This window comes from Enoplosus armatus, chromosome 1, assembly GCF_043641665.1.
Source record: "Enoplosus armatus isolate fEnoArm2 chromosome 1, fEnoArm2.hap1, whole genome shotgun sequence".
Taxonomy (NCBI): Eukaryota; Metazoa; Chordata; class Actinopteri; order Centrarchiformes; family Enoplosidae; genus Enoplosus; species Enoplosus armatus.
In genome coordinates, this window is record NC_092180.1 from 25,434,838 (window position 1) to 25,506,129 (window position 71,292).

The 71,292-nt window shown below is 41.8% G+C and overlaps 8 protein-coding genes across 8 annotated transcripts; 2 read left to right on the forward strand and 6 right to left on the reverse strand.

The window, feature by feature from the left end:
• The first annotated feature begins 6,992 nt into the window (after nt 1–6,992).
• Nucleotides 6,993–9,533, forward strand: LOC139286004 (putative gonadotropin-releasing hormone II receptor). The gene is made up of 4 exons (XM_070906646.1): nt 6,993–7,068; nt 7,105–7,541; nt 8,708–8,912; nt 9,022–9,533. The coding sequence occupies exons 1-4, from the start codon at nt 6,993–6,995 to the stop codon at nt 9,531–9,533; spliced, it is 1,230 nt and encodes a 409-aa protein (XP_070762747.1).
• Nucleotides 9,534–24,042: 14,509 nt separating this feature from the next.
• On the reverse strand, nt 24,043–24,834 carry LOC139289305 (high choriolytic enzyme 1-like). Its single transcript, XM_070910888.1, has one exon. The coding sequence runs from the start codon at nt 24,832–24,834 to the stop codon at nt 24,043–24,045; it is 792 nt and encodes a 263-aa protein (XP_070766989.1).
• Nucleotides 24,835–27,188: 2,354 nt separating this feature from the next.
• On the reverse strand, nt 27,189–27,983 carry LOC139289511 (high choriolytic enzyme 1-like). Its single transcript, XM_070911126.1, has one exon. The coding sequence runs from the start codon at nt 27,981–27,983 to the stop codon at nt 27,189–27,191; it is 795 nt and encodes a 264-aa protein (XP_070767227.1).
• A 2,443-nt stretch (nt 27,984–30,426) lies between these two features.
• LOC139289374 (high choriolytic enzyme 1-like) lies at nt 30,427–31,221 on the reverse strand. The gene has a single exon (XM_070910963.1). The coding sequence runs from the start codon at nt 31,219–31,221 to the stop codon at nt 30,427–30,429; it is 795 nt and encodes a 264-aa protein (XP_070767064.1).
• Nucleotides 31,222–33,265: 2,044 nt separating this feature from the next.
• LOC139289490 (high choriolytic enzyme 1-like) lies at nt 33,266–34,060 on the reverse strand. The gene has a single exon (XM_070911105.1). The coding sequence runs from the start codon at nt 34,058–34,060 to the stop codon at nt 33,266–33,268; it is 795 nt and encodes a 264-aa protein (XP_070767206.1).
• Nucleotides 34,061–36,443: 2,383 nt separating this feature from the next.
• Nucleotides 36,444–37,238, reverse strand: LOC139289479 (high choriolytic enzyme 1-like). Its single transcript, XM_070911094.1, has one exon. It carries the CDS (start codon nt 37,236–37,238, stop codon nt 36,444–36,446), a length of 795 nt encoding a protein of 264 aa, XP_070767195.1.
• A 2,438-nt stretch (nt 37,239–39,676) lies between these two features.
• Nucleotides 39,677–40,471, reverse strand: LOC139289390 (high choriolytic enzyme 1-like). Its single transcript, XM_070910988.1, has one exon. The coding sequence runs from the start codon at nt 40,469–40,471 to the stop codon at nt 39,677–39,679; it is 795 nt and encodes a 264-aa protein (XP_070767089.1).
• A 6,734-nt stretch (nt 40,472–47,205) lies between these two features.
• Nucleotides 47,206–68,579, forward strand: LOC139287743 (solute carrier organic anion transporter family member 3A1-like). The gene is made up of 10 exons (XM_070908915.1): nt 47,206–47,364; nt 50,590–51,049; nt 63,353–63,451; nt 63,680–63,949; nt 64,125–64,289; nt 64,491–64,689; nt 66,084–66,219; nt 66,410–66,582; nt 67,802–67,866; nt 68,203–68,579. The coding sequence occupies exons 1-10, from the start codon at nt 47,206–47,208 to the stop codon at nt 68,577–68,579; spliced, it is 2,103 nt and encodes a 700-aa protein (XP_070765016.1).
• Nucleotides 68,580–71,292: the final 2,713 nt, after the last annotated feature.

The window sequence follows — 71,292 nt, forward strand, 5'->3', positions numbered from 1 at the left end:
GAACAACTCTGTCAGACCATAAGCTACACACATACAGTCGACACAAAATCATTCATAACATTGCCAGGACTTGAATATGGAAATAAGACACAGCAATGCTTTGAGCTAAATGCTAATGTCGGCATGCTAGCATGCTCCCAATGGCAATGCTAACATGCTGATGTTTAGCAGGTATAACGTTAGTGTTAGCCTTTGCTAATTAACACTAAACACGTCAGGACAGCTGAGGTTGACAGTAATGTCATCACAGTTTTTCTGGAATTTGATCATAAACCAAAGTAATGGACAAATTGAAATTTTGACCTGTTGATGGTGCTAGATGAGAAGTCGGGAGATGACCAAAGTTATTATAATTCATCCTGAGGGGAACATGAATGTCTGCAAGACATTTCATGGCAATCCATCCAATTGTTTCATAGAAATGTCAACCTCATGGTGGCTCTAGAAGAGATGTCAGGAGATCACCAGTCAGTAGGATGTATCCTCTGGGAACCACGAATGCCTGTATCCACATCCATGGCATCCCATCCAAAAGTTATATATTAGTCAGGACCAAAGTGGTGGACCGACCAAGAGACAGACAGACCGACATTGCCATCTCGAAAGCAATGATAAAAAACATTCACTTAATGCGTGCTATGTGGTATTTCAGCAGTACAATGGAAGCACATACTGTAGTATTGAACAACATACGAAATAGCCAATTAGCACTGATATGAACAATTGATAAAAACTGAAACACATCATCCAAACCACTGGTAAAGTAATAACTGGAGATATCGTTATTAAGTGGCTTGTCCAATGCTAGAGGTGCTTGGTGCTTAATGTATCTGCTCTGACTCTGCCAGGAGGGGTCACATTACACAGCTCAGCCTGGATGACAGACAGTCGAGTACAACCTTTTTGCAGTGGAAAAGAAAAATCATCAGTGTCCTATTTTGAAGGAGGGATATTTTTAGCGTGCAGTCCATTGGGAAGACATCATTCCACCATCCTCTTTACCCTTGACTGCACATCAGAGACTACTAACAGCTTAGACTGCCGGCAGGTAGACCTGCAGATTACCTGTCCAGTCTGTTGTCCATGGAACAGAATATACAGTGATGCACAATATATAACAGAGAGCGTCAGAAAGGATGTGGCATCTTTGACTCTCAGGTGGGGGAAAAAAACACAGGCTTTAACTTTGTAATATGTTTGTTCTGTCTTGGTTTTGTCTGAATTCATGTCATTTGTTATTTTCTATGTAAAGGATGTTCTGGTAAACTGAATGAACTTTGTTGGTCGAGCAGACTCAAGGCGGTAACACATTACATGTGCATTTGTCTAATCTTACAGCATAAGGATGTCGGTTTTATACATCCTACAACTGTACAACTGCCATTCTGCACATGTAAACAATGAGTTGCCAGTTCATTAGGTAGGCCAGACTTTATGAAGCTAATGCTTCATGCAACAAAAACTAAACATGGTTTCATACAGTGAAGGCAGGAGTTATTGCAGGGCTGTTATATTAGATTGCATTAAATGTGTTTAGGTTGACCTGAAAAAGTAGAAACTTGATTTTAATTGTTTTGATTATATGGCACGGTATTTGCTAGTGTTGTTTGTTCTGCTCTGCTTATATCTTGACCATAGATTTTCACGTAATACGCTGTTCATATTAGATTATTGCACAGGCACTGGGATGGTTAGGGGATTCTTCAGAACTCACTTCACTTGTCATTTGTTTGACTATTTGATTGTTCATATCCATGTTTTATGGATAATCAATGGATTATCTTAATGTCACTGAGGTTAACACTGTAATGTGTAAAATAATAATTACATTAAAAACACCAGAATAATCTTCACTTACTGTAAATCAACATTACAAACAACAAGAGGTAGTCAAAGGTCAGAGGTCACTGCACCAAGACTCAACAAGTCCATCCATTTGCAACATAATTATAATCCAGCATAAGAAAATAGCTGAGATGAGTGGTATAAAATAAATACATTAAATGAATAAATGAATGATAGAACAACTACCACCCATCCATCAAACTGTCCTAAGAGTGTAGCCCAAAGAGAAAAGAGTTCACTCACAACAGTTCATTGCACCGCATTGAGCCTCAAGTACTTTTATCACAGCTTCCGATGAGGGAGGAGGGCAAAGTGTAAATTGTATAGTATTATGAAGTGTATACGCAGAAATAGATGCGTTGCAAAGGCGACCAAACAAACCTGCAAAATATAGACAAATATAAGACAATATAGAAGAGACAGTCTAAAGCTAATCTGTTGATGAGTATGTTAGTACATGTCAGCTCAGCGTCTAGACAACGTTGACTTTGCTTTCAGCAATTCAGGAATGGCCCGTCCACAGATAATGAAATGCTCAGTCCTGAAATGTATATTTATTAGATCAAGTAAACACCGCATTAATGCTGCTGCAGAGTTTTACATGGACATGGGTCAGTTCAATACAGTCAGATTTTGTGGAGCCACCAGCTGATGCCCATTAGTGGAACAGCTTCTTAAGGCACATCCACTCTGGTTGCAACAGTCGGACATGGTAGCTGTTGAAACGTTTTAATCAGCGCGTTGAATTTCTCAAAATAATTGTATAATAATGATACTTTTGCTTCCTTTACCATCTACTTTTCATTTCATCTATTGAAACAGTGAATTATGGATGGACTGACATGCATGGTAGAGGAAGCTTTGGAGCTTTGTATCTTCATACTAGATCCTCTATAAAAACTAGATCTGTGCTAACCTGTGGTAAAGTGGTCTAATCACATGCTGACCATATTAGCATTGGACTCATCACTTATTCCCTTAGACATGCACCGTGTGTACACATCTGACGCTGTGATATAGTATCAGCAGTTTGGTTATCAGCTGACTTCTCTGCCAGCACCTTGGCCAAGGCTTGCTGTGTGACCACCTGTTGTTTAAACCATTACTGAGAATTTATTTCGATCCATCAAATCATAAGGTTTCCAAACTTGAAAAAAGGCCATGCTGAATGACATATCCTAATGAATCCTATAGACTTTGGTGACCCCCTGACTTTTCCCCTAGTGCCACTAGACGGCTGACATTTGAACAACCTCATTACACACTGGAAACAAACCATATTATGCATCTACAGGCTCAACCTAATATCCCTATGACGGTATAAGCACTTGTATAAGCAGCAGAACAAGGCGTTTTATGAGAAACTAACAGGTTAAGCACTCTGTCGTCTGAGGCTTCACAAGCCTGCAGGTGCAGTAATATGTGTTGGTTGTGGAATTGGAGGGATTTCAGCAAGATCACATCGAAGCAATGAGCCCTAATAATACTTAGCCTCAATACTAGCACCACAATTACTGTGGATTAACGTGGAAAATGAGTCCGATGTCTGTGGAGCTGGGAAGGTCACGGCCTGTTTGGACAGTAGCCCAGAGTGTGACATCTGCATAAACCAACAGCCAGCACGCATCAGCTGCTCCGTCGCTTTGAACAGCCAGGCTGCTGACAAGCAACTGCTGCAGAGTGAATAGAGGAGAGCGTGCGGCTGAGAGGTAAGGCTATGACATGCCAACGATCTGTTTTCTCCTCTGCGTGGCTACTGTCCAAAATAACCCCAAGAATTAAAATGCGCCTTTATTCATCACTTTAATTATGAATATTTTCCATCCAGTTTGTAGTGGTTTATATCAAATAATAGACTACACCTACATGAAAGACAGCATGTTGTAACTGAATCTCTCATTTGAATTTCTAAAGAGGGTTTGGACCAAAGACAGAGCATTGACTGTGACTGGTTAGCATCCCATTCCTTTTTTTTTATCCTTGAAGAGAAATACGGTTGATAAATATTACGTAACAGAATCAGCTGAACAGCATGTATGATGGTTTCATAATTTAACTCTCTTGTGGTTCGCAAGAATACAACAAAGATGTCAGTACTGTTTGTTTGTGTGTTATGAGGTACAGTACAGTATAGGCCAAATGATATGTGGTACAGGTAGATATTTTACACATATTACCAGGTGCGAGGGAATAAACTGATGCCTTTCTCTCTTCTGTTACAACCTGAGGCCTTATCATGTTGTTAAAACAATCATCCTGTGACAGAAGAGGAGCCCGGTGATAGCTTAGCAGTCTACGTCATAGCCTGGTTGGTCTGAATCCAGGTCATAACCTTTCCCACCTGTCTCAATATCATGTCTGTCACTCTTCACTCTCTATTGTCTATTAAGCGGAATATGTTTTCATGATGTCTTGAACTCTTGACTGGTATTATCAGTAATGCCTTCCACGAAGCACCTTTTCTGGTTTTTCCTCCCTCTTTTTTGCTCAAGAGCCTATATGGGAAATATAAAAGACCTCTTTTGTTACTTCATACAAAGAGCTCAGATCATGCGAGTGTATGGTGTAGGTGTTAGATAATGTGCTTTAGAAACCACGTCTGCATTTCATTCTTACAACAATATGTGGAGGAGCTGAATGTGGGGTGTACTGTCAGTGTGGAAACAAAGACTTACTCAATGGTGACCATTTCTTCATCCATGTCTATAACATATAACCTGCCTGGGCCATTGTTACCATCAGTCAAATGTCAAATACTGTGGTCAAGTACAACTCATTGCTATACATCAAACCAATGTCTCTTTTGGTCACTTGGGGGCAGCGCAAACAAGCTGTAGACACAACACTGACATATTATCACCAGGAATGATTAGACATTTCGGGAAATATGCTTATTCACTTTCTTGCTGAGAGTTAGATGAGACGACCGATACCACTCAGTACAATAAATATGAAGGCGCCGCCTCACAGTGACAACAAAGCTCCAGGAAGTTACTGCTCCCAGCCGAGAAATAGTCCCACTCTGTCTCCAAGGAAGCCTGGTCAGGGCGCAGCTGTCCTGACAAGGCGAGGCTGTCTCTGTCTCCCAGCAGACCAAAGTTGTGGGAGATAGGCTACACTTTTCCCCAGACTCCACTCTGATATCCTGTCTCCTCTGAATATGACCTGAAGGGACAAACAACATAGGTGGGCATCGTTCCTTGTTTAGAATCCCATAGAATCTCCATACATCTTCAGCTGGGTGAAGAATAAACTTAATTTGCACACGTAGAGAATCTCGTATCTCCAGTACAGTGTTAAATATTCCTCACCTTCAGAATTGGGTGGCATCACACTGTGCTCACTTGTACCGCTCATCTCTGTCATCCTCGGCCGAGCTTCAGTAAATGCTTCTGCGTAAGTCTCCTGAAACTTGAGACCTGAGACCAGCTCCCAGATTTCACACATCACACTGTGGGACCATCACTACAAACAACACATTCCACTTAGTAGCAGTCATGTGATCCAGCCCAGGTGACCCAAATCATAACAAGAAAATGTAATTTTTCATGCTTTTTAGCACCACACTTAGATTGCATTTATCCCCACTTACGATCTCATTCTCTGAAATCCCAGAGCAAATAATCTGCATGACTCCATATTACTTGTGAAACAAGAGGAAAATATGTATTTATTTATTATTCTTATATAACAACAACAACAACAACAACAACAATAATAATAATTATTATTGAGGCAACCCCCAATGCTCTGAGTTGTAGATGTGCTTGGGGGTAAAAAAAAAAAAAAAAAGGGTTATTGGTTGTTTTGTGCCTTTTTCTGTGCAAAGCTACACTTTTCATGTTCGACATCAGCACTTGCTTCACTTTGAGGTGAATATCGACAGCTCCTCATGTCAAACCTCACAGCAGACAGCAGACAGCATTTTCTCTAAAGACTCTGTCCATTATTTGAGCCCTGCTGCTATAATGGAATACAGGTGCAAGGCTGGCAGGGGTAAAAGTGGTCCTCCTGCTTTGACAAGGAAAACAAGAACACTGTGTGTCATAAGAGAAAATGCTACTGGTGGTATTGGAGCGCAACAGCTATTGCCAGAGACAATGAATGCAGATAATGGGAGCAGGTTTGGTTCGGTCCTGCGGTGTCTCTTTACATTTAGTCTGGCGGGATTAAAATTAGAAATTGAGCTCAGGGCTCATTGAAGTGACGCTCCCGGGATGCGGAGAGACGCACGTGGCCGCGCCCACAGAGCGGCGGAACGCGCGCGCGGCGGAGGGACTACAAAAAGGGGCGCCCGGAATAAGTCCCGCAGGGACACCGAGAGAGACCTGCGGGTGTGGACTCTCCAGGCCGACTGTTAGACAACTCAGAAACTCAGTGCTGGACTCAGCCTAAGGGGTCCAGCAGGGAGATGGAGCCGCAGCAGGGTCCGGGACTTCCATGAGGAGGATTTCACTTTTGTTGAATCGCTATCTGATCTGGGAACTGCATCGCTCCACGACAACACGGACACACACGTGAGTTTGTTGCAGCTATTCCTTGTATTAATATGTGAATAGACCTGTATATAGAGAGCGGAAATACGCACACAGTAATAGTGCAAAGCGCAATATTTGGTAACCCTTTGTTGTCAGTTAAGCTCATTCTTGATATTAAGGCGGAAACCAAATACAGTGTTACAGATACCAGGCTGAGTCTCACCACTGAGACGAAACGTGGAGAAAAATGGGTTTAAAACATGTCCCTCTTTCTTTTTCTTTTTTTTGTTACACAAGAGAATATTATGTACTTAACTTGATTGGTTGTCAGGTGTTGCTGTTGGTGGTGCTGCAGATTGTATGAAGTGGAGATCAGCCCCACTCCCCCCACCTCCATGCACCTAATTTGCGTTGTTAGAGGCAATCATCTTTCCACATCAGCGAGCATCAGAGAGATGTGCCCCACTCAGCAGACTGCTCCCTCTCTGTCAGCCACTGTTCCACTCACAGAACTAATGTTTCATTATTTTATTATGTAAATGCATGCAGATGAACCTTTTGCACCGACTTGCACACGGCTCATGTGTATATTGTGCTTTATCTCCCCTTCGGCGCCACCAGCCTCCATGTAGCGGACCGCAATGCTGACTCCTTGGTGAGGGTCAGAAGATGAATGCCTCCTCCTGCTGTGATCCTCCTGTCGTCATGTATCAGCAGAGCTCAGGATTTGACCTCAATGCCAGCTGTGAGTGGCCGGCCCCTCACTGTAACTGGACATCAGTGGACAGCGTGCCGCAGCTGCCCACGTTCTCCACGGCGGCCAAAGTCCGAGTGATCGTTACCTTCATCCTGTGTGGCGTTTCCACCTTCTGCAATTTGGCTGTGCTGTGGGCAGCCAACGGCCACAAGCGCAAATCCCACGTCCGAGTGCTGATAATCAACCTGACCGCGGCCGATCTCTTGGTCACCTTCATCGTGATGCCCGTGGACGCAGTGTGGAACATCACAGTCCAGTGGCTGGCCGGCGACCTGGCCTGCAGGTTCCTGATGTTCCTCAAGCTGCAGGCCATGTACTCCTGTGCCTTTGTCACAGTGGTGATTAGTCTGGACAGACAGTCGGCTATCCTCGACCCTCTGGCCATCAGCATGGCCCGACAGAGGAACAGGGTCATGCTGACGGTGGCGTGGACCATGAGCGCCTTGTTCTCGATCCCTCAGGTAAGACAAGACAGGTGATTACAGCTTGTTCGGTTAAACACAGGGACTGATCACTCTGAAGGACGTGACTCAGAGAGAAGTCCTGGGTTATGGGATAGTTTGGGAACTGGTCAGTCTCTCGTGTTTGTACAACTCAAACCTCTCTTCAATGCTCCATACAGTATTACAGTGAGCAGGCTGTAGGCCTTTATGGCTGGCAACACACGATTATCTCTGACTCATACAGGTATTGAACTACACGTTAGAGGAAATGTATATTTACTTGGAATAAATTCTTATACATAGTTCATCATTCTCTCTAGTTAAGTATCTCTGTGTGTTGACATACAATGTGGCAATTTCTAGAGGCTTTGATGCAAGAAAACCTGCTGCATGATTTAGGGGGCCACAGGGTCTCAGCATTAGGGATTAGTGGCTCTCTCATTGAGTTACAAAAGGATGGGAAATCCCTAATCCTGGCAGTATAGATGCTTCCCTGTAACCAATGAGACACATGGCAGCCTGGCGTATAACAGTGTTGATCACGTGGTAGAGGAAATATCAGAAGTGTGGCGACATGGTCCAATCCAATCTGTAAAAAAATAAAATAAATTCAATGGCAACCTTTTGAAATGTTTTTAAATCAATAATCCATACAATATTTTGCACCTTCCATCCTCTTTGTTTTAAACACAGCACAGCTCTTTTCATTTTAAAACAGATGTATTTTACTTTTGTTAAATATTAATTTTCTGTAGTAAATTGTAAGTATTACATTTGTGATTCTTGACTTTGGCACTACTTGTTTTTTTCTTTTCTCTTAGTAATATGATGCACCAACATACCAATGCAAATTCCACAAAAACCTACTTGGCTCTGATGTCCACACATAGTTAGTGCAATAAGATTTGAGCTGAAATGATTAGTTGACTAATCAGTTCACCGACAGAAAATTAATGCAATTACTTTGATAAGCATTCAATTGTTTTAAGTTATTCTTCAAGCAAAACTAAACATTCGCTGCATCCAGCTTCTCAAATGTGAGGATTTAATGTTTTTCTTTGTCGTATAGGATATTTACTTTAATCTTTCTATCTCACCTCTGCCAAACAGACAGGGATAAGAAAATACAACTGCTGCCAGCAAAATATGCTATCCTAATATTCTTTCCATTTTTCGTTCCTCAGATATTCATTTTCCATAATGTCACCATCACATATCCTGCAAACTTTACTCAGTGCACCACTAGGGGGAGCTTTGTCACTCACTGGCAAGAAACAGCCTACAACATGTTCACCTTCTCCTGCCTCTTCCTGCTGCCGCTGGCCATAATGATTATCTGCTACACCAGGATCTTCATCCAGATCTCCAAACGGATGACGAAAAAGAACTGTAAGTTCACAGCTGAGCCTGGTAAAAAGGTGGCATATTGTTAAGTAATTACTTTGCATGCTCGCATCCCAGCTGTGGATTAACACCTGACTCTCTCTCCTTCCTCCAGTGTCCTCAAATGAGCCACATCTCCGCTGCTCAAAGAACAACATCCCCAAAGCTCGAATGAGAACTCTGAAAATGAGCATCGTCATAGTGACCTGCTTCATAGTCTGCTGGACTCCGTACTATCTGTTGGGTTTGTGGTACTGGTTCTTCCCAGATGACCTGGAGGGGAAAGTCTCTCACTCCCTCACCCACATCCTGTTCATCTTTGGGCTTTTCAACGCCTGCCTGGACCCCATCATCTATGGCCTGTTCACCATTCGCTTCCGCAGGGGGCTGAGGAGCTGCTACCGCAAAGCCACAGCGATGTCAGACCTGGAAATGAACACTGTGATAACGGAGTCTTTGAAATGTACTGCCACTGCTTTGCCCTCCAAAAGAGGGATGACCGCTGGTGAAAAGGGCAGCAACTGTGGACAGGCTGACGCAAAATCCTCTGACAGCAGGTGCCCGACTGTGTTCAGTCGAGGAGAAGGAGGACAAACTTTCCATTTCAGTGCTGAGAGCACAATATGATGAGAGAACTGGACCTTAATACTGTTCATTGAACTGGTTGAACTACAGTGCATCCGGAAAGTATTCACAGCGCTTCACTTTTTCCACATTTTGTTATGTTGCAGCCTTATACCAAAATGGATTAAATTCATTTTTTTCCTCAAAATTCTACACACAACACCCCATAATGACAACGTGAAAAAAGTTTTGAGATTTTTGCAAATTTATTAAAAATAAAAAAACCTGAGAAATCACATGTACATAAGTATTCACAGCCTTTGCTCAATACTTTGTTGATGCACCTTTGGCAGCAATTACAGCCTCAAGTCTTTTTGAATATGATGCCACAAGCTTGGCACACCTATCTTTGGGCAGTTTCACCCATTCCTCTTTGCAGCACCTCTCAAGCTCCATCAGGTTGGATGGGAAGCGTCGGTGCACAGCCATTTTCAGATCTCTCCAGAGATGTTCAATCGGATTCAAGTCTGGGCTCTGGCTGGGCCACTCAAGGACATTCACAGAGTTGTCCTGAAGCCACTCCTTTGATATCTTGGCTGTGTGCTTAGGGTCGTTGTCCTGCTGAAAGATAAACCGTCGCCCCAGTCTGAGGTCAAGAGCGCTCTGGAGCAGGTTTTCATCCAGGATGTCTCTGTACTTTGCTGCATTCATCTTTCCCTCTATCCTGACTAGTCTCCCAGTTCCTGCCGCTGAAAAACATCCCCACAGCATGATGCTGCCACCACCATGCTTCACTGTAGGGATGGTATTGGCCTGGTGATGAGCGGTGCCTGGTTTCCTCCAAACGTGACGCCTGGCATTCACACCAAAGAGTTCAATCTTTGTCTCATCAGACCAGAGAATTTTGTTTCTCATGGTCTGAGAGTCCTTCAGGTGCCTTTTGGCAAACTCCAGGCGGGCTGCTATGTGCCTTTTACTAAGGAGTGGCTTCCGTCTGGCCACTCTACCATACAGGCCTGATTGGTGGATTGCTGCAGAGATGGTTGTCCTTCTGGAAGGTTCTCCTCTCTCCACAGAGGAACTCTGGAGCTCTGACAGAGTGACCATCAGGTTCTTGGTCACCTCCCTGACTAAGGCCCTTCTCCCCCGATTACTCAGTTTAGATGGCCGGCCAGCTCTAGGAAGAGTCCTGGTGGTTCCGAACTTCTTCCACTTACGGATGATGGAGGCCACTGTGCTCATTGGGACCTTCAAAGCAGCAGAAATTTTTCTGTAACCTTCCCCAGATTTGTGCCTCGAGACAATCCTGTCTCGGAGGTCTACAGACAATTCCTTTGACTTCATGCTTGGTTTGTGCTCTGACATGCACTGTCAACTGTGGGACCTTATATAGACAGGTGTGTGCCTTTCCAAATCATGTCCAATCAACTGAATTTACCACAGGTGGACTCCAATTAAGCTGCAGAAACATCTCAAGGATGATCAGTGGAAACAGGATGCACCTGAGCTCAATTTTGAGCTTCATGGCAAAGGCTGTGAATACTTATGTACATGTGATTTCTTAGTTTTTTATTTTTAATAAATTTGCAAAAATTTCAAAAAAACTTGTTTCACATTGTCATTATGGGGTGTTGTGTGTAGAATTTTGAGGGAAAAAATTAATTTAATCCATTTTGGAATAAGGGTGTAACATAACAAAATGTGGAAAAAGTGAAGCGCCGTGAATACTTTCCGGATGCACTGTATTTATACTCTATAATGGACATTTTTGGAATATTCACAATTACACCGAACATGCATGTGTAGAATAAGTATAAAAACAGAAACTATCCATCACTTAGATATGTCTTTGTGTGTGTGGTGCTTGGGGCTGTCCATGTTACATAAGGGTTAAATAACATCTTTCTGAACACAGTAAACAAGTTTGGAGCGGTTTGGTTGTTTGAGTGTTGTGTAAGTGACTCCTGTTTTACAACGAGTCCACCATATACAACATACATTCACCAGGGTCTGGAAAAAGCTTCAGGACTAAATGAAAAATGGAAGGCGGCGATTGTCAGCTTACACAACAGTGCCGCCTGTGTTGTGTTATGTGGACACCCACGTGTCTATTAGGAAACCTTACAAAGCCATAAAACAAGACTACAGTCGAAGTACTACGGATGCATTATCCAGTCCATTCCCCTTCCCAAAAAAACACATGTCGATCATTTCAGTCAGACATATCTGAAATACACTGCCATGTAAGCCATAAGCCATAAAAGCATCAAATTCACATAAATGAGAGGCTGAGACAAGGCAATCTTTGGCTGTTTTTGCTTAAAAAATGGCTTAAACTATTAATCAACTAGTTGTTCAGCTCTAACTGTTACCAGAATCTTTGAATCTTTGAAATATCACATGATGGGATGTGGTTCACCTTGCTATTTAATACATATAAAGTTTTTTTGTGTTTTGTGTTGTTTCGGTTACAGTTTAAACAGAGGTAATCAAAATTCACAGATTTGTGGCAAAAATAGCAAATACATGCTCATCAAGTGTATCAAAATAGATAACAAAAAACAACAAAAATCTTACAAGCACAGTTATGTCACTGGAAGATTCCTAATTAGTGAGCATTAGCATTTTGTGTAAATATAAAGGTTAAAAAATTTCAAAGAAATTAGTCTCCATTACAACTCAGTTAGCTGAGGTACAGTGTAGCCTCGACAAAGAACAAACCTTAAGCGTGATGGGGCTAATGGTTAGCATACAGCTAGTTTAGGCTAATACCTATTACCAAATGTATTGGATTTAAGCTTGAACCGTAATGATTCTGTGTTGTGGACGAATTAATTTAGCAAAACGGTGGTATGAATTTTGATATTCTCCCGTCTCCGGTTTATCCTTGGATAAGTAAACATTCAATTGATGTCTCCGGCTAGCATCAGGTGGCTCCAACAGCTCCAGCTCCATCTCATAAAAGTCTGTTAAATGAGCCCAGAATCCAACACACTACAGATGAACTGCCGTGGCCATGCAAGGGACAGGGCTATAAATCAAAGTTACCCTCCCCCTGCACCACAAAATGAATGTCTCAAAAGCATGAACAGGATACGACCTTTACACTGAGTATGATGCTAAAAGTTTAGCTAAGTTAAGGCAAGAAAGGAAAAGTGTGTTTAGGTTTAGGATTAGCTTAAAGTTGTGGTGAAATGAAAAATGCCCCGATCATATTGTGCACCTATTTAACTATATCCGCCAAAAAAAGAAAAATCTATATTCGTACATCAAAATCCAATTTTTTATTCCTGTAAACCTAAAATATGTGCTTACATAATCTTGAATCAACGAATAGTATCACGGCATCCACCCATCAATCAATCTTCGACTTTTAGCAGCACAGAGCTAAGATTCATTAGTTAGATAGCTAGCAACAGCATGGTACGTCGGTTACGACACGCCCACTTTCCAACGTTCAAATCAAATTCCTCCCAGCGTTATGTCCCGCCTGCCTGTCCTGTTTCACGGAAGCCAGAAACTACCGAAATGCCGTTTCATGCTGACTTTAATGCAATAAAACTATTTGGTGAGTTTTTGTAACGGGTGAATGACCAAAACATGTCAAAAGTTTGAAGTTACTTCCATTCGGACTACTTTGTGTTAAATGATTTCCTGTTTTCTGGTGGGATTAGCATATTCGACCAAACCACTGCACAGATATCAGTTAAGTCCTTTCAGAAAGGCCTTGTATAACTCAATGGATAGAGCTGATAGAGCCAGGGGAAAGGATTTGGATCAAAGCATCCATCACATTAATGATGGTAAAACAAAAGATCATGCACTGTTAGTTACAGTGTTAATCTCTCTATATATCTATATCGGGTTAGTATAAAGCATTACATTGCTGCAGTCATGTAATGGACCATAATGGTAAACCATGAATGCTTTTAGTCCTATTCAGAACATGAGTATAACAACAACAGTGGTGCACTTTAGCCTCCTGTGGCTGAAATAAGTATTACAACAACAAAGACTTCTGGCACTTGAGTTAAAATAATGAGGCTACCAACACCTCTAAAGCTCACTAATTAACAAGTTATATCGTGATTGTTTAAATCATACAAAAACAGAGGGGAGGTTCCTGGTGTAACTATTTCTTGACAAATAGCAAGTTTATGATGGAGTCTCCGCTATCTGTACAACACAAATTGCTGTTTTACGTTGTTATTAGTGGAGTGATTAATGAGATGCCACAATTAGTGAGCTTTAGAGATGCTAGTAGGCATATATTTTTTTTAAACTTTGGGCAGAGCTAGGCTAGTTGCTAAGCTAAGCTAATTGCCTTCAGGCTCTAGCTTCATACTTAACGTACAGACGTTGAGAGTGGTATAGATCTTCTCGTCTAACTTTGTAAGAAAAGGATAAGCGTGACTGTATTTTCCAAACTATTCCTTAAACTTAATTCAGTATTTCTAATCACACATCGTAAGTCATGATATACAGTAGTATAAACCAATCTTAGACATTATGGTACAGTATAGTGGGTCTTGTTGTTGTGACACCATCTGTGAAGACATATTTCTTATTATTAGCTTTTTCTGTCTAGATGGGCTGCTGCGTTGAACAGGATGAAGTGGATTGTCCAGGCCTCTGTCAGAGTCTCTAAGGGGACTTGTAAGCCCAGAACATTTTATCACTGATGTTGTCATCTTGCCACCAGTCCCACTGAATCCTCGGGAGACCCTGAAGCTTGGCCCCCCTTACTAGAGCAGTCAGCACATCTGGTCAAGGGCGATGATGTTACTCCTGTCCTGACAAACTAAATGACTGAACAGCTACTGACTTAATGACAGAATAAAACATCGCACACAACTGTAGTCACCCAGGACAATACTGTAGTTTTAATCTGGTTGGTCACCAGCCAGGATCCATATCACTGATACTAGAGCTGTTTTCAGGCTAATACTATTTTCAGGCCAAACCGAAAGACAGTGTGCGTTTGATGGCTGTTTATTGTTGCGGTAGAACAAGTTATTGCTTACATTGTTTTGGACTTGGCCCACATTATGTTTTCATCTCTTCTCGGCTGGAGAATGCCAACTTATTCACTGCTCATTGATGTTTCCCCGGCCTGTCCACTCCTATCACGTCTCCTCCAGTCAGAGGGGAGCACACCTATCTGATGGGCGCATCACCACACAGGCCTCCTTTCAACATTCATCCCAGTTGTACTGCTCACAAAACAGATGTACGTACCTGTAGCTCGCTAAGGGGCAGCTGCTAAGAAGCCAAGATACGCACATGTTTTGTGTTGTGCCTCTTTGCAGCTGCCAGTTCAATGTGCTGATCTACATGAAACCCACACAGATGTACTGGATATGTACAGTGTGTGCAGCCACGTGAGAACAGTGCAGCGTTACAGACCAGTGGCTCTGTGTAAATAGTGCCGTCTTTCTGGTATTAGTTTAACTGGGGAGAGTGGGCGCCGTTTCATAGCACTGAATCAGCCAGCTGCTCTGGTCTGGATCCTTCAGCCTCTGGTGAATTCACCACTGACCATTCACTTTTCTCACATTATGTCAGCTGGGTCAGATGATGTCTCTCACTGGGATATTATTAGCCTGAATACATTCTCTGGCCTACAGTGGCTTAGCTGTTGAAAGCCTCAATGTATTTCGTGGCCAGTAGAGTTTACATTTAACTAGCGATTAGACCTGGGGGGGTTTGTTTCTCCACATGGATTCAGTCCAGTTGCTCCTATTGTACACAAACTACAATAGGAGCGCCAGTATGTGTAACGCAGTACAGTGATGACTTTTATTCATTTGAGCCCATATTTTGCATCAGGAAAACGTTTCTCAAAGTGCTTCACACAAGTGTGCACCACCTCATCACAAATTATTACTGTGATTTTCTGTGCAGTTTTCATACAGTCCTATGGTTCCATTTTGGGAAAGAAAACATCACCTTTATTTACTTTCAGTAGCTTTAAATTCAGAGGAAGGAGTCAACAAAAATCTTGTTTGACTGCAAAGGTGCTCCGTTTTTTCCCTAAAAAGGGAAAATCTGGAATCAAATCTCTTTGCTTTTTAAAGGTCAGTTTCAGGTAATGGCGGATGTTGTTGGGTTGAAGACTTTTACACTTTACCGTACAGATTAATGCAATTTTCCCTGTCAAACATTGGTGATGATAAAGTGCAGAGATACCTGACAGTCTTAAAGCCTAGCCCTCATTCTGCGGATACAGGGAGCAATCATTGGTAACTGGTTTTGTCATGTCAAAGTGGCATTTAACACATTTATAGTGACCTTTTCAAACATGTCAACACTATCAGGACCTCAACTACACTTTGACTTCTGCTGCAAAGTAAACCTGGAGACCCTTCAAAGTACTCAGTTAAGTAATCAGTTCACATGAGAAGGGCTGTTGATTCAGTCAAGTTGGATTACAGTTATTTTTGATCTAGCAATTGTCTAAAATGCTATGATAAATAATAATAATATTCATATTAACAGTGTTTTTCATTTGCATTCAGGAATGTTGAATTTTATGGAGGAAGTGAGGCCAGCACACACATCTTCTTTTAACATGCAGTTTATTGCAGCCCCTCCTCCCACATACTGTATACTGGGGGATGTGGTCCTTCAAGCATTTCCCAGGTGTGCTTCAGAATCTATTTTCAGTTGTTCCATAATGGACACCATCTTTACCAGGTGTCAGAAACCTCCTCAACCGCCTCCTCTCAGCAGAGAGCAGCAGGCCGGTCCTCCTGAAACCAGCAAACCTACAGAAAAACTAAGACCAATCAGTAGATCGAGAGATTTGCTTTGTGCTTCATCTCTGACTTTACCTACATGGTCAGATACACCTGGGACATCCTTCCCCCCCCACTCTCCCCAGTACAGGTTGGCACTCACATGCTCCTGTTGATAACATCCTGGGTGATGTGCTGCCTCACCCTCCTGAGTTGCACAGAACTGATTTGAAGCCAACTAAAAACTTTTATTTGTTATCACACTGCACATATGCGCATGTACAGTACATGCATGCTTTCCACACATATTCCAAACACAATATGTTTGAGTGTGCCTCAACATCCTTTAATACTTATGATGATCTTTATTGTATCTCAAATAAAGGTTTCCTTATCCACACCTACTGTAAAGTACACAGAAACAATGTGAGAGAAATATAGTAACATTTAATCATCATTTGTCCTCAATCATACGTGATCAGTTAGGCTGTTAGAGGACAAAGTGTGGTGACATTCTATATTTTTCTGTGTATAGCTGTGCATATCTTTATCTTATTATTCTATGCACAGGGTTTTCAAAGCCCCCTCAGACAAAATCAAGACAACTATCCCCCTCCTACACACACACACACACACACACACACACACACACCCTCTCTTCCCCACTGCTGTGGATGCAGTGAGTCACAGCCACTGCTGCAGCTCCAGCTGCTGACCGTGTTGGTGAGCCAAATCAGCCAAACTACAGTCACTAAATTCATGTTGTTTTTTTTCTGTCCCATTTACCTCACATAGTGTCTTTGCCTCTCATGCATTATTCTGTTCTGTTTAAGTAACATTTGATAAATAAATACAATGCCCCCATGTTTTTAAAATGTAGATGTAGAATAAAAAAAGAAGTAAGTAAGTAAGAAAGTATTTACTAGTGACCCCTTTTTTTTTAAATGTACGTCTTCAGTAGGAACGAATGGGCTTGGAGTTGAGGGCCACAGACAGGTTAAGGAAACAGAAAGGTTTTGAGAGATGGCCTAACCTATTGTTGTTTAATATGATTTGTTAACAACAAGAAACATATCACCAGCAGTATCCTTTAAGGCTCATAACATATAGGAACAGTATGTAATGGTGGTACAAAACAACACAACTGCTGCTTTGGCTCTGTTAACGCAAGACTGAACAAGTTTGGCCTGATGATCACCACTTATGTCTAAACCAGGTTATGGATGTGTTCATCTCCCATGGTGAATTATGAGAGTCTCAAAATACTAGTTTGAAAGGTAAAGAGGGAGTTAAATAAGTGGTAGGTAGTCTAACTGCATCCAGAGTCAGTGGAACTGCATGTTCTCATGTAAGTAGCTGAAAGAAAATGAAGGCAGATCGAGTTTTAGACTCGTCCCTGATTGACCTAACATGTACAAGCAACGTTCAGTGCACTGATGCATGAAGATGATTGGTCAACTCTATTTATAGCTCTATTGGAGGGTGAATTTTGTCAAAAAGAACAGTGTTGAGGACATGAGGACAGCTATGATGGTTGAATACGCTGCAATAAAACATACATCCAACCCGTCATTTAGTCTGAAAACAAGTAACAAAAGTAACAAAATTTCAAATGATCTCATCAAATGGGCAAGATCATTTCGGGAATTCAAAATGAAAGGGATATAATGACTCCCAACCTCTCCTCTGCAAACCAAGGTTTTCCTTTTAACCAGAGGTTTTGGAATTGTTTTCTATCATCCTTTGACTCGAAGGCTCTGCATTGTTATCTGACTGATGGTGAATGCTGTGGTCCCCCCAAGCATTTTCTCGAGTGATTGTAGAATATCGCTAAAATAGTTTAGCATTTATTTAATCTTTTTGTTTGTCTCCCTCTGTCGCTGTGAGGCTTGTTCTGTGGTGAAAACGTCAGAAGGACTTTTGTGTAGAAGCAAGAAAGGAGGATGAAGTCCTACAGTCCTCATCCCAGCGTCTGTGGATTATTCAGATCATGGTTAATCTGAGAGGCTGTGTTTTTTTCCCCCCTGCTGACTGGGGAAGAGACTTTATGTGACCGTTAGTGTCTTTAACCTCACTCTACACCCTCTTCACCAATATAAATTTCATATTCATATCACCTATCTTGTTAAAATAGAAAACTCAATGCCATGTCTGTGCAGTAAGTGTTTTCTTTTGGTTAACTGTGAAGTGTACTCCATTTCAGTGCAGTAAATGTAGAAAAAGAAGTGCAGGGTTTGACAAAAGAGTAGACGCTGTGGGTGGGAAAGAATCCTTGGATACAATTTAAAACTTTATTGTTACTAAAGGATAAAAGGGGGCTCGGCACCTCCCTGTTTGAGACCTTAAACTGGTTGGTGTAAACTAAACTACAAAGCCAGATGTAAAAAAATAAGAAGTAGTGTTAATGCAGTTATCAGCATCTAACCAGCTTCAAGATAATTATAATCCTGGGCTAAGTCCCGTAAGATGTTCAGTGAAATCACTGAATGCTTTAACTCAAAGGAAGTAGCTGATGATGATTTTGAATGTTTTCCTAGGATTCTGAATGCACACTCACTGGACATAACATGAAGAAAACCAGAGGTGGATCATTAATGGTCACAGAGAACAGGGATGACTTTCCAGGAGCTTCAAGACAAAGATCTTCAATCACTTTTGACATAAAAAAAAGTTATTATATTGACCATAAGATTCCAAAACATACCAGACAATGAAATATCAGGACGGACTTCATCAGAAGACAATTTTGAATCTACATTGTGGAACTACACCGAAAACACGCATTTAAGGAGACAGAGGGCTACGTCACCCCATCGCAACACTGTAAAACATCATTCAGTAGAGGACTAATCAGCTAATCTATTTATATACAGAACGTTTTATAGATGTCGAGTTAATTCAAATTAAAATGTCCAGTGTGTATTTTTTTAGACCCCGTCAGAGCAAAACGCGAGTTGTTCTGACCTGAAGCCGTTTGACTTGAAAGAATGAGTTGAATGTGGTTATAAATAATGGATGGATGGCTGGATGAGCTACTGATTTTAAAGTAACATGATCAGCATATTAGCAGACTTCCCAGCATGCATTGCTTTAGAATTAAAACTCTCCAGAGAGCCTTTTTTCGTCGTTTGTGAAGAAAACACATATGACGGAAACTTTATTAAGCTAATGTAGATAAGTATCAAATTCAGTCTCTACACCAGCACACTTATAATTTAACAAGTTAGTAAACTATTAGTTCAACTTATTTGCTTAAATTTGATCAACCTTGTTATCTTAAGTTCAGTTAACAGCACTCAGTTGGTTTGAAATTTTCTAAACTCTTGGGACGACTTTGAACAGATTATTCAACTTTAGTTCAGTCAACTCACATGTCTAAAGCAGCAGGGAAATGTGTGTTTGTAAGTTGAACCAGTTTAAAATGTTTTCACAGTGAAGAGGGACGGGATATACATACACTATTGTTTGGCAGTGCTTAGTAGGAACAATGTTATCTGTTATTTTTTTCTGCATACTTGCACAAAACTTAATACTTTTTCAAAATAGGGCTGCCTCCTGGAGATCATGCTGGCCATACAAACAAATCTTTTCCACATTTTCTCATGTTGTTGCTCTGTGGCTCCATTTTGGACACTAATCTAATTTTCGGTGTGAAGTCAGAAGAGCTTGAATGGACGTAGTGGTTATATCTATACTGTAAATTGAAGGATTTATTCAACATCTTCAGGTTCCTCTTAGTCTGGGAATTCAGAATGATAGATTTTGAAGAGCTGGATAGAACGGTTTGGTTCTCATTCACCTTTACAAACAGACGTGTTTGTTTGTTTAATAAAAGAAATGATCATTATCAGATACCTTCCACTGTAAATAGTTTCAGTCCTCCTTTTGTTTTTTGTTTTTTTACAACATTTACATGTTTACGCTACTGTCATTGTCTCATGTACCTTACCTGGTCTTCACATTCTTGTATTATTGAAGTAATAAAGACGACTTGCAAAATAAAATGGAACACAGATTCATTTGCAGTAAGGCTCTTCATACTAGAGAATATTGACAGACACACTAGTAGCAATATGGCAAAAGAACTTAAGAAACAAAACATCTCTTAACCATCATATTGATTTCTTGTTATTCCTGATACTTCCCTCAGACACCTACTTGACACTTCCACCCAGAGCAATAAAGAGAGCCAGTATGGTTCAATAATTCGATCATTACAGTTTCACAGGAGGATTGACCGTAGCAGATATCCATTAAAGGTGTTATTTTGTAATTATATTTTTTCATTTAAAGCAGCTTTGTTGTGTCTATGACAGTAAACAGTGTCTGACATTTCCCAGAATGATGTTGAAATGCCTAGAAAACTTAACTAGACTAGGATTAGAAAGCAGTATGATGTCATATTGATGTTATTGTTGGGTGGCATGATGGCGCAGTGGTTAGCACTGTCGCACGGGAGGTAGAGCAGGGTAGAGCGGCTCCCCCCGTCCCTAAGTTGCTCCCGATGGAGGCCAGCACCTTGCGTGGCAGCTCGGTCGCCATTGGCGTGTGAATGTGTGAGTGAATGGGTGAATGAGGCTTAGCTGATAAGCGCTTCGGAAACCGTGAAGGTTGAAAAGCGCTATATAAGTGAGATCATTTACCATTTACCATTTAACAGGCAGAAAAAATAAATGCCAAGGGCCTTTTATCAATTAAAAAATTGTATTAATCACAGGACGTTCTGGTGTTTGACTGTAAAGACACTTGAAATGTGTGAATCGGTAAATATATAGCACTGTCCAATCAGGAGCAATAAACTGTGTGATCAGTCACTGCCACGTCAGAAACTAGCGTAACTTTCAAAAAGAGGCACAAAAGACATACCTTGGTAAAACTTTGTTTTATTTATGTTTCCATACGTGGAGAAATACGAGTGTTTCAGAGGAAGTATTCACACAGTTAAGAATGAGTGGAAAATATCCACTTTGTACTAACCTAATTGACATTATTTACTCATTAAGTCAAATGTTATTGGCACAAAGTTTCATTATTTGAGGCGGTGGCAGTTAGTGGGTGTAAATATTTAGTAACAACTAATCTCCATGTAAGAAGTAGTTTGTGTGGTGCAACCCGTATTAATTTAGCATAAAGCTCCACTTGGTAACCAACAAGGCTACATTTGAACAACCGATGCAACTTGCTCCTGCACCTTGAATCTTCCTTATCAGTCTTTCTTTTCTGTCCACAGATGAAAGGCCTGTGTAGGATCAAAGGAAGCTTTGAAAAAGCTCGAGTAAGGAGATGCTACCCCATGCTTACACAAAATGCCAAGTTTGAAAACACAAAGAAAACCTGTGAGAGGGGGAAATTGGTTTTCTGGGGCTGGATTTTGTCCCACGTCAGATGTGGAGATGTGGACATTCGGGAGATTGGTAGGCTAAAGGTTAGAGAGGAGGTTTTGTTTGATCTGAAATTCTGGATGGAGGATGTGAATGCTTTACGCTGTCCCACCAACAACTTCTATTCAGATTTCCTCGAGCAAGGCGTTCAACCGGCTCAAACGTTCCATTATAGGCAACAACCTGGCTGCCAACTGGCTTCGTGTGATAAACATTTATGTCTCCAGAGACAGTTTGCAGAGTGACATCTGGCAGCTGCTCAGTGAAGCTAAGCTGAACCTGTGAGGGTACAGTATATGTTCAGGGATGAGAGGGATGAGTTTCTCATTTCCTTCCCCGGTCTCTCAGGGGGTTTGAATCTGTGACCTGCTGTCATCTCTAAACCAGGATATGACAAGACAAAATAAAACTTTCATGATCTCAGTGGGAGGATTGTGCCAGGAGGAGGAGGAGGGGAAAAAGACAATAAAATCAGTGCAGGCACTTTACATGATTGACAAATCCAGTGAAGACATTAGAGGGTTGGTGGAGTACAGAGACGGCACGCTATTGGGACACATTAGAATAACATAATATTAGTTACTTTGCCTCCATCTAGTGGCATGATACATACAGTACAACACTTTCTTTATGCTGCTGCCCCAAATGGAAACACCACTAAACCAGTGTAATACCAGTGTATTAGAAGCAATGGTCACCTGTGAAGCTTCCAACGCATGAAAAACTCTTAACTATTACATTTTAAACTGTCTGCATTCGGCTGGTTTAATACTTGAAATGGACAACTGTGTATTTTTTTGTGTATTATGTGGCTTGTTGTAAGGTACTGTTTGGACACTTAATACTGTCGTTCAAATTAAGTTAAGATTACCCCATTTTATACTGAATCTAATTCAGAGGTGGAACATAACCAAGTACATTTACTCAAGTAGTATGCTTAAGTACAATTTTGAGATAAATGTACTTGATTAAATGAGGCAACCATATATAAAGTAGTCAACATTAGCTCCACAACTACAACATCAAAATTGTACTTACACATTAATGCATTAGTAATAATGATAATAATAACAATCATCAATATTATCACTGTGGCAATTTTGCACAATGAGTACTTGATACTTTAAGTCCATTTAGAGTATAATATTTATGTACTTTTCTTTAAGTAAGAGTATGAATATGCAATGGAGTATTTTTTACATTGTGGTAGTGATACTTTAACTTAAGTAAGAGATGAGAATCCTTCTTCCATCACTGATGCAATCCTTACTGACATTAACTTCAACGACCTCCAGAGGGCACTACAGAACACCCTATAAAATGTAAATGCCAATTTGGGCATTGGTATTTATATTTGAGACACAGCTCACCAGATCCAGAGATAATACAATAATAGTGAAAGGACCATGCAAATGTGATTCTTCTCCTACATCATGTTATCATTTGTAAGGCAATATAATGATAACAAAACTTCTGTTCTGCTTTCTTTGCTGTTTTTGGTGCAATAAATGTGATGTTGTGATGGCTGCAGTGATGAGTGTATCTGAAGTTTAAGAACAAACCTTTTTCACTGTGTGCAATTTGCCGTTGCACATGCTAAATTGGCCTGATTGATACTACAGTACCACAAACGAGGGACATTTATTTGCAGATCAGAGCGGAGTTTTGGAGGCAGCTTTCTGCTTGTCTGCTGTGTCTTGGAGCAGGGTCCTCCATGTGCACTGTGGACCATGGAGGAAATGTCCTCACTTCATGGCAGAGATAGTTGGCAGGCAGGCAGCCGAGGTGAGAGATACAACAGGAAGATGAAAACAGATGGGATGAACACGCAAGGGCTGCCTCTCACTGGGGTAAAGGGTAAAAAAAAAATGTTACAGCCCACAGAGTTCATCCAAGGTGCATGAACCATAGACAACCCAAAGTAAGCAATAACTCAACTACTATTGGAAAACAATAAACCACAATATCCATAATTTTCTTGGAGGCTGATATCTAGCGTCACTTGTATTAAAACAGCAGATGAAGCCCCCCACCTCCACCCACCCACGCACATCACACCCCCACTGGGCTATAGGATCTGAACACCTGTTTCTTTGTGGAGCTAAAAAAAGGAACGGCTCTTCAGATGTCACTCTGAGAGACTGTTAATGTTCCTGTTACTTTGCAGCAGTTTACACCATCAGATACGGTGCAAGCATGCAGATTTGTTTTCTTGGGGAGTGTGAGTCCCAGCATAGATTTGCACAGTTGTACTAATGTGTGTATATGTACACACAAATACATAAAAAATAACAAGACAATAATAGGTCATTTTGCACTGACTTTATTATAGAATATTGAAAGAATATAATAACAGAAACTGAAAAAGTATAGTAGGTCCCACTGAAAAAATGAATGTGTTGCATTTGGTATTAAGCTCATTTGTTTTCCTAAATGAGATCAGAAGAATTACAGTTAGCAGCCGTAGAGCATGTTGATCCTCATGATGTCCCAGTAGGACATGCCCTGCCTCTGGCCGATCTGGACGTTGGGGTCGGGGATGGGGGTGATGGAGTCCTTTCCGTACTGGATGGAGAAGGCTGTTCTTCCGTAGTGCATGATGGAGGAGTAGTCGTAGGGAGTGTTGAGGTTGTTGGTGGACTGCCTGTAGAAGTTGTAGGCCATCTGCGGGTTGATGTTCTCCCAGTTGATCCTGACGTGGTAGTCGCGGTCGCTCCTGGTCTGTTCGTGCTGGAAGCCCAGAGCGTGGTTGATCTCGTGCAGGACGATGCCGTGGTAGAGGCAGCCCTGCCTGTTGAGAGAGAGCACCTGTCTGCCTCCCTCTCTGCCCAGAGAGGAGAAACATCCGGCTTTGTTCTCGACGCTGATGTAGTCGTACTCGTTCTGACGGGGGACGAAACGGATGCAGGTTCTGCTGTGGTAGACCTTCATGGCGTTGTCGATCTTTTGCCTCTCCCAGCTGCTGAACTCACCGCTCATGACGAAGGGGATAATCACCAAGCCGTTGGAAGCTTTCTTCCACAGGCAGCTCTGGGACCAGCACACCATGGCGTTTCTGGTTTTGGGAGCCAGCAGGTCTCCCTCAAGCAGGATCTCGTCTGTGCCGTTGTTGGAGGTCAGAATCCTGGTGGTGATGTCGACGGTGTCTGGGACTTCTTCTTCTTCTCCACTTCCTTCCTCCTGGAGAGGATGTGCCTGAGAGAGGCCGAGCAGGAGCAGCAGCACCAGGCTGGCAGAGGGAGTCATCTTCAGGGTCCGTCTGGGGGCTGTGGAGCTTCTGTGGAGAGCTGCTGGGGAGAGACTCCTTGAAGCTTGATGTTAGACTCAGCTCAGTCCAGGCTCTTTATACTCTCCTCTACAGGTGTGTCTGCAGGAGGATTATGGGTTGGGGTCCACACTGCTAGGCCTAAATAAACCACTGAGGGGAGGACTCCACAGACATACCTACTTTTTAAACATGGTTCGTTATCTCTGGTTTTTGGATGGATGAAGGCAGCTTTGCTAGGTGGTTTACTAGGTTGGATTTGATACACTGAAGACTTTATATGGTCTTCAACCAATAAGACCTCACGTTAGAGTATCTTTGTCAAACCAACATTTATTGAAGTATAGTAATGTATATGTCTCTTGAAATGTCTTGTTGATATTTGTTCCATACAATTTATTTGTATAATTAAAACGTAGGAATGTAAAGAAATACAAATACATTTTTCATATAGGAGCAGATAATTCACTCTGAACAGATATGATCAGCATCTGAATATCTGCTTCAACACCCCCCCCCCCACCACACCACACACACACACACACACACACACACACACAGACATGTCATTGGATTGACTATTGACACAATTTGCTACAAACGCACACATCTTCTTTTCAGGGTTATAACTCAGTCAAATCAAAACACACAAACACACAGGCATCATACATACACACAGTGATACAAGCAAGAGAAGTGCTGTCAATCGAGCCAAATGTCCATTTATCCGTTTAGAATAATAGAAAAAGGGTGCTACTTATAACTTCAGCTCTTGGCTCATGGTAACCATGTTAACGCTCATAATTTAGCGTGTTAGCACACTAACATTTGCTAATTAGACATAAACACAAATTACAGCTGAGGCTGATGGGAATGTCATTAGTTCTGGAGGCATTTGGTAATAAGCCAAAAGTATTGGACTAATTAAAATTTTGAACTGATGGTGGCGTTAAATGAAAAATCAGGGATCACCAAAGTTTTTACAATTCATCCAGAGGGGGATATGAATGTGTGAACCAAATTTCATGGCAATCCATCCAATAGGTATTGAGACATGTCACTCAAAGCGATAAATGTCAACCTCATGGTGGCTCTAGAGGAAAAGTCAGATAATCATGAAAGTCAGTAGGATTCATCTTCTGGGGACCATGAATGTTTGCACAAAATGTTGAGCCAATCCATCTTGTAGATGTTTAGATATTTTACATGAGAAGGGAAAGCTTTGACCTGCTGGTGGAGCTACAGGAAAGGTCAGGGGACCACCACAGTGTTTAGGATTCATTCTCTCAGGACCATGAATGTGTGTACAAAGTTTCATGGGAATCCATCCAATTTTTGTTGAGACATTTCAGTCTGGACCAAAGTGGTGGACCGACCGACAATCCAGAAGGCCAGATAACAACACTTATTTCAAATCAACTTTATTTTCATCATAGTTTCAGATACAGAGATAGTAGCTTTTCTTTACCTTAAATAAATAATACAATTTTAGACAGTCTTCAATTAAACCATCAAACAGATAATAGAAATATCTAGAGTAAGACATCAATACAGAGCAGAGTTTATTAAAGGGCCTTGTTAATGTACCCTAGATATGTTACATTATCAGGTGGCCTGTTCATGGATTAATCTGACATTTTGACAAACAACTAGGCTGGTGTGATGTTTTCATTCATTAAAGACATTGTAATAACTTGTGTGTTCTGTACAGTTTAAAACAAAGGTCTTGTCTGCAGATGTCCTGAGAGTTGTATTACAGCACCCTGCTTTCATTGACAACCATTTGGCGGAGTATAATATCTCAGAGCTGGATCAGTATAGCATATACTATATACATGTATGTATAGTATCACATCCCAGAATTTAATACAGATTTATTACAGAGATGTTTTCCTGAGAATTATTTATTATTTTAAGCAATATTTTTTACATATCAAATAACGCTGTTACTGTATTTTCATCCTGAGTGCAATGTTTTGGTCTGGGGTATTTTTGTCATTACTTGGACAATTGGCTTTGCTTCAGTATCTTGAAATCAAAGTGGAAGTGATTGTGACTTTTTGCACAAATATTCAGCAATCATTGAGTAATTCATCTTATTGCAGGCACACAGATAAAGAAAAGTAACTAGACAGCAATCAGTCATTTTGTATTATCTTTATTACAGATCATTTAGGCACGTGGGGTCAAACTCTGTTATCTGAACATTTGACATAATATGGTGAAAAGAAATTAAATTTTTAGCATTGATGTCACAGGTTACAGTAGCTTTTGATTAATTACAGAAAAGAGAAACAGAAAAAGTGGGTATTTGTTGCATTTAGCATCAGCATTGTTATTGGCAGCCATAGAGCATGTTGATCCTCATGATGTCCCAGTAGGACATGCCCTGCCTCTGGCCGATCTGGACGTTGGGGTCGGGGATGGGGGTGATGGAGTCCTTTCCGTACTGGATGGAGAAGGCTGTTCTTCCGTAGTGCATGATGGAGGAGTAGTCGTAGGGAGTGTTCAGGTTGTTGGTTGACTGCCTGTAGAAGTTGTAGGCCATCTGCGGGTTGATGTTCTCCCAGTTGATCCTGACGTGGTAGTCGCGGTCGCTCCTGGTCTGTTCGTGCTGGAAGCCCAGAGCGTGGTTGATCTCGTGCAGGACGATGCCGTGGTAGAGGCAGCCCTGCCTGTTGAGAGAGAGCACCTGTCTGCCTCCCTCTCTGCCCAGAGAGGAGAAACATCCGGCTTTGTTCTCGACGCTGATGTAGTCGTACTCGTTCTGACGGGGGACGAAACGGATGCAGGTTCTGCTGTGGTAGACCTTCATGGCGTTGTCGATCTTTTGCCTCTCCCAGCTGCTGAACTCACCGCTCATGACGAAGGGGATAATCACCAAGCCGTTGGAAGCTTTCCTCCACAGGCAGCTCTGGGACCAGCACACCATGGCGTTTCTGGTTTTGGGAGCCAGCAGGTCTCCCTCAAGCAGGATCTCGTCTGTGCCGTTGTTGGAGGTCAGAATCCTGGTGGTGATGTCGACGGTGTCTGGGACTTCTTCTTCTTCTCCACTTCCTTCCTCCTGGAAAGGATGTGCCTGAGAGAGGCCGAGCAGGAGCAGCAGCAGCAGGCTGGCAGAGGGAGTCATCTTCAGGGTCCGTCTGGGGGCTGTGGAGCTTCTGTGGAGAGCTGCTGGGGAGAGACTCCTTGAAGCTTGATGTTAGACTCAGCTCAGTCCAGGCTCTTTATACTCTCCTCTACAGGTGTGTCTGCAGGAGGATTATGGGTTGGGGTCCACACTGCTAGGCCTAAATAAACCACTGAGGGGAGGACTCCACGGACAAACCTACTTTTTAAACATGGTTCGTTATCTCTGTTTTTTGGATGGATGAAGGCAGCTTTGCTAGGTGGTTTACTAGGTTGGATTTGATACACTAAAGACTTTATATGGTCTTCAACCAATAAGACCTCACGTTAGAGTATCTTTGTCAAACCAACATTTTTTCAAGTATAGTAATGTATATGTCTCTTGAAATGTCTTGTTGATATTTGTTCCATACAATTAATGTGTATAATTAAAAAGTAGGAATGCAAAGAAATACAAATACATTTTTTCATATAGGAGCAGATAATTCACTCTGAACAGATATGATCAGCATCTGAATATCTGCTTCAACACCCCCCCCCACACACACACACGCAGACATGTCACTGGATTGACTATTGACACAATTTGCTACAAATGCACACATCTTCTTTTCAGGGTTATAACTCAGTCAAATCAAAAACACACAAACACACAGGCATCATACATACACACAGTGATACAAGCAAGAGAAGTGCTGTCTATCAAGCCAAATGTCCATTTATCCGTTTACAATAATAGAAAAAGGGTGCTACTTATAACTTCAGCTCTTGGTTCATGGTAACCATGTTAACGCTGACAGTTTAGCATGTTAGCATGCTAACATTTGCTACTTAGACATGAACACAAATTACAGCTGAGGCTGATGGGAATGTCATTAGTTCTGGAGGCATTTGGTAATAAGCCAAAAGTATTGGACTAATTAAAATTTTGAACTGATGGTGGCGTTAAATGAAAAATCAGGGTTCACCAAAGTGTTAACAATTCATCCAGAGGGGGACATGAATGTGTGAACCAAATTTCATGGCAATCCATCCAATAGGTATTGAGACATGTCACTCAAAGCGATAAATGTCAACCTCATGGTGGCTCTAGAGGAAAAGTCAGATAATCATGAAAGTCAGTAGGATTCATCTTCTGGGGACCATGAATGTTTGCACAAAATGTTGAGCCAATCCATCTGGTAGATGTTTAGATATTTTACATGATAAGGGAAAGCTTTGACCTGCTGGTGGAGCTACAGGAAAGGTCAGGGGACCACCACAGTGTTTAGGATTCATTCTCTCAGGACCATGAATGTGTGTACAAAGTTTCATGGGAATCCATCCAATTTTTGTTGAGACATTTCAGTCTGGCCCAAAGTGGTGGACCAACCAACAGACCAACATTGTCATCTCTAGAGCCACGCTGCTAGCATGGCTAGCTGCTAGCATGGCTAACAATCCAGAAGGCCAGATAACAACACTTATTTCAAACCAACTTTATTTTCATCATAGTTTCAGATACAGAGATAGTAGCTTTTCTTTACCCTAAATAAATAATACAACACTAGACAGTCTTCAATTAAACCATCAAACAGATAATAGAAATATCTAGAGTAAGACATCAATACAGAGCAGAGTTTATTAAAGGGCCTTGTTAATGTACCCTAGATATGTTACATTATCAGGTGGCCTGTTCATGGATTAATCTGACATTTTGACAAATAACTAGGCTGGTGTGATGTTTTCATTCATTAAAGACATTGTAATAACGTGTGTGTTCTGTACAGTTTAAAACAAAGGTCTTGGCTGCAGATCTCCTGAGAGTTGTATTACAGCACCCTGCTTTCATTGACAACCATTTGGCGGAGTATAATATCTCAGAGCTGGTTCAGTATAGCATATACTATATACATGTATATATAGTATCACATCCCAGAATTTAATACAGATTCATTACAGAGATGTTTTCCTGGGAATTATTTATTATTTTAAGCAATATTTTTTACATATCAAATAACTCTGTTACTGTATTTTCATCCTGAGTGCAATGTTTTGGTCTGGGGTATTTTTGTCATTACTTGGACAATTGGCTTTGCTTCAGTATCTTGAAATCAAAGTGGAAGTGATTGTGACTTTTTGCACAAATATTCAGCAATCATTGAGTAATTCATCTTATTGCCAATCATTGCGTGTTTGTGCTAATGTGTGCATTATGTCAAATTATGTTTGCAGGCACACAGATAAAGAAAAATAACTAGACAGCAATCAGTCATTTTGTATTATCTTTATTACAGATCATTTATGCACGTGGGGTCAAACTCTGTTATCTGAACATTTGACAAAATATGGTGAAAAAAAATTAAATTTTTAGCATTGATGTCACAGGTTACAGTAGCTTTTGATTAATTACAGAAAAGAGACACAGAAAAAGTGGGTATTTGTTGCATTTAGCATCAGCATTGTTATTGGCAGCCGTAGAGCATGTTGATCCTCATGATGTCCCAGTAGGACATGCCCTGCCTCTGGCCGATCTGGACGTTGGGGTCAGGGATGGGGGTGATGGAGTCCTTCCCGTACTGGATGGAGAAGGCTGTTCTTCCGTAGTGCATGATGGAGGAGTAGTCGTAGGGAGTGTTGAGGTTGTTGGTGGACTGCCTGTAGAAGTTGTAGGCCATCTGCGGGTTGATGTTCTCCCAGTTGATCCTGACGTGGTAGTCGCGGTCGCTCCTGGTCTGTTCGTGCTGGAAGCCCAGAGCGTGGTTGATCTCGTGCAGGACGATGCCGTGGTAGAGGCAGCCCTGCCTGTTGAGAGAGAGCACCTGTCTGCCTCCCTCTCTGCCCAGAGAGGAGAAACATCCGGCTTTGTTCTCGACGCTGATGTAGTCGTACTCGTTCTGACGGGGGACGAAACGGATGCAGGTTCTGCTGTGGTAGACCTTCATGGCGTTGTCGATCTTTTGCCTCTCCCAGCTGCTGAACTCACCGCTCATGACGAAGGGGATAATCACCAAGCCGTTGGAAGCTTTCTTCCACAGGCAGCTCTGGGACCAGCACACCATGGCGTTTCTGGTTTTGGGAGCCAGCAGGTCTCCTTCAAGCAGGATCTCATCTGTGCCGTTGTTGGAGGTCAAAATCCTGGTGGTGATGTCGACGGTGTCTGGGACTTCTTCTTCTTCTCCACTTCCTTCCTCCTGGAGAGGATGTGCCTGAGAGAGGCCGAGCAGGAGCAGCAGCAGCAGGCTGGCAGAGGGAGTCATCTTCAGGGTCCGTCTGGGGGCTGTGGAGCTTCTGTGGAGAGCTGCTGGGGAGAGACTCCTTGAAGCTTGATGTTTGACTCAATTCAGTCCAGGCTCTTTATACTCTCCTCTACAGGTGTGTCTGCAGGAGGATTATGGGTTGGGGTCCACACTGCTAGGCCTAAATAAACCACTGAGGGGAGGACTCCACGGACAAACCTACTTTTTAAACATGGTTCGTTATCTCTGGTTTTTGGATGGATGAAGGCAGCTTTGCTAGGTGGTTTACTATGTTGGATTTGATACACTAAAGACTTTATATGGTCTTCAACCAATAAGACCTCACGTTAGAGTATCTTTGTCAAACCAACATTTATTGAAGTATAGTAATGTATATGTCTCTTGAAATGTCTTGTTGATATTTGTTCCATACAATTTATTTGTACAATTAAAAAGTAGGAATGTAAAGAAATACAAATACATTTTTCATATAGGAGCAGATAATTCACTCTGAACAGATATGAACAGCATCTGAATATCTGCTTCAAAATTTTGAACTGATGGTGGCGTTAAATGAAAAATCAGGGATCACCAAAGTGTTTACAATTCATCCAGAGGGGGACATGAATGTGTGAACCAAATTTCATGGCAATCCATCCAATAGGTATTGAGACATGTCACTCAAAGCGATAAATGTCAACCTCATGGTGGCTCTAGAGGAAAAGTCAGATAATCATGAAAGTCAGTAGGATTCATCTTCTGGGGACCATGAATGTTTGCACAAAATGTTGAGCCAATCCATCTGGTAGATGTTTAGATATTTTACATGATAAGGGAAAGCTTTGACCTGCTGGTGGAGCTACAGGAAAGGTCAGGGGACCACCACAGTGTTTAGGATTCATTCTCTCAGGACCATGAATGTGTGTACAAAGTTTCATGGGAATCCATCCAATTTTTGTTGAGACATTTCCGTCTGGACCAAAGTGGTGGACCAACCAACAGACCAACATTGTCATCTCTAGAGCCACGCAGCTAGCATGGCTAGCTGCTAGCATGGCTAACCATCCAGAAGGCCAGATAACAACACTTACTTCAAACCAACTTTATTTTCATCATAGTTTCAGATACAGATAGTAGCTTTTCTTTACCCTAATTAAATAATACAATTTTAGCCAGTCTTCAATTAAAGCATCAAACAGATAATAGAAATATCTAGAGTAAGACATCAATACAGAGCAGAGTTTATTAAAGGGCCTTGTTAATGTACCCTAGATATGTTATATTATCAGGTGGCCTGTTCATGGATTAATCTGACATTTTGACAAATAACTAGGCTGGTGTGATGTTTTCATTCATTAAAGACATTGTAATAACTTGTGTGTTCTGTACAGTTTAAAACAAAGGTCTTGGCTTCAGATGTCCTGAGAGTTGTATTACAGCACCTTGCTTTCATTGACAACCATTTGGCGGGGTATAATATCTCAGAGCTGGATCAGTATAGCATATACTATATACATGTATATATAGTATCACATCCCAGAATTTAATACAGATTTATTACAGAGAAGTTTTCCTGAGAATTATTTATTATTTTAAGCAATATTTTTTACATATCAAATAACTCTGTTACTGTATTTTCATCCTGAGTGCAATGTTTTGGTCTGGGGTATTTTTGTCATTACTTGGACAATTGGCTTTGTTTCAGTATCTTGAAATCAAAGTGGAAGTGATTGTGACTTCTTGCACAAATATTCAGCAATCATTGAGTAATTCATCTTATTGCCAATCATTGCGTGTTTGTGCTAATGTGTGCATTATGTCAAATTATGTTTGCAGGCACACAGATAAAGAAAAATAACTAGACAGCAATCAGTCATTTTGTATTATCTTTATTACAGATCATTTAGGCACGTGGGGTCAAACTCTGTTATTTGAACATTTGACATAATATGGGGAAAAAAATTAAATTTTTAGCATTGATGCCACAGGTTACAGTAGCTTTTGATTAATTACAGAAAAGAGAAACAGAAAAAGTGGGTATTTGTTGCATTTAGCATCAGCATTGTTATTGGCAGCCGTAGAGCATGTTGATCCTCATGATGTCCCAGTAGGACATGCCCTGCCTCTGGCCGATCTGGACGTTGGGGTCGGGGATGGGGGTGATGGAGTCCTTCCCGTACTGGATGGAGAAGGCTGTTCTTCCGTAGTGCATGATGGAGGAGTAGTCGTAGGGAGTGTTGAGGTTGTTGGTGGACTGCCTGTAGAAGTTGTAGGCCATCTGCGGGTTGATGTTCTCCCAGTTGATCCTGACGTGGTAGTCGCGGTCGCTCCTGGTCTGTTCGTGCTGGAAGCCCAGAGCGTGGTTGATCTCGTGCAGGACGATGCCGTGGTAGAGGCAGCCCTGCCTGTTGAGAGAGAGCACCTGTCTGCCTCCCTCTCTGCCCAGAGAGGAGAAACATCCGGCTTTGTTCTCGACGCTGATGTAGTCGTACTCGTTCTGACGGGGGACGAAACGGATGCAGGTTCTGCTGTGGTAGACCTGCATGGCGTAGTCGATCTTTTGCCTCTCCCAGCTGCTGAACTCACTGCTCATGACGAAGGGGATAATCACCAAGCCGTTGGAAGCTTTCTTCCACAGGCAGCTCTGGGACCAGCACACCATGGCGTTTCTGGTTTTGGGAGCCAGCAGGTCTCCTTCAAGCAGGATCTCGTCTGTGCCGTTGTTGGAGGTCAGAATCCTGGTGGTGATGTCGACGGTGTCTGGGACTTCTTCTTCTTCTCCACTTCCTTCCTCCTGAAGAGGATGTGCCTGAGAGAGGCCGAGCAGGAGCAGCAGCAGCAGGCTGGCAGAGGGAGTCATCTTCAGGGTCCGTCTGGGGGCTGTGGAGCTTCTGTGGAGAGCTGCTGGGGAGAGACTCCTTGAAGCTTGATGTTTGACTCAGTTCAGTCCAGGCTCTTTATACTCTCCTCTACAGGTGTGTCTGCAGGAGGATTATGGGTTGGGGTCCACACTGCTAGGCCTAAATAAACCACTGAGGGGAGGACTCCACAGACATACCTACTTTTTAAACATGGTTCGTTATCTCTGGTGTTTGGATGGATGAAGGCAGCTTTGCTAGGTGGTTTACTAGGTTGGATTTGATACACTAAAGACTTTATATGGTCTTCAACCAATAAGACCTCATGTTAGAGTATCTTTGTCAAACCAACATTTACTGAAGTATAGTAATGTATATGTCTCTTGAAATGTCTTGTTGATATTTGTTCCATCCAATTTATTTGTATAATTAAAAAGTAGGAATGTAAAGAAATACAAATACATTTTTCATATAGGAGCAGATAATTCACTCTGAACAGATATGATCAGCATCTGAATATCTGCTTCAACACCCCCCCCCCACCACACACACAGACACACACAGACATGTCACTGGATTGACTATTGACACAATTTGCTACAAACACATCTTCTTTTCAGGGTTATAACTCAGTCAAATCAAAAACACACAAACACACAGGCATCATACATACACACAGTGATACAAGCAAGAGAAGTGCTGTCAATCGAGCCAAATGTCCATTTATCCGTTTACAATAATAGAAAAAGGGTGCTACTTATAACTTCAGCTCTTGGCTCATGGTAACCGTGGTAACGCTCATAGTTTAGCGTGTTAGCATACTAACATTTGCTAATTAGACATAAACACAAATTACAGCTGAGGCTGATGGGAATGTCATTAGTTCTGGAGGCATTTGGTAATAAGCCAAAAGTATTGGACTAATTAAAATTTTGAACTGATGGTGGCGTTAAATGAAAAATCAGGGATCACCAAAGTTTTTACAATTCATCCAGAGGGGGACATGAATGTGTGAACCAAATTTCATGGCAATCCATCCAATAGGTATTGAGACATGTCACTCAAAACGATAAATGTCAACCTCATGGTGGCTCTAGAGGAAAAGTCAGATAATCATGAAAGTCAGTAGGATTCATCTTCTGGGGACCATGAATGTTTGCACAAAATGTTGAGCCAATCCATCTTGTAGATGTTTTGATATTTTACATGATAAGGGAAAGCTTTGACCTGCTGGTGGAGCTAAAGGAAAGTTCAGGGGACCACCACAGTGTTTAGGATTCATTCTCTCAGGACCATGAATGTGTGTACAAAGTGTCATGGGAATCCATCCAATCTTTGTTGAGACATTTCAGTCTGGACCAAAGTGGTGGACCGTCCGACAATCCAGAAGGCCAGATAACAACATTTATTTCAAACCAACTTTATTTTCATCATAGTTTCAGATACAGAGATAGTAGCTTTTCTTTACCCTAATTAAATAATACAATTTTAGACAGTCTTCAATTAAACCATCAAACAGATAATAGAAATATCTAGAGTAAGACATCAATACAGAGCAGAGTTTATTAAAGGGCCTTGTTAATGTACACTAGATATGTTACATTATCAGGTGGCCTGTTCATGGATTAATCTGACATTTTGACAAACAACTAGGCTGGTGTGATGTTTTCATTCATTAAAGACATTGTAATAACTTGTGTGTTCTGTACAGTTTAAAACAAAGGTCTTGGCTGCAGATGTCCTGGGAGTTGTATTACAGCACCCTGCTTTCATTGACAACCATTTGTCGGAGTATAATATCTCAGAGCTGGATCAGTATAGCATATACTATATACATGTATATATAGTATCACATCCCAGAATTTAATACAGATTTATTACCGAGATGTTTTCCTGAGAATTATTTATTATTTTAAGCAATATTTTTTACATATCAAATAACTCTGTTACTGTATTTTCATCCTGAGTGCAATGTTTTGGTCTGGGGTATTTTTGTCATTACTTGGACAATTGGCTTTGTTTCAGTATCTTGAAATCAAAGTGGAAGTGATTGTGACTTTTTGCACAAATATTCAGCAATCATTGAGTAATTCATCTTATTGCCAATCATTGCGTGTTTGTGCTAATGTGTGCATTATGTCAAATTATGTTTGCAGGCACACAGATAAAGAAAAATAACTAGACAGCAATCAGTCATTTTGTATTATCTTTATTACAGATCATTTAGGCACGTGGGGTCAAACTCTGTTATCTGAACATTTGACATAATATGGTGAAAAAAACTTAAATCTTTAGCATTGATGTCACAGGTTACAGTAGCTTTTGATTAATTACAGAAAAGAGAAACAGAAAAGTGGGTATTTGTTGCATTTAGCATCAGCATTGTTATTGGCAGCCGTAGAGCATGTTGATCCTCATGATGTCCCAGTAGGACATGCCCTGCCTCTGGCCGATCTGGACGTTGGGGTCGGGGATGGGGGTGATGGAGTCCTTCCCGTACTGGATGGAGAAGGCTGTTCTTCCGTAGTGCATGATGGAGGAGTAGTCGTAGGGAGTGTTGAGGTTGTTGGTGGACTGCCTGTAGAAGTTGTAGGCCATCTGCGGGTTGATGTTCTCCCAGTTGATCCTGACGTGGTAGTCGCGGTCGCTCCTGGTCTGTTCGTGCTGGAAGCCCAGAGCGTGGTTGATCTCGTGCAGGACGATGCCGTGGTAGAGGCAGCCCTGCCTGTTGAGAGAGAGCACCTGTCTGCCTCCCTCTCTGCCCAGAGAGGAGAAACATCCGGCTTTGTTCTCGACGCTGATGTAGTCGTACTCGTTCTGACGGGGGACGAAACGGATGCAGGTTCTGCTGTGGTAGACCTTCATGGCGTTGTCGATCTTTTGCCTCTCCCAGCTGCTGAACTCACCGCTCATGACGAAGGGGATAATCACCAAGCCGTTGGAAGCTTTCCTCCACAGGCAGCTCTGGGACCAGCACACCATGGCGTTTCTGGTTTTGGGAGCCAGCAGGTCTCCCTCAAGCAGGATCTCGTCTGTGCCGTTGTTGGAGGTCAGAATCCTGGTGGTGATGTCGACGGTGTCTGGGACTTCTTCTTCTTCTCCACTTCCTTCCTCCTGGAAAGGATGTGCCTGAGAGAGGCCGAGCAGGAGCAGCAGCAGCAGGCTGGCAGAGGGAGTCATCTTCAGGGTCCGTCTGGGGGCTGTGGAGCTTCTGTGGAGAGCTGCTGGGGAGAGACTCCTTGAAGCTTGATGTTAGACTCAGCTCAGTCCAGGCTCTTTATACTCTCCTCTACAGGTGTGTCTGCAGGAGGATTATGGGTTGGGGTCCACACTGCTAGGCCTAAATAAACCACTGAGGGGAGGACTCCACAGACAAACCTACTTTTTAAACATGGTTCGTTATCTCTGTTTTTTGGATGGATGAAGGCAGCTTTGCTAAGTGGTTTACTAGGTTGGATTTGATACACTAAAGACTTTATATGGTCTTCAACCAATAAGACCTCACGTTAGAGTATCTTTGTCAAACCAACATTTATTGAAGTATAGTAATGTATATGTCTCTTGAAATGTCTTGTTGATATTTGTTCCATACAATTAATGTGTATAATTAAAAAGTAGGAATGTAAAGAAATACAAATACATTTTTGATATAGGAGCAGATAATTCACTCTGAACAGATATGATCAGCATCTGAATATCTGCTTCAACACCCCCCCCTCCCACACACACACACGCAGACATGTCACTGGATTGACTATTGACACAATTTGCTACAAACACATCTTCTTTTCAGGGTTATAACTCAGTCAAATCAAAAACACACAAACACACAGGCATCATACATACACACAGTGATACAAGCAAGAGAAGTGCTGTCAATCGAGCCGATTGTCCATTTATCCCTTTACAATAATAGAAAAAGGGTGCTACTTATAACTTCAGCTCTTGGTTCATGGTAACCATGTTAACGCTCACAGTTTAGCATGTTAGCATGCTAACATTTGCTAATTAGACATGAACACAAATTACAGCTGAGGCTGATGGGAATGTCATTAGTTCTGGAGGCATTTGGTAATAAGCCAAAAGTATTGGACTAATTAAAATTTTGAACTGATGGTGGCGTTAAATGAAAAATCAGGGTTCACCAAAGTGTTAACAATTCATCCAGAGGGGGACATGAATGTGTGAACCAAATTTCATGGCAATCCATCCAATAGGTATTGAGACATGTCACTCAAAGCGATAAATGTCAACCTCATGGTGGCTCTAGAGGAAAAGTCAGATAATCATGAAAGTCAGTAGGATTCATCTTCTGGGGACCATGAATGTTTGCACAAAATGTTGAGCCAATCCATCTTGTAGATGTTTAGATATTTTACATGATAAGGGAAAGCTTTGACCTGCTGGTGGAGCTACAGGAAAGGTCAGGGGACCACCACAGTGTTTAGGATTCATTCTCTCAGGACCATGAATGTGTGTACAAAGTTTCATGGGAATCCATCCAATTTCTGTTGAGACATTTCAGTCTGGACCAAAGTGGTGGACCAACCAACAGACCAACATTGTCATCTCTAGAGCCACGCTGCTAGCATGGCTAGTTGCTAGCATGGCTAACAATCCAGAAGGCCAGATAACAACACTTACTTCAAACCAACTTTATTTTCATCATAGTTTCAGATACAGATAGTAGCTTTTCTTTACCCTAGTTAAATAATACAATTTTAGCCAGTCTTCAATAAAACCATCAAACAGATAATAGAAATATCTAGAGTAAGACATCAACACAGAGCAGAGTTTATTAAAGGGCCTTGTTAATGTACCCTAGATATGTTACATTATCAGGTGGCCTGTTCATGGATTAATCTGACATTTTGACAAATAACTAGGCTGGTGTGATGTTTTCATTCATTAAAGACATTGTAATAACTTGTGTGTTCTGTACAGTTTAAAACAAAGGTCTTGGCTGCAGATCTCCTGAGAGTTGTATTACAGCACCTTGCTTTCATTGACAACCATTTGGCGGAGTATTATATCTCAGAGCTGGATCAGTATAGCATATACTATATACATGTATATATAGTATCACATCCCAGAATTTAATACAGATTTATTACAGAGATGTTTTCCTGAGAATTATTTATTATTTTAAGCAATATTTTTTACATATCAAATAACGCTGTTACTGTATTTTCATCCTGAGTGCAATGTTTTGGTCTGGGGTATTTTTGTCATTACTTGGACAATTGGCTTTGCTTCAGTATCTTGAAATCAAAGTGGAAGTGATTGTGACTTTTTGCACAAATATTCAGCAATCATTGAGTAATTCATCTTATTGCCAATCATTGCGTGTTTGTGCTAATGTGTGCATTATGTCAAATTATGTTTGCAGGCACACAGATAAAGAAAAATAACTAGACAGCAATCAGTCATTTTGTATTATCTTTATTACAGATCATTTAGGCACGTGGGGTCAAACTCTGTTATTTGAACATTTGACATAATATGGGGAAAAAAATTAAATTTTTAGCATTGATGCCACAGGTTACAGTAGCTTTTGATTAATTACAGAAAAGAGAAACAGAAAAAGTGGGTATTTGTTGCATTTAGCATCAGCATTGTTATTGGCAGCCGTAGAGCATGTTGATCCTCATGATGTCCCAGTAGGACATGCCCTGCCTCTGGCCGATCTGGACGTTGGGGTCGGGGATGGGGGTGATGGAGTCCTTCCCGTACTGGATGGAGAAGGCTGTTCTTCCGTAGTGCATGATGGAGGAGTAGTCGTAGGGAGTGTTGAGGTTGTTGGTGGACTGCCTGTAGAAGTTGTAGGCCATCTGCGGGTTGATGTTCTCCCAGTTGATCCTGACGTGGTAGTCGCGGTCGCTCCTGGTCTGTTCGTGCTGGAAGCCCAGAGCGTGGTTGATCTCGTGCAGGACGATGCCGTGGTAGAGGCAGCCCTGCCTGTTGAGAGAGAGCACCTGTCTGCCTCCCTCTCTGCCCAGAGAGGAGAAACATCCGGCTTTGTTCTCGACGCTGATGTAGTCGTACTCGTTCTGACGGGGGACGAAACGGATGCAGGTTCTGCTGTGGTAGACCTTCATGGCGTTGTCGATCTTTTGCCTCTCCCAGCTGCTGAACTCACCGCTCATGACGAAGGGGATAATCACCAAGCCGTTGGAAGCTTTCTTCCACAGGCAGCTCTGGGACCAGCACACCATGGCGTTTCTGGTTTTGGGAGCCAGCAGGTCTCCCTCAAGCAGGATCTCGTCTGTGCCGTTGTTGGAGGTCAGAATCCTGGTGGTGATGTCGACGGTGTCTGGGACTTCTTCTTCTTCTCCACTTCCTTCCTCCTGGAGAGGATGTGCCTGAGAGAGGCCGAGCAGGAGCAGCAGCAGCAGGCTGGCAGAGGGAGTCATCTTCAGGGTCCGTCTGGGGGCTGTGGAGCTTCTGTGGAGAGCTGCTGGGGAGAGACTCCTTGAAGCTTGATGTTAGACTCAGCTCAGTCCAGGCTCTTTATACTCTCCTCTACAGGTGTGTCTGCAGGAGGATTATGGGTTGGGGTCCACACTGCTAGGCCTAAATAAACCACTGAGGGGAGGACTCCACAGACAAACCTACTTTTTAAACATGGTTGTTATCTCTGGTTATTAGATGGGATGTATTTAACTCAACATCTCATATTGTCCTCAACCATTTAGAATTCATATTACTTGTGTTAAACCAACCTTAATTCAAGTAAAATGTTTATATGTTTGTCTCTTTCAAGCTATTAAGAATTTTGATATTTGTTCCATACCATTCATCTGTGTGTATAATCAAACAGTCTAGTTTTTGCCTGTATTCAATCAAATCATCAAACATGTGAGACCAAGAATCTAAAGCTATGATAGCTGCTTTGTGAGGATATCCTTTGGCACAGCAGTGCTTTGAGCTCAACGCTTGCATGTTAACATGCTCAAAGTGATAATGGTAATATGCTGATGTTTAACAGGTATAACGTTTACCAGGTTCACCATCTGAGTGGAATGTGTTGGCATGTTAACATTTGCTAAGTAGGGCGTAACACAAAGTACAGCTGATGCTGATGGGAATGTCATCAGTTTTGGATGTATTTGGTTCACAACCAAGATACTGGACACATACAAACTTTGACCTGATGATGGCTTTAGATAAAGAAAATCTAGGAATTATCAACGTGATTACAATTTATCCTGCGGGGCCATGAATATCTGTACAAAATGTCACAGTAATCTAACCAACAGTTGTAAAGAAATTGAGGAGTCATTAAGATATATCCTCTCTGTCCAATCATTCATTAGTCTATTTCATTCTGGACTGAAGTGGTAGAGCGACTGACCACTGGCTGATAATACCATCCCTCTAGCCATACTGGTCACTAAAAAATATACCGTTCCCATTTTGGGTTTAGATTTTCAAGAAGACGTTTCTTTTGTTACACTTGGATCACTGATTGTGCCTTGAATATATACAGTATATTTCTGTGCTCTATTTTACACTGACTAATGTTGTAATAATGGGAAACTATTTTAATAGTTGATCAATTGTCAAACATTATGTTTTCAGCTTCTTTGGTCGGACAACACAAGATTTTTAATTACATCACATTGGGCTTTAAGAAATTGTTATTTGCATGTTTCACTATTAGTTTAGTTGGACCTTTAAATTAGATTTTGTTGTTACATTGTTGTATGTTACATGTTACATTAACATTCCTGCATTAATCTGAGGTTTGGACCGAATGACTAGGCTAGTGTGTCATTTTCATTCAATAGAGATATTGTAATAACCTCTGTGTGCACTGAGGTTAAAAAGCAAAGCTTTTGACTGTAGATGTTTTACTGCCCACTCCTCTCATACAAAGTAATTTAGCTGTTTAAAATAGTAGCTGGTTCAGCAAACAGATTCCATCGTAAATCTCAAATCAAGCTAATAGAATAGTAACTCACGCAAGTCATTTTAATGATGCTTTTAATTATTGAAATGTCCAGCGAGGTCAAGAGTAGAATGACCTTGAGTCGCTTTATCACCGACATGACAGGCAGCCAACATCAAGAAGGTCACAGTCAGAGACACAACGCCTCTCAAAAGATTCCCATGTGCTCCAGCTCACAGAGGTCTTATGTACCCAACAAAACTGTTTCTGTTTCTGTACTTTCTTTAGCATTTATTATGGATATGAACATTTTAAATTCAAATTAAACGTGTCTGAAAAACAATCACGCTTCAGTTCACAGGTGTTTTCACATCTCATGATTTCTTTCCTGTGAAGTACTTTCATTTGTATTTGTATTTTGGGGATACTTTTTACTTACGGCAAAATGATATTGCTGGTGTACCTCTCTGGGTGCATTGTTTGGTTTAGTGCATTTTTCTCATTTGGAAAGTTGAAGCCAGAACCTACAAAGGTTTTTGCATTAAATATAAACTCTGTCATCACTTGCATCTGTGTTCTAGTAATTTATTTGTGTGTCACAGGATAAATGCATTCTTCTTTCTGTGGACCTCGTGATTAAGAGGCATCCTAAAATAATGTCTTCAGTTGGCTTGCACTGCATCAGCAGGCGCTGTGGTTGATCTTAAATCACCCCGGGTACTCTGAGTGACTCCATGAGAAATGGACGCTCTTCCTGCTGAGTCCACAGTTTGCCTGATAGATTGTGCTGCTTCAGATGCTATTGAATTGGTCCTGATAGAGCATCTGAATGGTCCGAGGAATATTGTCAGCCAAAAGCTGTGGGGTGAGTGGTAAGTGACCTTGGCACTCAGTGCTCTCTTATTTCACGGTTATGATGGAGGATTGTTTTTTACTGCTGTCTCTGTAGCCACTCTGCTGTCATTTTCATTTCTTCTGCATGACAAACTTCAGTGTGGATGAACTTCATCAGTCTGATCCCTGACACAAACACTCTGATATCTATCTATCTATATAAATGAATGAGAATTGATGGTAGGACTCAAAGTGAATGTTTGCATTTTATAGCAGGTAAAATGCGATTCATAAAATGAAAAAACAACCAGCGTAGTATTGAATTTGGTCACCTAAAACTCCACATCATGGAACAGCTGGTTGGAGTATTACAGACGGGAGTACTTTTGGAGGTGCTGCTGGTCTAATTCAGCCATCACATCCAGATCCTCAGGAGGCGTTAACTTTAAATTGCACAGTGGGGAGTTACATTACATCAGCTTGACTGGTAGCTGGATGGCTTGCACTGTACGAGCAATACCAGTCCCATATTTTAATTTTAGCAAGCATCATGGCAGTTGTTACCTTTTGGCAGTGGTAATAGTTACAGAGGTCACAATTTCAGTTCTCATGACAGCTATTAAGTACATTGTACGGACATTCCCTTTAACAAGATACACACCACCTTCTCACCATTTAGTGACTCTGAGGAAGACAGTCATACCACCTTAAGTGTCAAAATAGAGAAGCATGAAGCTTAAAGTACACAGCGAAAATCATAAAATAAATATGGCGTCGATTGTAATGGTCCCTGAGCATTTGTCCACAGTGACACCACAGTGTTTCACCTTGAATGTTTTCATGTGGAACAGCTACAGCAGTACAATACAGTGGGCTGCTGATACAGTGCATCCGGAAAGTATTCACGGCGCTTCACTTTTTCCACATTTTGTTATGTTACACCCTTATTCCAAAATGGATTAAATTAATTTTTTTCCTCAAAATTCTACACACAACACCCCATAATGACAATGTGAAAAAAGTTTTTTTGAAATTTTTGCAAATTTATTAAAAATAAAAAACTAAGAAATCACATGTACATAAGTATTCACAGCCTTTGCCATGAAGCTCAAAATTGAGCTCAGGTGCATCCTGTTTCCACTGATCATCCTTGAGATGTTTCTGCAGCTTAATTGGAGTCCACCTGTGGTAAATTCAGTTGATTGGACATGATTTGGAAAGGCACACACCTGTCTATATAAGGTCCCACAGTTGACAGTGCATGTCAGAGCACAAACCAAGCATGGAGTCAAAGGAATTGTCTGTAGACCTCCGAGACAGGATTGTCTCGAGGCACAAATCTGGGGAAGGTTACAGAAAAATTTCTGCTGCTTTGAAGGTCCCAATGAGCACAGTGGCCTCCATCATCCGTAAGTGGAAGAAGTTCGGAACCACCAGGACTCTTCTTAGAGCTGGCCGGCCATCTAAACTGAGTAATCGGGGGAGAAGGGCCTTAGTCAGGGAGGTGACCAAGAACCCGATGGTCACTCTGTCAGAGCTCCAGAGTTCCTCTGTGGAGAGAGGAGAACCTTCCAGAAGGACAACCATCTCTGCAGCAATCCACCAATCAGGCCTGTATGGTAGAGTGGCCAGACGGAAGCCACTCCTTAGTAAAAGGCACATAGCAGCCCGCCTGGAGTTTGCCAAAAGGCACCTGAAGGACTCTCAGACCATGAGAAACAAAATTCTCTGGTCTGATGAGACAAAGATTGAACTCTTTGGTGTGAATGCCAGGCGTCACGTTTGGAGGAAACCAGGCACCGCTCATCACCAGGCCAATACCATCCCTACAGTGAAGCATGGTGGTGGCAGCATCATGCTGTGGGGATGTTTTTCAGCGGCAGGAACTGGGAGACTAGTCAGGATAGAGGGAAAGATGAATGCAGCAAAGTACAGAGACATCCTGGATGAAAACCTGCTCCAGAGCGCTCTTGACCTCAGACTGGGGCGACGGTTTATCTTTCAGCAGGACAACGACCCTAAGCACACAGCCAAGATATCAAAGGAGTGGCTTCAGGACAACTCTGTGAATGTCCTTGAGTGGCCCAGCCAGAGCCCAGACTTGAATCCGATTGAACATCTCTGGAGAGATCTGAAAATGGCTGTGCACCGACGCTTCCCATCCAACCTGATGGAGCTTGAGAGGTGCTGCAAAGAGGAATGGGTGAAACTGCCCAAAGATAGGTGTGCCAAGCTTGTGGCATCATATTCAAAAAGACTTGAGGCTGTAATTGCTGCCAAAGGTGCATCAACAAAGTATTGAGCAAAGGCTGTGAATACTTATGTACATGTGATTTCTCAGGTTTTTTATTTTTAATAAATTTGCAAAAATCTCAAATAAACTTTTTTCACGTTGTCATTATGGGGTGTTGTGTGTAGAATTTTGAGGAAAAAAATGAATTTAATCCATTTTGGTATAAGGCTGCAACATAACAAAATGTGGAAAAAGTGAAGCGCTGTGAATACTTTCCGGATGCACTGTATGTGTAATGGAGTTCTCGTGTGGCAAGTGTTGAATTTTTAACCATCCTGAAGCCAACTGAGTACATTTCAGGCAAGCATGAAGATAGATTACCTCAGCTAAAGATACTACTGCAATAACGTAACATAACACAACATAACAATTACCAAGATAAAGCCTGCTGCAAAAATGAACACCGTCTCTGGAAGAGCTTCACATCTGTCTCCGATGTTATTTCAGTGTTTTCACTGGACCCCTCCAGGAAATAAAGTGAAGCTTTCAAATGGATTTGCAATGTGATGAGGATCCAGTGGTTGAAATACGACATGGACAAGACGCAAACTAGCTACATGGAGGTGAAAACGGAGAACGTTTTAAATACTGAGCCAGGGAAAATAAAGCTGTCACTTTCAGGTTATTCCAGATATTTAGGAATTCTTAAAACCATTTTGAAATTAAAAGAAGACAGCAGCATTCGGTGTAGTGGACTAATAATACAGCAGTAATAACAAAACACAACTGGCACTTATAGTCTTAACAAAAGGGAAATACAGTGGTAACACAATGGAGCGGACACAATCCGTTCCTCTCCTCTTCCCATCCCACCTGCCTGACTCCTCTCTCTCTCTGTCTGATCTTCTTGGTCATGCTGAAAACGCTCTGCTGCTTTCATGTGACAGAACTGTTGCCGAAGCGTTTCAGCCAACGGACTGAACAGCGGATCCGGTCGCCTCTGACTTCTTACTCCTAGATATCATGACCTTGGTGACTGAGCGTCCCCATCGATATCTCTACATTCTCACCATGAAGCTGCCCGACGCAACCCGAGTCTACTACTCTTGCAGCACCATGGCAACTCCGTTAGAGAAGCCGTGGTGTTTCATGTCTGGCTGCACCTCACCAGACACTGGTGAAGAATCAGAGAGGACAGCGGTGACCTTCTTCTAACTGGGATATCTTCTGGTGAATTACATTATGGCGATGATAAAATAGAAAACAGCAGAGTTGTGCACTAGGCGGCTGGATTATTGTAAGGAAACAAGTGTCAAAACACAAAATAGTATGAATTTGTTGGCCTGAGGCCCCGAAGCACATTGTGAAAGCTATAAGCTGTTCTGGTCTAATGGACAAGTCCTACAGAGGTGGTGTCTGATGTCGGTTTATTGTTTCAGTATTAATCTGCAAAGTAACATAAGATCATAACTAATACCTAAAGATGTGCTGTGTCATTTTATATCCAGTTGATTTGTCAGTGTGTGTGTGTGTGTGTGTGTGTGTGTGTGTTATGGGGATCCTTCAGTGAGTGCTCTGATGAAATGTTGCATTTTTCTGTGGCAATGATCGAGCCGCACAGGTAAAGTGATGATGTGGGGAAACACGTGGACGGGGGGGCCAGAGAGAGAGACAGAGAGAGAGATTCCACCTCCCTCGCCGCGCTTTGGTCTATAGATGGGAGGAGGAGGGGCAGGAGGAGGAGGAGGAGGAGGAGGAGGAGGCGGAGCATCATAACACCGCTTGAAGGACGCAGAGCTGCAGTTCGGAACCGAGCTGAGAAACCAAATCCAGTCGGTACCGGTCCTGGGTGGAGATGTAACATCCCGGATGTGGGGAGACAGCGTCTTGTAGTTCTACGTCGGGTATTAGAAGCCGTCATACATACACATGCGTAGCCTACGTATTTAAATATGATGTAGCCGATACGCACTGGCTGGACAGGCGGTGAAGAGAGGTCGCTGACGGTCTGTGCGTAATGCTGAGTGGACAGCAGTATTTCTCGCTGTATATTCCAGCCTAGACGGGCTTTATTGACCAGAGATCCGCGCTTCGTCCTCTGCAGTGCATCAGTACAACCAGATGCTCTCCGCCGGACCGGACCCGTTCAGTTTCATGCCGTCCAACCCGACCGGAGCCTGAGCCGAAGGATGCAGGTTAAAAACCAGATCTGCACCGAGCGGAGCAGCACCGACGACCCGGAGCAGGATGACAACCAGAAGAAGACCTCGTGCTTCTCCAACATTAAGATTTTCCTGGTGTCGGAATGTGCGCTCATGTTGGCACAGGGCACCGTGGGCGCCTATCTGGTGAGTGTGTGTGTGTGTGTGTGGTTTTTTTTTTTGTGTGTTTTTTTGTGTGACAGAACAGACACCACAGGCACAGTGTTGGTCTGAAGGAACGTCGCATCTCAGTATATCTCAGGTAACATCGGGTTAACCTTCAAACCCGGCACAGGCAGACAGTGAGTAACGATGCGGCGCTCCAGCTGATGCGGTTAATAATCATATTATTCTGATCACATTAGACTGATCACATCCCTCAGCGACCATGGGACGGGGTGCTTTCACTGATTGATGACTTGCTGCGTATTATCCATCAGGCCTATGCACCATCTGCATGACACAAAGCGCGTCACGGCGGCCGTGAGGCTCCACGTTGTTGTTGGAGAATTTTATATGCGTATACGGACGGTCTGCTGGAGGTGCAGGGTTACGAAACACCGGCCGGGAGCTCCATCCAACCTGCCGGGCTCCGCTACTCCCTGCACCCGCCCGCCTCTGTGATGCAGGGGGCCTTTTGACACTGGAGGATATGGGCCTAGGAGATGACGTGATCACCACAACAGAGGCGACAATATTGTCAGAAAAGCGTCCTTTCAGTTTTTTACTCATTTACAGTGAAATTCCAGTGACAGCTCGGTCCATATGAGGTGCTATTTTATGCATTGCACCTCAGTATGCATCTCATTAGACTGATGTTAATAGAAGAGAGACACAGATGGACAGATGGGTAAAATGAGTTAAGGAGCCAAAAAAAAAAAAAAAGATTTCATGCACAATCACTGCTGCAGAGGTGAAATGAAAGTAGCATCCCTAACACCAGACATATTCAGAAAATGGAGATGTGTGATGAATCAGTTTGGAAGTGCACTGGGAGTAATGGTAGCTGTTTATGGTGTGGCCGAAGCCAACCACAGCAGTTGTTAATGTGTTCGTGCGGTGGTGATGTCTCCCTACATTAGTCAGAGTTGGCCCAACCGCTTCCTGTAAATCTGCATAAATACAAACGATGCCACTTTAATCAGGATTATTATTTGCCTGATTAAAGCCAACTCCCCTGATAGGTGTCAGCACAGTCTTGATACTATAAATAATTGCACGTGTAGGTTGGGGCTCTATTTTATTTCTCATGAGGGAGACTTCGTTGTCAAAGTACCCATCTTCATTCAAAGTCATATCAACACAGTCCATTTTAAAAAGAGGCAAGGTCAAAGGTCAGTGCTTGACTCATTAGACCTGGCCTTTATATTGCAGTGTTTTCTCGTTGTTTCATATAAGAAGCAAAACTAAAATCCTAAATTGTGTGGAAATAAACTCTGTGACAACATGAGCTGATGTCCAGGATCCAGGTCATGCTGTACACCATCACATAGAGATGTGGGGAAGGAGGCCTTGTTCGGAAAAAGATGCTAGAACTTGCCTAAAAGAAGATCCTCTTTTATGTTTTGGTGTTTGAGGAAGACTGCAGCTTGGCAGAAACACAGCCGAGTTGCTTTTAATGTGTTTTGCACCAGTCACAAATTTAAAGTGCATTAGAGTTTACCTTGAAGACTGCAGTGGAACTTACTCCTTTAAAGCAGCTTCCCAAACCAAAAGTGCACCTTTAGCAAATCCCGCTGCAGACAAAAGCACTGTGGAGGCACTGCCTATCCTCTCCTGTATAAAATATTGTTTGTCATCATCTTTTGTTCTCTGTCTCTTTTTAATTCAGCCACTTTCTTGGTTCACAGTGTGCCTTTATTTTCTCATTTTCTTTTCAGTAGCACATTATTTGTTTTAAACAAATAAATCACAGTAAAACCTTTGAAGAGGACAGTGCTATAAAGAATCACTGTCAGCACAGCAGCACCTGCATAACAACTTTCAGGATTTCTCTTTTCTGTTATCTAAAGCTCTAAAACAATTTGTACTGTCTGTAACCATCCGAGTGGGTTGTACTAAAATGTCTAAATATAAAAGGTGTAAAACGGCCGTTCTCCATCAGCATCCAGTGTGAGGCCACACATAAATCTTGTAGGACCGCAACGGTAAATCTTAACCCTGTCGTTTAAATTCTGTGACCCCTGAACTGCGTCCTCCCAGCTTGTAATGTCAGGGAACTATGAATTACAACTGTCTGTAATAATTCTCAGTGAACAGTGGACACAAGTGTGAGCTGAATGTTCAGTAAATGTAAAATGACTTTAACTAATTGTCAGGCTGCCAGTCCCACCATGTGTACTGTATGTTGACAGAACTAGGTTAGTGTTCAGCAGTTGAAATTATAGACGAGTGACAGCCATCTTCCTATTTTAGAACTGAATTACAGATTGTTCATCCCTCCGTCATCATGGACTGTAGGTTGGTTCAGCAATTGTGACATTTTGTAGGACAAACAATGAAAATGATAGTGAAAATGGTCGCTAGTTGCAGCCCTACTTTGTGATAAACAACACAACAAGAAATTATTAATTGTCTTATTTTGCAATGGAGTTTGGTGTGACAGGGTAAACAGGATAAGCAATGTAGGAAAAAGATCAATGGATGTTATACATGATCTGTCTGACTTTACTTGCATAGTCCTGGTTAGAGTCTCCTTTTTATCTGCTGTCTGGGGGCTTATACTATATTTTTGCTGTGAATGAATGAATGATTAATAAAAGTTTAAAATAACTCCTGACCAACCTTTCGTCGTCAGTCCTGTAGACGATCCGGCACACATTTGATGCGAGGAGCCAGTTTATCACTTGCACACATCCAGAACACAGCTGGTACAATGTGTTTGTGTCAGTTTCACAATTAGAGCAGCTGCGTGAGGTTTCTTGCCTAAAGCCACACACATGCACATATCCCTTTTCCCAGGTTGGCATCAGGCTAGCCTCAGGGTTGTTTTTTTTGCGGGTGGTGGAGGAGGAGTGTGGGGATGAAGATGTTGGAAGCAGCCCATCCTCATCAACAGGCTGCTGTTGTTGGTTTGGGTGGCAGATGGCTGTTTCTTACCTGCTTTTACAGAATAACACCTGAAGCTCAATGGCCTGTGTGATTATTTGACACATTTAAATGGAACACAAAATATATAAATGTTGGTACAGCAATTAATAGTGTAGAAACGATACACTATTGATTGCTGAATATAAAATCAAGTGTACAAACCTGCATTTATAAGTTTGTGGTTTGTCTTTGATGTCACTGGCGGTCTTAAATGGCTACTAGTTGCAAAAACACTGTATAACACGTGCTCGCTCTGCCTCTCTCTCTCTCGCTCTCTTTCAGGTAAGTGTTCTGACCACTCTGGAGAGACGCTTCAACCTCCAGAGTGCCGATGTGGGCGTCATTGCCAGCAGCTTTGAAATCGGCAACCTGGCCCTCATCTTGTTCGTCAGCTACTTTGGCGCCAAGGCCCACAGACCCCGCCTGATTGGCTGTGGCGGGATTGTCATGGCGTTGGGGGCTTTGCTGTCAGCCCTGCCAGAGTTCCTGACTCATCAGTATGAGTATGAGGCCGGGGACTCGTGGCACGCCGAGGACGGCAGGGACGTCTGCTCCAACAACTCCAGGTCAGAGAACCGAGACTCTGGGTTTAAATGTGGCAACAGGGCCAACACCAACATGATGTACCTTCTGCTGATTGGAGCCCAGGTTCTGCTGGGCATCGGAGCCACACCTGTCCAGCCTCTGGGAGTGTCCTACATCGATGACCATGTTCACAGGAAGGACTCCTCGCTGTATATAGGTGAGTAGCACTGAGATATTGTACAACTAAAACATATAAGCTGATTGTCAAGTCTGTGTTTAGAGGTGTTCAGTACATTTTTAACACTGAATCCTCAACCTAAACAGAGCATACTGAATCACCAGCGCCAATGACCGGATCAAAAGCTTTTTGCTCTGTAGCTCCCATCCCTGCTGACTGAAAGCACCGTTGTCAGCTCAGCTGATAAACAGTCTTCCTTCCTTAGTAAAACTCCACGAAAGCCACAGAAACAATGTGATAAATATGTTGCAAATTTAAACAAATTCAGAATCAGAGACTAAACTGAGGGCCGAACAGTGCCTTCATTTCGCAACGTCATAAGCACTGACAAATGGCAGTGCATTCAATGACATCAGATGTGTCTGTCCTTCCACACCAGAAGAGTGTAAAAAATGATGCAGAAAAATAACATTGACTGTGACAACCACAACAGTGGCTCTGGCTAAGCTCAACTGTACCGCTAATAATCAATGATTTAGAACCCTAGTCCAGCTGTAGCACTAAAAAAGCATAAAAAAACAGAAAAGATCCTTGATCCCCGAACTAAGCAACAACTAGCAACAGCTTGATTCTTCATGCTCTTGCATTGTGGCCAACTTGCATTCCAGATAGCTGGAAGTAATAAAAAAACAAAGGCTAATTGCATAATAAAATCTGCACAATCACAATATCTATCAGTGTGAGTAAATGGGATGATTATGTTGGCATAATTGAAACATGACTGTGACATTAATCATTCACATGTGCACTAAATGATCAACTCTCCTATGTGAGCACAGAGGCTCATTTTAGAATTTTAAGATTACCATATTATAATATACAAAAATCTGATTGCTGATGTGATCTTCACTGAATCATATTTAGTCTTGATTAGTTAGACTCATGGTTAATGACAGGTGCACACGCAGCCCGGTAGGTAAAAGCAGTGGTTGGGAGCTATGACGTGTTTTTGACTTAAGTTAATGTGCAGTGCAATGTATAGAAACAAATGTGGTCACAATTAAATCACAATAAATGGAAAGAGACACCATGACCTGTGAGTAGACTGCTCAGCACATCATACTGCATACAACAACTTCAGTTCCTATGTCCAATGTGCTGAAATGGTTAGTGTTGGTCGTCTTTGTCCGTGGATTTTCTGTGATTGGGGTTTAAATTTGTGTTGTTTGCTTTATTTTAGTTTTAAACATTTTCAACGGCAGTGCCTACCACTGCTCATGCCATCAACTCTTGTTTTTCACGAATGTAAGATACATGCATACACATAAGATACGTAAGATGATTAATATGACAAATTCCTCTGCCTGGTCTCATCAGGGTGAAGAAGTGGCCATTGTGGTCAATAGCGTTGGTTCACTGCAACCTAATGATAGTAATCTACACTTTCTGTTTAGCCTGTCCTCTCCTCTCTTTTAGCCCACATCCAGACCTACTGTGTGTCATGCAGTGTCAGTGTTCGTGTGTGTTCTTTTGCCATTATCATATTTAGTACATCTAACTCACAGACTGAGCTTTGCTGACACTGGCTGGAGTTTGCTCATAGTTTTCTGTCCGGATCAAAACAAGAATATTTTTCATAGCTAGAATAAATATACTTGAATGTGTTTTGGTATCACTGCAATGCACACGAACATCTCGCATTACAAAGTGTGTATTAACATTTTTGCTGTTCTTATTTAGACCGAAAAAAAGAAATACACTTCATTTTTGATTTGAAAAAAAAGTAAGATGCTCTACTATTACTGTCTAGCTACATGTTTCTGTGATACTGCACTGCACAGTATTGACTTAGCTTTGTCCTACCCAGATAATGACTTTGGCCAGCAGATGGAAATATCGCTGGCTATTAAACACGTTAGTTATATGGAGGGGGTTGCATGAGTCCATCAATACTTGTGCCATTTTATGCTTGCCTTTGCTGAATGGTGTCATACACTACCATGTTGCTAAGTATTTAGTGGCTAATTTATGCCATTGGTATTACGCCACAATAAATGGGAATCTTAATGCTACATTCCTTTTCCTCATTTGTGGAAATGTGTGGACTTTTGGGCCACTGTTAGGTGTAACAACAAAATCAAGTACTGAAGGTTAGAGAAGCAGTCTGGTGAACAGAAGATTGTTGACTAATAATTAATTAATTAATCCTATACTTCCTGTATTGTCGTTGGCAGGGAAATTGCGGGTCTGCCCTCTCTCACATAAGTACCCTTGAGCAAAGCACTTTATTCCCAACTGCAGCAAATGCTCAGTGGCCAGCAGCAGAGGACTGCAGTTATACTTACAGCAGGAACCAAGAGGTCGACATAACACACATTACAGCTTGTCTGCCAAAGTTGCCAAGGCAACAGTACAGAGACAGGCACTGAGGCTACAGTATGTGCCATTCCTGTTCTTCTCACCGCTCAGCGACCCGCTAGTAGCAGAGCTCCATCTGGGGAGATGGAGAGAATGAGACAAAGGAGGGAAGAAAAAAGGCCAGAATCTATAATTATTATAATTATTAAAATAAGGAATGTCAATGCAAACATTTAATTTGTGCTATTTTTTCAATAATAGAATTTCAGCAAATAATTAAGACTGCCAAAACTTGCGAGTAACAAGCAACTGTGGTGGGTTGGCTACAATTTATTTGGGAAAATACGCTAGTCAATCTAAAACGTTAGAATAATTAAACGCAAGAATAATCTTATTTGTATTGAATCAGTAATTATCAGTCATTGTTATCCACCCTGAAATTCCATATCAGTGCGTCTCTGCTTATTGCGGTTTGACACTCAATTGCAAATTTTACAGTTAGATATGACGTTCAATTATTGTATGGTAATGTATACTGGTAAAATCATCATCACAATAAATCTTAAAGAGCTGATGCAGCGATAAGTCAAAGCACAACTGTTGTTTATGTTATTCTGTAAGAGTTCTTGTACTCTCCTGCAGCTCTTCTTCTTGTGGATTTGTTAGTTTGCGCATATGGGAGGAAAAAAAAGGCACTAAAAGAAAATAAAAATACAGTATTGTCGGCTACCATGTGGCTAGTTGCTCCTCCTCACAGGCTTCTCTGCTAGTCCCTGGCTAGTTGCGTTGTCCCTGCTTGCGTTTCAATGCAGACCTCTTGCCGGGTGAGAAGGCCTGCGGTTTGTTTTGTGCATGCTTTGATCTGTACAGTCTCTGCCAGCAGCACTCAGTAGAGGAGATGGGGGAGGGAGGGAGGGATGGACAGAGGATGGGGGAGAGGAAGGAGGGCAAACAAGGCTGCCACAGCACCCAACAACCCACCCTACCCCCGCTTGGCTAGAGGCCAACTCATACCAGATGCCTGATGTTAGACATTACACTTGATATTCATTTTTAGAACATTTAAAGGAGTTCACTGCACGTCACTGAATGTGATTCGCTAATCCTACGTTGCCTCGTCATAATGTCATAAACCATCAGCACAACTACACATTTAACATCTCTAAAATGTATTTATTCCTTATGTAAAAGAGCTAAAGTAACAAACAATTTTAGAATACATCACATCCATCAGTGCTGGTTCAGTGGTTATCATTGTGGCCTCTTCAGGAAAGTCCTGGGTTTGAATCTCTGGTAAAAATGTAGTAATGACTACTGAGTACTCATTGGTCAGAACTTGACGGGGGGGTTGCAGCTGGTGTGATGATGTTGCAAGGTGGTCTCTAGTTTTTTTGCTACAGCATCTGTTTATCTGTTTGGTAAATGGCACAAAAAAATCTCATATATTGAAATTCAATTTAAATTATAGCAAGACAAAGAGTCTACAGCCATGCTAACATGCTCACAACGATTATGCTAACCTGCTGGTGTTTAGCAAGTATACTGCTTAGCTTACCATGTTCATCATCTTGTTAGCATGCTAACATTTGCTAAATAGTGCTACACACAATGTCCAGCTGAGGTTGACGGGAATGTGATTAGCTTTGCAGGTAGTTAGTCATAAACCAAATACTGCACTAACTGGAATTTTGACCTCATAGTGGTGCCAGATGAAAAGTAAGTTATTCAAATTTGTCCTGAGGGGAATATGAATGTCTGAAAAAAATTGAATGGCAACCCATCTAACAGTTGTCAAGACATTTCACGCAAAACCACAGATGTCAACCTCATGGTGGTGCTAGAGAATCACCAAACTCGGGAGTATTCATCTGGGGACCATGAATGTCTGCACAAAATCTCATGGCAATCCCATCAAATCATGACTGACCAACATTGCCAAAATATGAACTATTTAGAAGTATTCTGGCATGAGTTTTGACAGCAAAAAGGAATGACTAACTGTGATTTCAGTTGGACTTCTTAAGAGTCAGAACTGCCTGTAAGCAAGAATCTGATTGTGTTTGTCTGCTTATGTTAGCCCTGTGATGAACTGGATCTGACAGGCCAGACAGTCAACCAAGGACGTCTCTTAACTGCAATCCTTAAAAAAGTACCATCATTTGCTGCTCTTTTCTCGCTCTTCACCTGTCATAAATTTTGCATACATTGCATTTTGGACTGAAACCTTGACTCTGATTTGGTATCATGGCCGCTGTGCTATGGCTTGGCTCAGTGCACAGCAGCCTTTGCCAGCCCATAAGGAACTGTTTCTTTCATAACATCCCCCAAGCCTCTTCCTTTGACACTTACATATAGTCTATTATTCTTTTCTCTCCACCACCCCCTCTCTGTTCTCCATTTTTTTTGACAATCCAGGCATATTGATTGCCATGGTTACCTCCTACAGTGTGACTGCTGGGTCGTCTGTTGTGGCTCGGTAATTGCATGGAGCCCGGTCTTTATACAGCAAACATGTGTTATGTGCTGGTTAGTATTTCTTCTGCTTCCTCTTCCCAGTCTCAAGGAAACGTGACAGAGAAGCAGTTAAGAAATGTTTAGCAAATATCTAACCAAATGATTAAATATTAAAGCAGCAGCTCTCCACAGACTCGCTAAGAAACCAGATGATAGAAAGAGAGGCTGCTCTGTTGTGGCCACATCTTCACCCCACATGGATCAATACTGCCTGAATGAGAGATTCAGGACACTGGGAATACTCAAGAGCGAAACCAGGAAACACTTTCCAGTTGTCATGGCACAAGTCCCCCAGCATGCACCTGTCCTGTTTCTGTTCTGTCAGCAGCAGGCTAGTGAAAAAGAAACAGACACTATTTTTTTCAGTTAGCTGGCCATCAGATCATTGTGCCTTCTGGCAGATGGAAAAAAAATAGACAATAAACAAACAAAAATTGGAGTAATGCAGCAGTGATACACTGCTGCAATAAAGAGCAGGATCTGAGGGATGAAAAGTGTCCAGACTCTGCAGACATGCTAGCAGCACAGCAGCCTTTGAACAAAAAAGCTAAAGTCAGCATGTTAACACGAGCACAAAGATAATATCACCTTGCTGATGTTTAGCAGGTATAATGTTTACAGTGTTCACCATCTTCATGCTTTTTGCATTTGCTAGTTAGCACTTAACACAAACTAAAGCTGATGTTGCAGGTTCGGTCATAGACTAAAGCATTGGACAAATTAAAATTTGACCAAATGATGACACTATATGAGAGTAATGGGATCACCAAAGTTATTAGGATTCATCTTCTGGGTACTATGGATATGTGTACCAAATTTCATGGCAATCCAACCAATAGTTGTTGAGGTATTTCAATGAGGACGAAAGTGGTTGACCCACCGACCGACCGACCGACCAACGGTGCCATGCACATGATGTTGAATATGTGTGTGTGCATACGGTATATATTCATCCCCATTAAAGTTACAGTATATCCACATCAATTTAATATTTTAAGCCTTGTCGCGTAGCTTACATGATCAGCAGTGATACATTCCTGATCGGATGAGAAGATGGCCTCCCACAGAAAGACTACCCTGCTCCTGAGCTCTGTTGACTACAGTATAATGTCCGAGCCGCATTGTAATTGGATTATTGATTGCTGTCTACTGCTTGACTGATACCCCGGGGTGAAGGCAACTAACCCCCCTATCTATTGTATCGCTCACAGAACCTCCAATGGAAAAACAGCTATTCAATTAGAGTAGTCATGCTCTGTGCCTTTTTCACCATAATGTAGCCCCAAATAGTTTCTGCTTTACATCCTAATGGGTATGTGGTGCTGTGTAAATGTTTGTATCTCGCTAATGGAAGATTTAAATCTTGCTTTGCTATACAGTGTACAGTCTGTGTGAGCACCACAGCAGCATTACACTGTATAGACTCAGTAGTGCCTCCAGTTTCCATGCATTCGCATTTGTCTGTGGCATGCCTCCAGGGATGGCAATGTAGGCGTGTTGGTCAGTCCACAACTTTGGTCCCTCCATCAACGTGTGGTTTGCGATGACATTAAGATATTCATGGGGCCCAGAGGATGAATCCTAATGATTATGGTGGGCCTCACTTTTCGTCTAGCACCACCAAGAGGTTCACATTTGTGATGTTGAGTCAAACGTTGCACCAACTATTAGACTGCCATGACATTTGGCACACACACACATTCATGTTAACCCTAGGGATGAATTGTAACAACTTTGGTGAACTCTTCCTCTAGCGCCGGTTTGGACAGGTTTATTTTGTGCAATGCTTTGTTTTAAGACCAATACTTCCAAAATGACATTCCCATCAGCCTCAGCTGTACTTTGTGTTCAGACTGGACAACAACAGGAATGTTTAAGGTCTGTAGCAGAGTGCTAAATGGCAGCAACAATACAGTATATTATTATTACAGGAAAGTACAGTAATCTATAGTACAGAACAGTGCAGCAGAGTAAAAGAGCAGTCGGAGCCTGAGGGGTCAGCGTCTCTCCCTGCCTCATATCTTAGCCTCAATTCATCGCTGTAATGCGTGTAATGAAGCGCTGTGAGGCTGCAAGTTGAGAGTCCACTGCAGCAAAATGTTTTTACTCCAGTGGAGTTATTACTCTTCCACTGTGGGACAGCAGAGGAAGGAGTGGACGCTGACTCAGCACACACTGTCTGTTCAGACTGGCCCGGGTTGTTTTATATGTGCACCTTTCAGGAGCACCTTTGCCAAGATACAAAGTGCCAGTGATTGAACCGTGCCATAATGTGAGTCTGAGTGAGAAATTATTCATGCGCTGGCAGTGTGACCAGGTAGAGGAGCCCTGCCTCATACGGCGTGACCTTGCCTCTGCTGCATTCATTACAGAACACAGGCGGTTACAATGGACAATGGACAACAATGGGAACGACCAGGTGACTACCGTTGGCTGATATTGTTATTCCAAAAGAACTCTATACAGATCAGTTTGGTAGCTTGTTGTAGTGAAAGTGGGTAAACTGAGCTACCCTCTATCACATTCCTGGTTTTAAATACGTGCTGAGTCTTCAGTAAAATCATTTTTTGTCAAGACTGTAGCTGCCAAGTGAGGACACTGAGGTCGTGTACTCAGTGTTTTTTCTAGGAATGTGAGGGTTTTAGCCCCCTGAATGGGAGTTTACTGTACGTTATACAGACGGTTGTATTTTATAGGCACATTTTTAGACTCAGTATACTTAAATGTAACTATGTTTTAGCCAATGAACAAATTAGGCAAGATAAGATGAAACTGTATCGATCCCCAGGAGGAAAATTGAGCAAATTAAAATATAAGTAAATGAAGAATTGACGAGAATGTATTTCAGCCAGCGAGAAGAAGGCTTTGAAACAGTATCACAGAATTTAGACCTTCATGCTGGGACAGAAAATGTGTAGAAAATGTAACTGATCAAATAATAAACAAATAGAATACGAATATTTGTGTGTATAGTGTCATCTGTCACAGTGGACTTACACCACAAAACTGACTCACCATTGTAAACCATAGATGAGTGTAAAACGCTCTCCCTGGCATTATTCACTCCTCATATTCTCTGTAAATAACCGTTCAATGAGTCAACACGGTTAGATATCTAGCAAGCTGTTGGCTTGACATTTGTACGTGTGTTTGTGGTGTAAATCATTTATAATTGTAATTTTGATATTGAAAGTATTCAGTACATTTCATGTTTATTAGTAATACTAGTATTTTAAGAAAATGTTACAGACCTTATATATATGTTATATATGTAGTATTAAACACACCTAGAGCTACACAAGCTCACAGTAAGGAGGACCTGTCAAATCCTCTACAAGCTCTCAGCTTAAGTGGAGTGTCTCTACCTGCCATTTCCAAATGACTGGGTCAGACAAGCTGGCGGAGTTTTGCATGGAGATCTTAGTCATCTCTAAAGCTTTAAGATTTCCCAGAGTGTCTGTACTTTAATAAATGATATATTTCTCTTCCAGTTGGTTTCAGTCATCTCGGTTCATGTGGCACGAAGCTACAAGTGTGAAAGGAATAAGGAATAAAATAAACTCATCTTCCATCAGTTTGTTGTCCAGCGTGTGTCGCTCAAACGCAGCAGGTATAAAATAGTGTCAGGTAGGACACAATAGTCTGTTTTTTTGCATAGAAACAATGGAAATCCATTAGGTTGTCTCTGGAAATAATTTATGATGCAAAGCATCTCCAGGGCAGAGCATGTAATGCTAAAACAGCCCACAATGTGTTTGAGATGGGTGTCAGATTTAATGCCCCCATATCAACCAACAGTTTTCTCTGCCCGTCTTTCTTGTGGTATAATGGCTATGAGCATTTCAGCTAAAAACCGCTCTGGACAAAAAATAAAAAACTGGTTTATAAAACTTCTCAAAATCGATTTAATATGCAACAGCCTCCTGGTCTCAGAGTACAGCATTGCAAACATCTCAAATCACAAATTAAGAATATGGTTCCAAACTAAGATTACCGTTTTTTGGGAATTTTTAAACTGACTGAGAGCACTTTGTTTTAACTGATGGAGGTAGTTTTTAAAGGATAATTAGAAACAAGCCCTTGAATAAGGCTAGGCTGTATTTTTAAACCTGGGCCCTATTTTTTACACATTTTGGTGTCTAACCCTGACAGGCTCAGATTGTTGTTTTAAGTGTCTGACAACATTATGGAAAGGATCCCCACAGAGATAGACCTTTTTGTTAAAGGGGACCTATTATGCTCATTTCCAGCTCTATATTTTCATTTCGTGATTCCACTAGAGTAGCTTTGCATGATTCACAGTTCAACAAAAGTCCTGATTTATCTCATACTGGCCCTTCATGCAGCCCCTCAGTTCACCCCCTATCTGAAACAAGCTGTCTGAGGAAGACAACAAAAAGGATGTTACTCTTTAATAAAAAGGTCTATCTCTGTAGGGATCCTTTCCATAATGTTGTCAGAATAGCAATCTGAGCCTGTCACTGGCAAAAACAAGCAATTGCCCTCAAGGATTACATTGCAGCCTGTTTGAGGCTGCCGGTTGAGGCGATCTACTGGACCAATTCCAAAACTTTGGGTAACTATTACTCAGGTTTAAGATGACCAGAATTTCCCTTTAATGATGAACTTATTGTAATCATGTTTATTTTCTCCAAAATGCACACTGTAGTTTCTATTGTTTTAGAAACATTCAGGGGTTCTATCCCTACCGTCCTGCACAGGTGTTGCTGTTTTTCTACCCAAGGGTGCTTCATGGACTGTTTTCATAAATAAGCTTTCACAGGATGATCCCTCTCAAAGGCAAGTTCTACAGTTGTGACCATTTCCCTGCCCCTTATCTTGCTGATTGCATGTTCCTGAGGTGTGTTGTGCAACTGTAACTCAACTGAAGACACTGAAAGCATCGGCAGCTTTCGTCCATACACTCTGAGGCAGAACTGCAATCATTGCAAAGTCAATAAATCCTGAGGGATTTACATGCTGCCTCTAATGAGCAATCAAAAAGGATTAAACCAATCCTTTGAAAATTAACCTCAGAGGCATTGAATTTTATAATTCATGTATTTAGAAATGTGTGCACGTCGTAATTCCAAAATTGTTGCAGTGGTTTTTCAAAGTTTGGCAAACTACAATGCGGCAACTTTTGTTTTGACAGTGCAATACCCATTTCATCACTTTAAAGTCATTACATCTGCTAAAATGTTCTATAATTTTACAGGATTAGACAATTTAGGGGGAAATCACTGGGTTTTGGTCACACCTAATACATAAATGTACCATTGTATAATCACATAAAGATATACTCCCATACAATTTGTGCATGTTTAATATCAAAAACAGTTCCTGAAGGTCACAATCCATAAATGTAATTACAATTTTAAGCAAAAGTCTCTGCCATTTATTATTACTGAAAACCTAAAATTACACAATTGATTATAATTTCGCATTATTTAAAATATTATTAGTATTTTTCAATCTTTCACTTTGCTTTCAGATATGTGAGTCAAGAAAATACAATATTCGAAATCTGTATATCGTTTTTACTACACAGTAATAAAAGTTTGACTGTAAAGCTCCAGCACCTCACCACATACACTCCTTTACTGCCATGAGCCTTCACTCGCGTCTCCAAGGGAATGGCGTCAGATCGACCAACTGTTGAGTCCAAACAACAGGCTGGCATCGGTCCTGAATGCTTTCCTGATGGGTGTTCAGCAGCTGTTGCTTAAGGATTAGGAGCACTCTGTCTTTTCTCGCAGCGTAGCAAAGCTTACCGGTAATTCTCCGTCATCATGCTCATTGCTGCTATTGTCATCAGCTGTTTCACTTTGAAGGCCACTTCAGGCTCTCAACCTATTCCAACGTGTTCGGGAAACAGTAAAGCTGGGTGTGCCCACAGTGAAGTTTAGAGAATATGGAGCTTTGCTGTATTGTTGTAAGATTGGTTGGGATCTACCATTTTCTGCTGCTTCACTGCTATTTTTGCTTGTGTGTGTATGTGTGTGTGTGTGTGTGTGTATTTGCAGCCTCCCTGCATCACATACATTATAGATTAGCTGTGTTGTCCTGTGTTTGTCTGTGATTTGATCCTAGTGGAAGGCAGAGTTGGAGGTGGGAGGTTGTTCATTGGTTGGCTGTTGAGTTGGCCCTGGTGTAACCCCAGGCCTCCTCTGTCACCTGAATTTAGCCCAGCTGGCATCAGGGACTCTGAAATGAAACTAGCGGCGTGGCTTCAGTGGTACCACAATGTGGTATCTGGTTTAGTACTAAACCAGATACCACATTGTGAAATCTTTACAAGACTGTTACGTCCACCTTTATGTAAATAGATACAACAAATGCGGCTTATGAAATAAAAGATGATTATTGATAAAATGTGTTTTTGTGCTGAAGCAGGTTTTCAAAAAGCTGGTTGAAACAATTTTTCTTCTACTGTGGAGATTATCTTTAGAAATGGATTGATAGCACTATGAAAAATGGAGCCGCCATTCCGCTCCCAGATTTATCGCTGGTGATAGCCGCAGCACTAATCATTACATCCCTCACAGAAAAATTGACTGGCCCTCTCTTTTCTATCGGTAGCGAGCAGCTTCCTCTGCTATTAGCAGTCAGGCTACTGGAGCTCACTCCTATTGTTCCACTTACCACCAGCATGGATAGCTGCGTTTCATTGCCACACACAAACACACACACACACACACACACACACACACACACACACACACACACACACACAGTCCTGCACAGTCTGCTGTTGTTTACTGGAAACCTCTCAGCCTCTCTGGGCCAAAGCAGGGCAGCTTTGCTTTCAAGAGAAAATCACCCAGAGCCTCTGCATCAGTGGATCCCCACTGCTCTTACATTAAGAACCCATTTCCTGCTTGATTATTTATGACCCTGCTGGATAATCTAGACTTAGATCAATTACGCTGTGCAACCTATGAGCTGCATATTACAGTGACAGTGAATAAATCTGTCGGGGGGGGGACATCTGATGAAATTTAAAGTCCCTTGGCATGAATTCAATACTTAATCTTTCCTTGAACAGAACACATTTTGTTCTCAGTCATACGGTGGATTTAACAACACAAGTGTTCCCTGCGGTAGGAAGCTCCACGTTACCACATATTTAAGAAAAGGGCCCTAGTAATAGACACTTTACAGTCTTGATACAATGCTGCCCTCTGCTGAAAGATTAAGTGAAATTCATTTACTGTATTCATTCTTCAGTTTATTTCTTGGCCTCTAGTTTCTGGTTGATGGACAGTTGGAAGTTTTCTCATCTCTGTATCAGCTAAGCTAAGCTAAAGTAAACGCAATTAAAATACTCTAATCAAAAATAACAGTGGATTTTATGACATTGAAGCACTGAGTATATATGAGTTATATGAGTTTTTGCTGTTGCTGCTTCCATTTTAACTGACCATGCTCTCTTTTCTCTCTCTCTCTCTCTCTCTCTCCGCCTTGCAGGTATTTTATTTTCAACATTAGTGTTCGGCCCAGCCTGTGGCTTCATCTTAGGTTCTGTCTGTACCAAAGTCTACGTTGATGCTGTCTTCATCGACACCAGTGAGTCGGCAGTTGGTTTTTATTTGCATTTCTTTCGATACATCTTTGAATTTTGTTTGTTTTCAATGCAATAGTTATATTTGTATTGCCCCTACTGCAAAAATGAAGACCACAAGCAGAATTTACTTGTACTGAAATCCAATTTCTTCACATTGATCTGTGAAATTTTATCTTACAACATCATTCAACATCCATCCATTGTGGTAACCTCCCCCACCTCCTGTCCAGGTAAGCTGGACATCACCCCAGATGACCCTCGCTGGATCGGGGCGTGGTGGGGCGGCTTCCTCCTCTGCGGTGCCTTACTCTTCCTGTCGGCCCTCTTCATGTTTGGCTTCCCCCAGGCGCTGGATGAGCAGGACATGGACGGTGGGGGGGAGAGTGAGCAGGCCATGCTGCCTCCTTCCCTGACCCTGGAGTACCAGGGCTCTAAACCCAACGGGGCCATTCATGGCTTCGATATAAACAGCGGACTCTCCGTTTGTGAGCATCTGAGAGGTAAAGAGGAGCACAGAAGGGAGGAGAAAAAAAAAATCATTTTGATCAATGAAAAATCTCAGTTCAAAATGTTCTCTGTCCTTCCTGTCCCTCTTCTCTGTTCCTTTCTCTCTCTCTTTCTCTTCTACCACTGATCGTATCCTCTTTTTCTCAATTTTCTTCTCCATTGACCCAGTAATCCCCCGGGTAACCAGGCACCTGCTCTCTAATCCGGTGTTCAGCTGCATCACGCTGGCAGCCTGCATGGAGATTGCTGTGGTTGCGGGCTTTGCCGCCTTCCTGGGAAAATACCTGGAGCAGCAGTTCAACCTCACCACCTCCTCAGCCAATCAGCTGCTAGGTAGGCAGATCATAATCTTGTCTGAGTGGAGGGCAAACCTTTTTATGTTTCCAAATTGTTGTTACAGTCAAAGCGTTTCACCATTAAACCATCAGGACAGCAGAGGCAGGTTAAGATTATATCGTGCAGTGCAGAAACCTCTATTAAAATGCCAGCAAACATTTTTGGGAAACATTGGACATCCTCGTCTTTCCTCCGCAGGTATGACGGCCATCCCCTGTGCGTGTCTGGGCATCTTCCTCGGGGGGCTGCTGGTGAAGAAGCTGAACCTGTCGGCTCTGGGCGCTGTCCGCATGGCCATGCTGGTCAACCTGGTGTCCACTGCCTGCTACGTCTCTTTCCTCTTCTTGGGCTGTGACACGGGACCTGTCGCCGGGGTTACGGTCGCCTACAGCAACGAGTAAGCGGGGAAACCTACTGATGTGAATGAGGGGTCTTTTCAAGAACCAAAGTGCTCTAGTCATTCTAGTCATAGTATAGCTTGTATGCAGTGTTTCAAGAAACATATTCTAGTTATGCGTGACATATACTTCAAACATGCAAATGCTAAAATAATATGCTAATATAAAAAAAAATATATATATATATATATGTATATATATATATATCAACTGCTCTCACTTGGTCAAAAAAGAAATTCACTCACAACTTTTTTGTTTAGATACAGCTATTATGACTTCTACCATTTCTGTTGACATTAATAGTGTGTTAATGCAGCATTCAAGTTAGACTTCAAGTTGGTAAAAAAAACCCATCATTCTTGTCACTTTGAGAAAACATGGTCAAGCTGAGAGGTCTGGTTGATGATTTATTGAGTTTCTCACCATAAATGTGCGTTAACGCTAAAATATCAGCAATACTGCGTATCTTTAATATGATGTCTCAGACGACAGATAACAGGTCTATGCATTCTCAGTGTCTATTGTGCTTCGATGATTCCACACTGAATCACACAGGGCAGAAAATTGCTTCTGCACTGCACTCTGTGGGTTGAAACCTTGAAGCAGTGGTTCCCAACCTTTTTTGCTTATGACCCCTTAACCTCCTAAGACCTGGCATCCACATGCGTGGACATCACATTTTGGGTTATACCATAATACTTAATTCTGCTTATATGGAAATTCAAAATTGTCCCCGTATGCGGAACCACATCATGTCAACAGATGATGCTTAGTTTTTATACTTATCAGGTCCCAATAAGCCCAAATAGCAAAGAGAAATTAAGATAGAGCTTGGGTCTTAGGAGGTTAAGACAAACCAATGTATACCTGCGACCCCTCGTCACAAGGTGCATGTTTATGTGTTGTGAGTAGTTCAATTGAATTTTTGGGGTCAGACTGTTTTATTGAAATAATTTCAATAATATTTCACAAAGAAAAGCACAAATTAGAGAAAACTGGGAGAAATAAATGTAATTCTGTGTAGGAACATTTCGTTCTCTTATTTCCTCCCCTGATAATCAACTCATGACCCCCTTAGATTCATCTTGTGAAACCACTGCTTTAAAGCATGTTTTTATTCTTGTGTGGAAATGCTTTTACACTGATTACATTGTGCTGTTAGTGTACAATGGTTGAATATTCAGCCCTTAGAATGCCACATGCAATTAAGCGCTGATTTACTTCATGTCTGTGCAGGGTCAACATGAAAAACAAGCTTGCAGAAGACGTTAACTTTGATTGTCAAATTGTTCCTGTGGTTGTTTCCATTTGATGTGAACATATACATATATGTATATATATATATGTATATATATACACACACTCCTGACATGACCTTTGACCTCCTCCATAGGACGTTGCAGTCCTGGCAGCGACCTGAGTCAGCGTGCATCAATAACTGTAACTGCTACACAGCGTCAGTGAGCCCTGTCTGTGGTTCCAACGGAGTCACCTACCTCTCAGCCTGCTTTGCTGGCTGCACCAAACCAGTGAGTGGAGATGTTAACACCGACTGAAACAAGCTGTGTCTTGACTACCTTGGACACTGGAGAGAACTAAATGACAGGGACAAGAAACATACATATACATACATACGTAAAGTGCAGCAGTACTGCTTTAGATCTCTGTATTCAACGTGGGATAACAGCGTTTTGATCTCATTTCTCGTCTTTGTGTCAGAACCTGACCAGCTGTACGTGTATATCCAGCACCAGTGAAGACGCGGTGGCTTTACCAGGGAAGTGTCCCAGTCCCGGCTGTCAGCAGGCCTTCCTCACCTTCCTATGTGTTATCTGTGTGTGCAGCATGATCGGAGCTATGGCCCAGACACCCTCTGTCATCATCCTCATCAGGTAAGGAGACATGCTGCTATACATGGACTGCCCACAAGAGGGAGCTGTTGACATTCACGGCTGATCAAAGGCACAATGATTATGCATTATGTTGTATACAGCGTCAAAGAACGTTGTAGGGTGCAGAGCTGACAGATGAGCAGATGAGTATGAATATCATACTACATAGATATAGTAAACAATGCATATCTGTCTATATATTAAAGAATACTTTGTGTTAATTACAACTTGGGTCTTATTTTCATACTTGTGGCCACATTTCAAAAGAAGTGCAATATTATTACATTTAGAATAACATTGTACTGACCAACTTAACTGCTGTCATCTGGGAACATGGCAACCTTGCAAAAAAGAACACGAGCAATCAGAGGATTATTCAGGTTTTTAAAAAATCAGCTCAACATTTTGGGAAATACGCTCAGTTGCTTTCTGGCCAAGAGTGAAGATTGTACCTCTCTCATGTGTCTATAGTAAATATAAAGCTTCAGTCAGCTTGCTGGTTAGCTTAGCTTAGCATAAGACTGGAAATAGCTAACCTGGCTCTGTCCAAAGAAATCCACCTTAAATCATATCTAAAGCTCAGTAATTAACACAGTATATTTTATTTTCTTAACCTGAACAAAAACTGAAGTGTAAAAACAACAAGTTTTCGGGGGAGTTATGTGCAGGAGTGTTTGTTGGCAGGGCACCAAGTCACCGTGAGGTTGCCAGGAGACTGGAGAGTGCTACAAACTATTGTTTGTCAAGAAGTAGTTACACTACAGATTTTTTTAACTTTGAAGAGAGCCAGGCTAGCTTCCCCCCTTTGTTTCCAGTCTTTACGCTAAGCTAAGCTAAGCTAACTGGCTGCTGGCTGTAGCTTCATTTATTGGACAGATATGAGAGTGATATCAATCTAACTCTCGATATGAAAGCAAATAAATATATTTCCCAAATGTCTAACTATTTTGTCAAACGAACACCCACGTTTCAAGCAAAGTGCCAAACTGTCCGATGTACACATCCATCACATTTCATAGACCAATTACCAATTACTGTGTTTGCTGCAGTGAGGAAAAATGACCAATATTTTTGTTGTGCTCACTTTCTGTTGTACCTCCAAATAAAGTGGTTGGTATTCTGGCTGAACTGTTGGCTTGTTTACAATCTGTCTGTTTTCAAACTCAGTATGCAGCTCTCCAGTTCACTCCATTTATGCCAATTCTGTCTTTGTTTTCAGAACTGTAAGTCCAGAGCTTAAATCTTATGCCCTTGGAGTTCTGTTCCTGCTCCTGAGACTGATAGGTAAGAAATTGCACATATTCACTTTGTATATTTTACTGTCATGTGTGTATATTCACTCAATTCTTTGTTCTTCATTTGTATTTGTACACATTCTGTAATAAGTCTGCTGTGTTTGTCATATCTGTCGTGTTCATCACATGTCCGCTGTTGCCCTGTAGTTCTGCTCTGTGATGTAAATGTCAGAGCAATTTTTCTCTTGGGTGAAATGAACTTCATCTGTCTCCCTGTGTGGAAATATATAAATATATATATTTATATTCAGGAAATCTGAACTCAAACTGGTGTGCTTTTTGACCTTTTGACCTGCTGTCTGTCCACCATCCCCTCCTGCTCCAGGCTTCATCCCTCCTCCTCTGATCTTCGGCATGGGCATCGACTCCACCTGTCTGTTCTGGAGCACTGTCTGCGGTGAGAAGGGAGCCTGCATGCTGTACGACAACGTGGCCTACAGGCACCTGTACGTCAGCATCGCCATAGTCCTCAAGTCATCGGCCTTCATCCTGTACACCACCACGTGGCAGTGTTTGAGGAAGAACTACAGGAAATACATCAAGAACAGCGAGGGTTACCTCACGCCCACCGAACTCTTCGCCTCCAATGTGACTCTGGACAATTTGGGCAAGGAGATCACCCAGAACCCAGCCAACAGGACAAAATTCATATACAACCTGGAGGACCACGAGATGTGTGACAACATGGAGTCAGTTTTATAGTGGTGGTCTGTACTGAGACTGCAGACTGGGAGCTGAGGCCGATAAAGTGCACCTGATCTGATGTGCGATGTTCCTTTGGGGTCGTATCAGTTTAGAAGGATGTTCTCAGTGAGGGTCTTACCTTCTTATCACCCAAAACATCATACATAATGAAAAAAATGAAGAGATGTTTCCCAAAATGCTCTATATCCACATTGCACTACTTTTTTTTAAACTAAAATACAGATCATCTGGTCCATTTTTGTCAGACAAAATCATTAGTTGACTTTTTCTTTCCGTTGTTTTGGGCATTTCTTTCCTTGAGATTGACAGCAAACATGTGGAAAGAAAGTAGGAATGACATGCAACAAATGCTCCCTGCTGAATTTGAACAAGGGACGTTGCAGTTAACGCATCACACCACTAATCCACCAGAACTTCTTTAGTTCAACTTCATCAACAGTTCTGTTCAAATTGCAGTCATATTAGATTCATCACGAGACCAGACTGTTTAAGAAGCAGAAATCTGAAATTTTTGGTTATTCATTAGCTTTATTAGACAGTTTATTTTCCTTTAGAAGGAAGTACTTCTCAGGTCCAGATGTCAGATACAAAGGAGGACAGTTAGCATGGTTGTTCATCATTAGATGATGCATATATTAGCTCATGGTTGGAGCCCTTTTCCAGACACACAGAACATACAGTCATAACTACAAGGCCACCCTACTACAGACTGATCACTCAATTCTTAAGTTTAACATAACAAATTATTGAAAATAGATGCATTGACTACAGGGTTCCATGTAGGCACATCACACAAGAAGCAAAGGAAAACCAACAAATCAGCAGCAGCAACAAGATATAGGAGTACAGGCCCAGGAACAGGCATAATCCCAGTATTTGAAAAAATATTTCGATCCCTCTACCCCAAAAACACATTTCTTTAGTCTTAACATAAACCAAAACCCAGATACAGTAAGCAATGGAAATGAATGGAAGATGTAGTTTTGCAAATACATCATATTGGTAAATTTATCGTTACAACCGATGTCCGTTTTGGTTTGTGCTACGAGTTATTTTGCAGGAGTAGAGGTCACGGCGCCTCAAAGGGTGGATATCCCATTTTGGAACCAAACTCTTCAGTTTGAGTTGCACATATTGTTCAGAAAAAGAAATTACTCTTTCTCAATAGCTTTCAGTGTAATTGGCCCGTTCTTGTTGTAGAAGGCATTTTACAACATTTGTTGAAGGTAGACGAGTTTTGAACCAGTATGTAATAATTATCCCTTTACTGTGTCATAGTGAGGAGTTTTGCTATGAATCCTAGATGAGATTCTGAGACTAATTTTCTGTTTCAGAGCCACAGAACTATCTTTTTTTTTCACACCATTTTGTTGATATTCAGTCTTTTCTCTTGGCCATTTATAGAAATTAGGTGCAACTTCCAAAAGCAAACTTTAAAAATAGAATGTCCGTCTAGGTGTGTTTAGTTGATGATCTTACCAAAAGCAACGGACTATGTGAGAGGATATAGGAGTTAGATGGCCCTCCTGCGAATGGTCGGACAAGACACATATGAGCTGATTTAGTAACTGAACCTGTGGCATTTCAATTACATAACTATCTCTCGTACCACCATTATAATTCTGCCAGGAACACTCGTGTTAATGGCAAATCGAGACAGAAATACAGATTGACTTGGTGGTGTAATTCTACTCTTGGGGACGCCCCCTGCAGCAGTAATGCATGGAATACATAGCAACATGATAAATAACAAGCTGGGAACATTGCAAATACGACTCTCCGGGGTACATGTATGTAGTAGGGCCTAAGCAGGTGGAGGCTGTGGGGGAGGAGGCCTTCACTAATAGAATCAGTAACAGCAGCAAAAGCTCACATGAGCGTGCAGACTGAGAGTGTGAAGGCATTTGAGTAGAACGCCAAGTCAAGGTAGTGAGACATGATGATTGTGGTGGGCTAGCTGTCAGCAGACACAGCATAGCATGACGCACAGTGTCCAGCCAGAATTAGTTCATTTAAAAGCATGCTGGTAATGCATGCGATAATTAAAAAAAAGAAATATTCAGTATGTCACTAAGCTACACAGACTCTGTGGACTGGTGGCCATGGCAATGGTTAAATACACATTTAACTCAAATGGCCTCCAAATTCTACTTTAGACCATGGAAAAGCTTTATAATGCATACTGCATTGTGATGTTGACAATTTTTAGCAAACCTCAGCTGACTCATAATCACTCACACTGCAGTGATTGTCTAAACATAGATTCTTTTTTCAAATATTTTTTTCCTAAGGAATTCTATGGGATTCTGATTTCTGACATATCCAGATTATATAGAGAATATATTGTTTTTCCTGGCTTACTTTGTAAGTATTTAATATGTTTTGCATCAAAAATATGGACCTTTGTCCAGCAACTCACCTTTGCAATAGATATAATTTCCAAAATGTGTAATCCCTTTGATGTTAGGATGTGGGGGTTAAAGGAATAGTTCAACTTTTTGCGAAATAAGCATATTCACTTTCTTGCAAAGAGTTTTACGAGAAGATTGATACCACTCTCATGTCTGTGCGGTAAATATGAAGCTACCGCCAGGAGCTGCTTAGCTTAGCATAAGGACTGGGAAGAGGGGGAGACAACTAGGCTGCCTCTTTCTAGAAGTTGTACGGGTTAAACAAATGAGATGTATGGCGTTAATAGGTTAGCTAGATT

What these genes read in the sequence shown, in the direction of transcription:
- LOC139289490 (XM_070911105.1), bottom strand. Translation starts at nt 34,060, where the DNA reads ATGACTCCCTCTGCCAGCCTGCTGCTGCTGCTCCTGCTCGGCCTCTCT.
- LOC139289390 (XM_070910988.1), bottom strand. Translation starts at nt 40,471, where the DNA reads ATGACTCCCTCTGCCAGCCTGCTGCTGCTGCTCCTGCTCGGCCTCTCT.
- LOC139287743 (XM_070908915.1), top strand. Translation starts at nt 47,206, where the DNA reads ATGCAGGTTAAAAACCAGATCTGCACCGAGCGGAGCAGCACCGACGAC. An exon ending in TGCTGTCTTCATCGACACCA is followed by an intron (nt 63,452 to 63,679) that starts GTGAGTCGGCAG and finishes CCTCCTGTCCAG; the next exon opens with GTAAGCTGGACATCACCCCA. An exon ending in CTCAGCCAATCAGCTGCTAG is followed by an intron (nt 64,290 to 64,490) that starts GTAGGCAGATCA and finishes TTTCCTCCGCAG; the next exon opens with GTATGACGGCCATCCCCTGT.
- LOC139289305 (XM_070910888.1), bottom strand. Translation starts at nt 24,834, where the DNA reads ATGACTCCCTCTGCCAGCCTGGTGCTGCTGCTCCTGCTCGGCCTCTCT.
- LOC139286004 (XM_070906646.1), top strand. Translation starts at nt 6,993, where the DNA reads ATGAATGCCTCCTCCTGCTGTGATCCTCCTGTCGTCATGTATCAGCAG. An exon ending in ATTTGACCTCAATGCCAGCT is followed by an intron (nt 7,069 to 7,104) that starts GTGAGTGGCCGG and finishes ACTGGACATCAG; the next exon opens with TGGACAGCGTGCCGCAGCTG. An exon ending in ACGGATGACGAAAAAGAACT is followed by an intron (nt 8,913 to 9,021) that starts GTAAGTTCACAG and finishes TCCTTCCTCCAG; the next exon opens with TGTCCTCAAATGAGCCACAT.
- LOC139289479 (XM_070911094.1), bottom strand. Translation starts at nt 37,238, where the DNA reads ATGACTCCCTCTGCCAGCCTGCTGCTGCTGCTCCTGCTCGGCCTCTCT.
- LOC139289511 (XM_070911126.1), bottom strand. Translation starts at nt 27,983, where the DNA reads ATGACTCCCTCTGCCAGCCTGCTGCTGCTGCTCCTGCTCGGCCTCTCT.
- LOC139289374 (XM_070910963.1), bottom strand. Translation starts at nt 31,221, where the DNA reads ATGACTCCCTCTGCCAGCCTGCTGCTGCTGCTCCTGCTCGGCCTCTCT.